Consider the following 72,089-nt stretch of genomic DNA (forward strand, 5'->3'; position numbering starts at 1 on the left):
TTGGAATAATTATGTCTATAGCATATAAAGTCATATCTCCATTGTCTTGAGCATTTGAAAATGTCTTCATGCTGCATTCATTTATGAAAAAATATACTGGCACTGATATTTTTGCTATTATATTTTCATACTTAAAGTTGTACTTGTGTAAATATTTCACGTTCTGTAATAAGGAAAGTCTACAGACTTCTTGAGAGATGGTTTTTTTGCCAGTGAATAAATGCAATATCCAAGAAATGATACATTCTGATACCTATATCAGTGTTAGCCAACTTTTTTCAAACTCCCACATCCTTTGGTTGGTGAGAAATGACTGCTTACTAATATTCTATAATTGTGTGGTGATGAGCAGTTTATCCCTCCCTTTCATAAATTCTGGAAAGCAAAACTGAAATCTATAATGGGCTTAAATGCAGACTTTCAAACCCACAATAACACAGAAGGAGACAAAATATTGTGCTATTTATTCCTACTTTGTATACTTCTTAACACTTTCAGCATCTGAAATGTATCATGCTTAGTTTTTAGCAGATTTTTAATTTCACTTTCATTTATTTTTCATGAAGCATTTATATATATTCTAACAAGGAACATGGAGGAAGCAAATTGTGTCTAAAATAGCAAGAAGTAGAAAGCATGGATATTAAAACAAAGAATAGAAATAAATCTTTAGTCATCCTAAAAAAGATCCCATGCAGACTTGCTTAATGAAAGTCCTTTCATAGGCCCTCAGACTGATAATTCTTTCAGATTCTGCACCCTTCATGGAGAATAACATTCCTTTAAAAATGTCCTCCTGTCCTGAAGCCAGCCTGTACATTCAGGAGAGTCTTAGCTTTAGATTTTACTGTGATTAGTTATATACGCAATATCTCTACTATTCTACTGGCTCTACATAATTACTGGAATCTGAGGCATAACATAATTTTGCTGTTCAAAATGACTGTTGAACTATCTTACAATAGCAGCAAATAGCCCATACCCACTTATCCAAGTCCAATCTCATTTCAGTTTGCAAATTCAGTTGCCAAAATTGGCATGTGGGAGGATACCATAACAGCAGCGTATAGCACATCAAGAAAGATTCACAATGAATAACATTAGTTGGATTTATTCTCAGGAAGTTAAGCTAAAGACTTTTGGAAACTGAGTAAGCTAAAACTCTAGCACTCGTTTATATATAAATTCATTAGAGCAGACTGTCTGAGACATGTTAGAAGAATTATCTGCCCTTTTACCAAATAAAATTGACCATACAAAATCCATTTGCTCATTATTAAGAAATTTTTTGGATATTCTTGTTTCATTCTCAGTTCCAAAGACTACACTTTACATCAGGATTCTAGCCTTCTCCAGTTTTCAAGCTGTCTATTAAGGGTTAAAAGTATGCTATGGTTCAATGTGACACATGAAGTGCCTCCCAAGCATTCCCACACATTCACAATGGATCTGTATGCATAAAATATTAAAATCTGCGGGAAGCCTGTAAGCATATTTAACATCATGACAAACATTTGAACAACTAGGAATCCAAAATACTAGCTGTGGCCTTCTACAGCAATTGAATCTTCCTTCAACACCATCCCTCAAGGTACTTTATATGTTCAAAATTGTGTCTCCCTCCCACTGAGACTTTTTAAAACACCCCACACATTTCTGTCATCCTTAAAAGATTCTTTTATGCCAGTGTTTCTTCATAGCAGGCAACTGCCTGTGTAAGGGGTTGCCCTGTCACAAAAATTCCTGGGGGAGTGGAGGGAAAGGTAGCTTAATGGCATGACTGAAAATGTCAAGAAGTGTTTCTTGTTGCTATTTCACCTGACCTTGCCCCCCCACACACACACACAATTGGGTGTATATTTTACATGCAGATTCTGCTTTAAACCAGCTTCTTGAGACAACCGTCAAATTCTGAAAAGGCCAGAATTAGAAACTAGACAAATCAATGTATTTTAGAGATTCAAAGTGAAAAGAGAAGCATGACAGTTCTATGATAAATAAAAAAAAAATGGTTTGGTTCAAAGTGTTATATAGAATATATGATATATTCTAATGTAATATATAATAACAATTAACCAGGGTGCTCCATTAATGAAGTTTTTAAGAAGATACTGGACAGCTGTTTGTTAGAAGTGGTATAGGTTTTCCTGCTTGAGCAAAGGATTGGAGTAGAACAGACTTTTCAACCTTTTCACCCATTGTACCACTTTTAGGATATGGCAACATCTGAGTACCACCAGTCGCCTAGCAAGGTGTCAAAAACTTCATGACCAAAAAAAAAGGAAAAAAAGTGATGAAGTACAGGTAGTCCTTGACTTACAACAGTTCACTTAGTGACTGTTCGAAGTTACAATGGCACTGAAAAAAGTGCCCCCCAAGCCACAGCCAAGCAAGACACCTGCCTGCCCGCCCGGCGGCGCTCTTCCTCCTGTCTGAGGTTTTCATTGTTGTGAGCATTTCTGTTGAGGATTGGCAGTGGGGGTGAGGTGGAGGGGTGTTTGGTTTTTATTTCCCCCGCTCTGCTGGGTGGTTGCAGCAGGTTTTGGTCACTTCACATGACCCTGGGACACTGTGACCATCATAAATATGAATCAGTTGCCAAGCATCTGAATGTAAATCACAAGACCCTGGAGATGCTGCAACATTCCAGCTGATCGGCGCATCTTCTGGGCTCAGCAGAAGTGCCAGGATCAGTGCTGAGCTCCAGCTGGAGCCTGGCACTGATCCTGGCGCTCCCACTGAGCCCTGACAGCCCCAAAGAAGCGCTGATCCTGGTGCTTCCGCTGAGCCCTGACAGCCCTACAGCTCCAGCCATCTCTTGCTCAGGCTTGTGCAGTGCTGCCACCAGTTCAGCTCATTCCCCTCCCCTGCTACCACTTTTCTAGGATGGTCATGGTGCCAATGTACCACAGGTTGAAAAGCCCTGGACTAGAAGACCTCCAAGGTCCCTTCTAACTCTGATATTCTATGTTCTAAGATGTACAGTATATGGGAACTACTGCAAGGACAGTAGGGTCACTGTCCTTGCATTACATATACAAATATGCCATGAAGAGCCTTGGTGGAGCAGTGGGCTAATGCCTCCTTAAGTAACACCAGCTGCCTGCAATTAGTGCAGGTTTGCATCCCACCAGGCTCAAGGTTGACTCAGCCTTCCATCCTTCCGAGGTAGGTAAAATGAGGACCCAGATTGTTGGGGGCAATAAGCTGACTTTGTAAAAATGCCGCTTGGGGGGGGCCAAAAGCCCTAATAAACAGGAATATACATAGAATGAAGGCTATTGCTAAGCACATTGTGCTTTAGATTGTAAGCCGCCCTGAGTCTTCAGAGAAGGGCGGGATATCAATGGGATTAAAAAAAACTGGCTATGCAGCACGAATGCTGTTAGGAGGTATAATATCTAGCATTTTATCCAACTACAAAACCATTAGTATTATATTTTAGAAACTAAAGGGGGGATGGGTGGTATTACATTATTAGGAATGTTGGTGATAGCCTTTTGTTTGTTTGTTTGCATGGAGGTGAACTTCCCGCATCCCCAGCAGGCAGTGATAGTTGTGAATCTATGCCTGTATCTCAACCAGAAGAGGAGATATGTCATTCTATGCCCCCGCTACAAGCCCCTAACTCTGCAAACTCTCAGAATATGAACAATGTTTATCTGCATATGGTGCAGGCATGGGAGAAACCTATCCGAAATTTCAGGGCTGTGGAAAACTATCATCAATATAGATTTGCTAATCTTGACCAAATCCAGTCTTTTGCAGATGCTAAAGAGGCTATTCATAATGCGGTACAGACTCTTTTGAATAATGTTGCTAGGACATAGGTCCAAAAGATTTTGTTCAACTTCGGTTGGATGCAGAGGGGCTAAATCAACCTCTCTTTTCTCTTAGGAAGCATGTGAATGATTTAAATGCTGATGATTTTCTGACCAGTGTTGAAAATCTGCTTCAAAGCAAGGCAGAGATATTTGGGGGGAGGGGTTAATTTACTATTAGTGGTTACCATTGTGAAGAACAGGGAGGGGGGTGGGCTTAGGAAGTTAAACACTATACTGCTCACCAGAGTGCTGAAGGAAAGAAGACAACACCTAGTAGATTTCAATGTGGAAGGTGAATTTCTGTGTTTTGCTAGCTGTTTGCTCTATCTGATTGGTGTGGATGATAGAAATCAAGAAATTATTACCAGGGCCAGGGAACTTCACAGCAGGCTGGGTGTTTCCACAAAAAACAGGATTGACTTTTCTCAGATACACCTCTTTGAAGAAGATTTAAGGGTCACTATAAAGATCTTGTTTTGTATGCAGGGCAGGTGGAGGTTTTTTGTCACAGGTAGCCCACAGCAAGAATAAATAGTGTTTATATTGTTACACAACAAGCATTACTACGGCATCAAAAATATCAAGGGCTTCCTGGGTGAACGCTATTTCTGTAAATTCTGCCACACACCCTACCACCACAAATTTAGTCACGGCTGTCAATATATCTGCAGAGCATGCCTCAAGCAAGAATGTCAGGAGATGGAGGCAGAGAAGACGCACTGCTGTAGATGTAAAGTGCTTTGCTGGTCTAAGGTGTGTCTTGAAAGACACACACAACTCGGTAGGGAGGGGAAAGTTGACTGTAAGAATAAAGAATATTGTGAAACGTGTGGGGTTTACATCTTTACCCCCCACAAAAAGTGCAAGGAAATCAAGTGCGGACAGTGTTCTGAGAAGGTTGAAAGCTTGGATGGGCATTTATGCTTTCTAAAAACGTTGGTCCGACCACGAATTGGTGCAAGATACATCATTTATGATTTTGAATGCTGTCAAGAGACAGGCACCCATATACCTAATTATGTCTGCGCCAGGGATATGTTGAAGGATTGGTATGATAAAGACGTTGTGAGGTGGGATTGTTATGGTGTTAGATGCCTGGAACAGTTTGTAAAGGAATTTATAAATCTTGAGTTTAAAGGATGTACTTTTATTGCTCACAACTCCAAAGGTTATGACGAGTACGTAGTACTGAGGCAGCTGATCTGTGAAAAGGTTAGGGTTCAACTTATAAGTCAGGGGGGGAAACTGCTGTGTATTACCCTTCCAGATTATAAGATTCGGTTTATTGATAGTCTTTCATTTTTACCCCTTAAATTAAGCAAATTACCCAAAGCTATGGGGTTTTGAGGCAGCAAAGGATATTTCCCCCACTTGTTCAATACAATGGCCAATCAAGACATGGGACCACTCCCTGAAGCCAAGTATTATAGCCCTGAAACCATGATGCCCAGGGAGAGAGAATTCATGAAATGGCACGCTGCTAATACAGGTACTGTGTTTAAACTAAAGAAGGCTCTGGCTTACTATTGAAGACAAGATGTAGATATATTAAGAGAGGCCTGTATTCGATTTAGGGAACAGGTGATGGAAATGACTGAGCGTGAGTTTCTCAGGTGGGATGGGGGGGATATTGTTGAGGAGACAGAGATTTGATGCATTGACTCCTTCCAATATATCACATTGGTATCTGTCTGCATGGCACAGTACCGGTTCATGTATTTGAAGAGTGATACCATTGCATTAGCACCTTTGGATAGTTATCACAAGACACAGAAAAGGTATTCATCTCCAGCGATTCAGTGGTTGGTGCATTTAGAGCACACTGAGAATCTCAGTATTCAGCATACTCTGAAGTGGGGTGAAAAGCAAGTAGGCAAATATTTTTTGGATGGTTTTGCTGTCATAAATGGAACTCCCACAGCTTTTGTTTTTCACGGTTGTTTTTTTCATGGGTGCCCTGTCTGCTACTCTGAAAAAGACTTCAACAAATTACTTGATTCAACGTATGGTAGCCTGCACAACTGTACTAGGATTAAAGAAGAGTACCTCAGGAGCCAGGGTTATGCTGTGCGTTGCATCTGGGAACACGAATGGAGGGCCTTGGTGGAGGCTGACACCTCTTTGATGCAGTTCCTAGTTGAGAATAAGCTCCCAACTCCTTTGAATCCTCGAGAAGCTTTTTTTGGTGGCAGAGCAAATGCCACATGCCTGTACTACAAACCAAAATTTGGTGAACAAATCTTATACTACGATTTCACCAGTTTGTACCCTTTTGCGAATAAGACCAAGGAGTACCCAATCGGCCATCCACAAATCATCTACCAAAACTTTCTGGACATAAAGCAATATTTTGGGTTAGCCAAAGTCAAAGTGTACCCACCAAGGAATCTCTATTTCCCTGTCCTACCCCACAAATCAGGGGGCAAATTAATGTTTAGTTTGTGCGCAACCTGCACAGAAAAACTGCAAACCACCCCCTGCAAACACAGTAATGAGGAAAGAGCTCTGACTGGGATATGGTGTACTGTTGAACTGAATTTAGCTTTAGAAAAAGGTTACAGAATTGTTGAAATCTATGAGATCTGGCATTTTGAAAGAACATCAAATGAGCTATTTTCAGGTTATATGAACACGCATCTCAGACAGAAACAGGAAGCTAGTGGTTACCCTGACTGGTGCAAAACAGAACAGGATAAAGAGCAATATATTCAGGATTATGAAAAGATGGAAGGTGTCCGCTTACGACGTGACCACATTGAAGTAAATCCTGCTAAAAGGCAGATTGCCTAACTCTTCTTAAACTCACTGTGGGGCAAGTTTGGTCAGATCACCAATCACCTGTCCACATCTGTGGTAACAAACCTTGAGGATGGAGAATAGGGAGGGAGGAAAGAGATTGGAATGAGAATGAGGGAGGCAGGGAAGGGAGGAGGGAGGGAGGGAGGGAGGGAAGAAGGAAGAAGATGGGAATGAGAAGGAGTAAGATAGGGAAGGAAGGGGTAGGGAGGGAGGAAAGAGTTGAAAATGAGGAGGGAGGGAAGGAGGGAGAAGATGGGAATGAGAAGGAGGGTGGTAGGGAAGGGAGGGAGGGAGGAGGAAGGGAGGAAGAAAGAGAGGAAGGGAGGGGGAAGGAAGGAGATGGGAATGATAAAGAGGGAGGCAGGGACTTCCAGTTTGCCGCGCAGCAGCCATGGACATGCAGAAGGCAAGTCTCATCTTCCCCGTCCAGTTTCGATCCTTGCTGGATCGTGGGAGAGTGGCAACTCTCCCACTAGAGCCTGTGATTCCCTCCAAACCAGCGGACGAAGGCTGACCATAGAGATATGGTCCATCACAAGGCTGCAGACAGCCAAAGTCAAACCTACTATCTGGCAACTCTAAAGCAGTGTGGAAGAGACTGGGTGAGATCTACCACTCTTTCATCCTAATTACTTACATACCTGCATAAGCTGCTAAAGTACCTGTGGTGAGGGAAGGAAGATTTTAGCCCTCCCTCCATAAACAGCAGCAACTGACTACCCAGGGGAGTTTAAAACGTTGAAAAAATACCGGGACCCTAATTGGAACTTTACTTCCTAAAACTGGTGGATTATAAGATTTTTAATTTTCTATTCTTTATTTTTTTCTGATTTTTATTTTTACTGAAGATCTGGGGTTTTTTCTTTTAAAATAGAAGAAAAACTTAAAAGATCAAAACAACTAAGGGGTGACATCGTGTGGCTAAACATGAAATTGCAACCTATTATTGTTTAAGAGAGACTTGTTGACAGCTTAGAAAATAGATAAGATACATGCAACCTTGAAACACCAGCTGAAAGAAATTCAGCTCTGGGTCTCATTTAGTGGACTTTCTGACTGTAAGCTTTTAGTTTAATATACTACAATGGAAGAAGAACAGGAATGGACTTTTTCTGCAGAGGAAGATCAGGAGCAAACTCTTTGCATGTTAAAAGCGATTGTTCAAACTCTTCTCATAGCTCGTGATGAAATAAGAAACAGCAGGGGGGAAAAAGAAAGCAGCCTGCAAACTCAAATTATGACTAAAACTAAAGAATTTTCTACACAGAATTCTACAGAAAAAGTTGAACAATCAAATACTATGATAGAAGATCCAACTACTCAACGAATACAGATGATGGAAGATAAAGAAAATAAATTGATAAAAGAGAAAAAAGAAAGGATTTTCTCTATAAAACTGAAGCAACCTGAGGATCGAAAAGAAAAACAGATGAAAGATAAGATAAATGCTTCAGGACAACCACGTCAAGAGGGAAAATCAAGGAGACGACTTGCTAGATTTGCTAGTCCACTCAAAAAGATGGCAATTGGATGGCCTTTTCAATGCCAAACAATAGCCACGACAATACAAGAAGATATGTTTGATGATTTAAAAGTAAAGACATGGAAGATGATTTGGCAAAGAAAGAAAGCTAGAATAAGACTGAAAAGAAATGGGGTTGTGATTTACACATGAGACTTAAATTAGAATATACTCAAATAGATAAAACAAGTATTCTGAACATAAGACACTGTAATGATTTGAAATAAAGAAAAATTTGGTCATGCAAAACTTAGAAGTATAAATACTAAAATAACATTATATTGTGTTATTAATTTGTTGAGGTAGATGGTAAGAATCTATATATAAGATGTGTATCTTAAACACTAGAGTTTGTGAGGAATTGTGATAAAGGAACTGTGGTTAATTAAAATTTTGGAAAAAATAAATATTAAATGTCAAATTTAAATTTTTAGGGAAAATTAAAACTGGGAAAAGCTTATTAGATTACTGATCGGCTAAAATATTGAATGTTAAAACAACTAAGATTTGAATATAAGATATTGTTATAAGATGAGATAAAGAAAAATTTTGGTTAAGTAAAATTTAGAAGTATAAACATTAATAACTAAATCTGAATATTGGTCTGTGGTATAAATGATAATAGTAAAAAAATTATTAGTCTTAAATATGAGATAGTAGACATAAAGAGGGAAAAAAGAGGAAATACTAAATGTGGAAATAAAAGAAATCTGGGTCATTAAATTTGAGTTTTTACGACACTTGAGGATTACCAGAAAATAAGAATATTACCTTATATTATTAATTTGTATTGTATTATTAATTTGTTGAGGTAGACAGTGAGAATCTATATAAATAAAATTTGTATCCTGAACACTAAACTGTGAGGGAACCATGATAGAAATTGGGGTCATTTAAATTGGGAAATGATAAAGATTAAACCTTAAATTTAAAATATTAATGGAAAATTAGAATTAAGAAAAATCTATTAGGTCACTGACTGTCTAAAAGATTGAATGTTAAATTAACTAAGATATGCATAAACTGAAGATTATTGATGAATGTTAGAAAGCTATTTTCTGTTTGATTGATAGAATAAGAATTGTGTTGATTTGAATAAGAGACAGTACATATTAAGGGGGGGAGAGAGGGAACTAATTACTGTAATACTTCAAGATTTGTATTGATGATATTTAAATGTAATGGAACTATTGTACTCGGCCACCACATTGCTTTTCAAATATGTAAATGTAATATTGGAAAATTAATAAAAATTATAACCATAAAAAAGAGAAAGAGGGAGGCAGGGAAGCAAGGAGGGGAGGGAGGGAGGGAGGAGATGGGAATGAGAGGAGGTAGGCAGGGAAGGAGGGATGGAGGGAAAGAGGGAGGGAAGGAGGGAGGGGGAGGAAGGAAGGAAGGAAGGAAGGAAGGAAGGAAGGAAGGAAGGAAGGAAGGAAGGAAGGGGGAGGATGATTGAAATGAGAGAGAGGCAAAGCCTAAGGAAAGTCCTGCCTTAGCACTAGGCCACCAGCAGCCCTGCTGTCCTCTTGCAATCCCCTTTCCCCCTCCTCTTGCCCTCTCCTGATGGTCTCCCATCGTATCGCTGTGGATGCTTTGCTTACAAAACCAGTGTCATGCTCGAAGCATGCATATGATGTTGCCACCATTATCGCTTCTCAGCTTGCCAACACACTGGGCAGGGGAGGAGAGAGAGAAATGGAATGCAGACTCCAGACAACAAGAAGTCAGTCCATGTGAACTAAGGACCTTTTTATCAGGTGTTTGCAAACCCACAAAGACACTTTCTCATAATATTTTGACACTTGATTGGACCATGTGAACTGCACTAATAGGAGGAAGGAGAATTCTATACTGTAGTGGTTTGTGCGGGAACTAACCAGAGCTGGTTTGGCTTTCCTCTGTGCCGAAATGGTGTACTCAGTAAAGTTTTGTATTAAGAGATTGGACCATCTCGATGGTGCTTGCTTGGTTGGGTTTGTCAGTCAGAACCTTGACATCTGGGTCTCTTCTCATGGAGATGGAATGGGCCTCCCTCTGACCCACACACTTTGCTTTCTACTGCCACACGTCCCTTGGTTCTGTGCCCATCTCCTAAGACCAGGGATGAGCAGGAGGCCTGCATTGGGTCAGGACTGATGTGGGTACCTCCAAGCAGCCACCATGAGCAACCTGGCCAAGGAGAGTGAGCACAGCAGCAGCAACCTCAAGGAGAATGTAAGCGCAGCAAGGCACCCCCTTGAAGAAGTGAGGATGAGCTGGGCTGCAGGTCCTGGTGCCCCTGGAGCTCAAGGGCTCCAGGCAGCCTACACCACTCTTAGGCAGTCCTCCACATGGCCTGAGAGGGACAGTGAGGCTCCTCTGATGGATGAGGCTTTGGTGCTTCGCCACCAGCAGTGCCCTTTGGTGCTTGTCCTGGTCTCACCTTCCTCCACTGGAGACCTCCGGATCTCCCCTCTCAGCCTTGCCTGGTTCCCCACAGGAGGTGGAGGACGATCCTGCTGCATGTGGAAGCATGGAGGAGAAAGTTTGCAGGAAGCAGTTTCCTCTGAGTCCAACTTCTGCCTTGACAGATCTTTGGAGAGGAGGAGGGATTGGCAGGGGGGCTGCATGAAGGAAGGCTGCCCCAACAAGCCAGCATCCTTACCACACATGATTGGAAATGGAGATTCCCTTTTGAGAAGGGTCAGCATCCCTTGTGTAGGACCAGGGAATGCTGTTCCCCTGCCTCCTCCTCTTGCTCTCCAGAGATCTGTCAAGGTAGAAGTTGGACTCAGAGGAAACTGCTTCCTGCAAACTTTCTCCTCCATGCTTCCATATGCAGCAGCATTGTCCTCCACCTCCTGTGGGGGACCAGGCAAGGCTGAGATCTTTTCAGTCTTCCACATGCAGCAGCACCATTCTCTGCCTCCTGCTTTGCTGGGAGGGGGCACCAGATGGAGAAATGCCAATGATCTATGGGATTGGGAGAAGAACATCTCCTTTGGCATGTTCTGTGTAATGTACTGGCCTTTTATATGCTGTAAGTGTTTGCTTATGTTATACTGCTTGCTAATTGCTTAGTTCAATTGCTAAGTGCTTAGTTCACGTGTATGTTGTAACGGTTGCTGGGGCCGGCCTAGACTGGTTGTCTCCAGCTGGCTAAGCAGGTCTTTGGGCAGGAAACTACTGCTTTAAACCTATTGGTCGCCGCCAATCGGCCAACCGTATAAATAGCTGTCACTGCGTTTTTTAGTGTTTTGTCAGTAAGCTCCTTGCAGTCTGTTCCTTTGCAAGTTGAATTGTTATCTTATCTTTGTAACCATGGTGAGTGTCACATGTTCAGCCAAGTATTTTGTTTGGTTTTATATTTATTACTGTGTGCGCATGTCCAAAACAAAAGTTACTTTCTTTTTTCCTTTCCTTTGTGCTTTCTGGGAGATAGACATGCAGTTGTGAGTCTTTCTGTGTTTTTACAAGTTTCTTTGTAATTAAAAGGTTAATAGTAGAATATATGCTTCGGGTTTTCTTTGTTTATCATGCATCAAAATGAACCACGGTTCATCACCCTCTGATAGGGTTTGTTTACTCTTCTGACAATAACTGTGCAGCAGCTCCTTTGTGGCTTCTGTTATGTTCTGCCCTTCAATAAAGCCTGTTGCTGTTTTGAACCTCCCATGTCGCTCAATGCCTGCAAAGAACCAGCTACACAACATTCTGCACATGGACACACACACACACCATTCCAAGCTTGCAAACTGCCAGTCATGCCTGGGCTTGGGGACAAGGCCTTCTCCTTCCTCTGTGGATAAAAGTCCCCAAACTTGGAATGTGCTATGTATATGTGTGTGTGTGTGTGTGTGTGTGTGTGTGTGTGTGTGTGCGTGCGCACAATTGGCTCTCAGCAGTTTGGGGAGGCAAAGAGCTTGTAGGGCACTGAATTGTCCCAATGTCAAGTTAGCTGGTGTGACTTGTTCCATCCCAACCCAGCCATCCCCAGTCAACTGTGCCCAGTGAGTGGTGTTGAGCCAGCCATGCCCACCCAGTCATGCCGACCCAGCCACGCCCACCTAGTCATGATGACCTGGCTGTGACCACCCAGCCATGTCTACCCAGCCATGCCCACCTGGCCGCTGTGAGTTGTCACAATCTTACATGCTACTGGCCCTTTGAGGGCAACCATAATGCTGATGCGGCCCTCAATGAATCAGTTTGACATCCCTGTTTTAATTCCTAAAGGGGTATTTTATATGAATGTATGTCCCTTACATCAATTTTTCTATATCATTTATGTTATTGATAGTGTAGCCAAAAAGTTTACATTTTACTACAGTAGTCATTTTTAAATCTACTGCATGCTATGTTAGGCAGAAAGAATTCAAAATTTTTAGACTCTTAACAGCCAGGTTTATATTCTTGTCTAGTACAGCATCTCACTTTATATTTCATATCCAACCTTCTACCCACCCCCAATTAGAAATTCCATGTCCTTTTTTATAATCACCTACTTTAAATGGATGGTTTCAAAACAAAGCAAGAACACTGCAGGAATCAATAATGTTATTTCATCATGATATAATATCTGCTCCACTCAGATGCTCCATAAGGAAATACAACAATTGGAAATGTCAGGAAATCCATTTCTCAAGAAGCAGAAATTATAAGACAGAGCACTGGACAGACCACTTTGTTGCATTGTTATAGACAATTCCATGCCAATCAGAAGGACATTTTAAATTAAGATAACTGTTTGAAGTCAATATTGCAACACTTAATTGGTCTCTATGTTTAGTACTTCCATGTTTCTACTATATTAAATAGGAAAGTTTCTGATCTTGAAATGTAATAGTTGAAGCTAGCAAATGATATTGCTGATAACTCTCAGACCACAAATTAATCCCATATGTAAAATGTAGAAAGAATCACAGTAGAATTCTTGAGTTTAAGGTAGTGATTAAGTTATTGCTTAGATCCAGGGGCAAGCTTCTGCTTATGTATGGAACTCATTGGGTGACTTGGGTTAGTCAATCTGTCTTGGTTTATCCTACTCCTCATGGCTGTTGCTATGGATGTAAATGAGGGGAGCCACCTTATCATGTATACAATAGTTTAGTTTCCAGAGGATATCAATGCAACAATAAACAAACATAATGTAGTTCCCAAACAAAGGACTGTTGGCAGTTGCCTTATATTTATTTCAGCATTGTTTACTGAATCCAGAGTGGAGCCTCTCTCAGCATTGAATCAGAAACATTCTGTAGGTAAAGTGGGAGACATTCTACCATTACACTACAGTTTGTCTCATGGTTCATCCAGATCACAGGGCTGCCTTCTTTCACTACAATGAGCCAGCTATCTATATAGAACTGTAGAGAAGCATTAGGGCTGTGATGCTGCCTTAGCTTTGCTTGTAGAAGGTCCTAGTTTCAATGCCAAGCAATTCAAACCCACAAAGATGGGAAAGAATTGTGCTAAGTAAACAAATCAGCTCATACACAAGGAGTTGACTTATCAGGTTTTGTGGTCATGCTCTAGCTAAATAGGAGACCACCATAATGAAATCCACCAGGGCTTTCAACTTTTCTGTCAACAGCACTATGCTTCCAGCTTTTACCTTTGTGAAAGTCAGAATCATCAGGCTTCAAACTCTCACAAACAACCTCCCACAGGATATGTTACAGGGTTAATGCAGGAGCCATGGATTATTCCACAGCCCTCAATTTGCTTTTACTTTATGCCAAAGCCCATGAGTAGGCGTTATATAAGATAAATCTCATTTCTCTAATTTTAAAAAAGAAAAATCTAGTGAACAGGAGGTGATAAATGCTGTGCTGCCTACTCAGGTTCTGTCACATAAGATGTCAAGTTTTTTATTTTATTTTATTGTGTGTTAGCTGACAAAGAAAAGCAGTGTTATTGAACATTTTCCAGCTTTGTAACATATTTTTATATAGTTTTTGCTTATTGTTTCTGTCTCAGTCTTGAAATAACAATAATAATAGTAATCATTTCTCAGTTTCCTGAAACAATAGTAATGTCATAGTAGATAGGCATACTGGATAAAAATGCTAATACTTAATTCTAGAATATTTCTTTTCTACACAAATGACCACATTGCTATAATGAGCAAACTGAAAAAAGGGACTAACATAATTAATTATTGATTGTAAGCTACTTTGGGAGGCAGGCCCTAAATAATGAAATAAACAAACAAAACACAATAGATGTACATGTTTCTCTTATCCCAGGATATGTTGGTACTTATAGCAGATAATTCAAATTATAATCCTCTTGTTGGTAAACATATTTAAAATATCAATGTCTATGTGTGGGTGTTTTTTAAAATTGCCTAGCTTAGTCATTTTTTAAATTTTCCCTGGCAGGAAATCATTAAAAACAGCTTCACTTGCGGCAGTTGAACTTGCAGAATGTTTGTAATTTTGTAAAGTCCAAATGTAATCTTTTTCCCCCATTCAATCATGTCCAAATTCTCAGAGACTATCTGTACATGTTCTTGCAATTTTCTTGCCAAGATTTCAGAAATGGTTTATCATTGCCTCCTTCTTGGGACTGAGAGAAAGCTTTAACCATTACACCAAACTGGCTCTCTTTAATGCTTTCTACAATTGTTCTAAAGATAGGTCATAAATGATACACAAAGATAAATACAGTCAGCTGGGCATATCTGGTCCACATACTGCTGCATTTTAGCTTCCAACAGATCTCCCCTCCGAAATGCTCCTGGTTTAGTTCCACTGCTGTTTGGACACACCTAGGGTACCCAATTGCATGCCCATTTCTGCTTTGGAAATGATTGGGCTGGTTTCATTTCTACCAGATATCTTTGAAGTGATGCTAAATGGACTGTAGGAGCTTCTTTCTAAACTGGAAGAATGACATGCTTTGGTCCACCTTGCAATGGTGTTAAGTTCTCATAAATAACCAGCCTTTTGCTGTTTCTTTGCAGAAATTCCCAAGTATATTTTATTATTCTCATGGGAATCAATAGGTCTTAGTTTCAAATATGCACATGGCTGATAACTATTATTAATAATTATTGTGAACTGCAATCATATTATCAGAGAAATCTCAAAGAAAAAAATGGAAATACACCTGTACCAATTTAAAAAAACAGATAAATTACTAAAACAGAATTAAAAGTTTTAAAAGTAATTGTAAAAAAATGCTATATACACCCCCATGTGCTCACACAAACATACACACAAATATTCTTCAGGTCATCCTCAGAGAGCTTCTTCCATTAATGTATGACCATAAAGTGATAGAAATTAGCAGTCAAAATATAATGATATGTAAATTAAAATAAAAGGCATAAATCAAATGTACAGAATTAGCTCCTCCATTAAAAAAATCTGCTTCCTCAGTTAAATAGGTCTTCAATATTCAGCAGCTCTCTATATCTCAACAATTGTCCAGAAGATGGAGCATGTCTGTTCATTTGTTAGACTAACATATGCTGTTCTCCAGGAGCCCAACACAGCTTACTTGGGATTGGGAATAAATGGTGCACTGTCATATAGTGAGTGTCAAGAATAATTCACTCTTTCACCTAGTTTCTTCTTTGCTCTCAACTTGACAACAATCGGGAGGGGCGTGGTTGAATTTCATGAGGTGGGAATGGAATGCCAAGACTCTGTCTGTAGACCATGAGACCCTGCTTCTCCCTTCAAGGCCATGCTGTACAGGTGTTTGACAGATCCAGGCAGTTCTCAAAACAAAAGGAGCATATTCAATTGGACAATGCAATGGACCGAGGGGAATGACCAAGGGGAATTCAAGTTTAACTATGTGGGTTTTGAGTGGGAAATCCAGAGCTAGTTTTGCTTCTTTTGTGCCAATGTAGTGTGTTCAATAAAAGTGTTACTTTTGAGAAGAACAATGTCCCAGGAATTCCTTTCTTACTGTAGATCCGCTAGCTGGACACTTGACAGTGAGTTTACATGGCTGAGGTGGGCTTGAACCTGAGTCTTCCTGGACAACCTTACCCTTAGCCACACACCAAGCTGGCCCTCTATGGATCAGACTGTGACTGATATGGGGGTGAAGAGAGGGAGGGAGGGGGAGGAGACTATAGAGGGAAGGAGGGAAGATCTATTATGAAGACCAAAGTCTTGTCACATAATCTCCCAACCAATTATATATATTGCCTATGTTGTCAAAACATCAGGCAGGGCCACATTAGCATCTTAATACTGAAAATTTGTTTAAGAAGCTATACTATTGGCAGAAAATAACATGGGAATGCAACATTTAAAACCAAAATTGTTTGTTGTTTTCCCCAGGAACCTCAATAACAGAGGCTTCCTGAATAGATTTCAGAAGCTGCTAAGTTTTGACTTCTGAATTTTGTTATATCAAAAACTAAAATCTCTTCCATTCTATTCTAAGGAACCTTGAAGGTGGTTCTTCATAATGTTCTCCACATGCCTACCTTATGCATAATACAGTAAACATATTCCTGATTCCATAATAATACAGATAAAAATGATAAAATGTAGCCTTATTGATGTTAACTTTAATTATATAATATCTAGAGCTGTTCAGAGTTGCCTCTAGACAAGATGGACAGAATGTAAATCAAATAAATAAATAAATAAATAAATAAATAAATAAATAAAAAATAAATATGCATTATTTGTTATGCCATGTAATAACCAGTATGCTAGAAAAATTGAACTGCATATCAATAGCCCTTTTGTTCTTGAAGAGGTATTAAAGCCTATCTACAAGTTAGAAAGAGGTTTTGGGAGCTCTCTGGTCAGCATAAACAAAGCTTTTATTCAATGCAGATTATGTGTTCTGTGTTGAGGAAAAGGGGGAAATGTGTATTTGTGACAATTACAGAATTATCATGTTTTTTGAAAAAGAAAATAAACTATGCAAATGGGTGAAACAGATTTAAAATGGTAATTTTTATAACATTCAGTGCAAATTAATCAATTCATTTGATAGTATCTTTAACAAAAGCAAATATTTAGAATAGAATAGAGCTGGAAGGGACCTTGGAGGTCTTCTAGTTCAGCCCCCTGCTCAAGCAGGAGAACCTATACCATCTCAGACAGGTGATTGTTCTTAAAAATCTCCAGTGATGAAGTGTCCATGATTTCTGGGGGTAAGCTGTTCCACTGATTGATTGTCCTCACTGTCAGGAAGTTTCTCCTTAATTCCAGGTTGCTTCTCTCCTTGATCAGTTTCCAACCATTGTTTCTCATCCTTCCCTCTGGTGCTCTGGTGAACAACCTGGCACCCTCTGCCTTGTGGCAGCCCCTCAGATACTGGAACACTGCTATCATGTCTCCCCTGTTTCTTCTTTTCTTTAGACTAGCCAAACCCAAGTTCTTCAGTCGTTCTTCATATGTTTGAGCCTCCAGGCCTTTAATCATCTTAGTTGCTCTTCTCTGATTTTTTTCCAAACACTCAACATCTTTTTTGTGATATGGTTTATACAACCCAGGATTGTATTAGCTTTTTTGGTTGCTGTTGCACACTGCTGGCTCATAGTCAAGTGATCATCCACTGGGTTCCTCTCACAGTTGCTATTTTTAAGCCAGGTCTCACCCAATCTGTATTTGTGCCTTTGGTTTTTCCTGCCTAAGTGTAAGACTTTGCTTTTCTCCACATTGAAACTCATTTTGTTGGACAGGGCCCATTGTTCGAGTTTGTCAAGATCTTTTTGGATCCTGAGTTTGTCTTCTGGGCTGATGGCTACTCCTGGCAGTTTGGTGTTGTAATGTATTGGCCATTTCTGTTTAAAATCACTTCCTTAATGTGTGATCACTTGCTTAATGTCTGACCTACTTTTCTGTGTTATGTAATGGTTGCTGTTACTGAAGCCAGACTTGCTGTCTCCAGGCTGATAATTAGGTTTGGGGCAGGAAACTGTTACTTTAAACCTATTGGTTGCTGCCTAGAGGCCAACCATATAAATAAACCATATAAATAGCTGCGCAGCAGCCATTAGCTTGCTTTTGTTCTAAGTTAATAAACTTGTTTGCTGTTTCAACACTTCATCTCGCTTAATACCTAAAGAACCGAAGATATAACAGTGGCAATGAAAGTGGGATGTGCTGCTTCATCACAAGAGTTTGAAGTCACTAAGGGGTGAGGCCAGCACAAAGCCTGGCAGGGACCGCATTCCCCCCCCCCTCGTTCTGCCAGCAAGACACACTGGAGACCACCGTGCCCTAAGGATCTGTCCTAGACAGAAGCCAGCAGCACAAGGCAATGCAAGCAACAAGAAATGCAAGCAACTCACCATGGCAAAAATGGGGAAACTCAAAGAGTTTGACGTCACACACCCGGAGAGATGGGCGTCCTACATTTCCCATGTCGAGAATTACCTCCGTGCCAACCAGGTCGGCAAAGACGGACTGAAGGCTGCAACACTCCTCTGCGTGTGCGGCCCTGCCACTTTTGACATTGCCAAGAACCTGGTCGCACCAATGCTGCTCGAGTCCGTCACCTATGTGGACTTGAAAAAAAAGCTCCAAGACCACTTCAAGCCCAAATTATCCATCATAGCGTGGAGGCACGCTTTTGAGCAGCAGGAGCAACAGCCTGGCAAGATGGCTACAGAATTCATTGCCGCTCTTCGTCAAGCGTCCTGACTCTGCAATATCGCAGATTTGGAGGAGAGACTAAGAGACCATTTAGTCTGTGGACTCTGGAACCGAGAGCTCCAACAAAAACTGTTCGCCAAGGAGACTCTCTCGCTACAAAAGGCCTTGAAGGAGGTCATGGCGGATGAAGCTGCCGGAGGGGCCATGAAAGTGCTGCGGCCCTCCAAAAACACTTCAAGCACTAAAGCCATCCACCATGAGGACACCAAATGGATGGAAGACACCGACTCAGACTACGAAGTCAACAAGTTACAGAAGCATCAGGAGAAGGGACCGTGGCCAGCTGAGAAGGCAGTTCCGAACCTTAGATGCATGGGCTGCGGAGGCCGCCATCAACGTGCGGAATGTCATTTCCAAACAGAAATGTGCCAGGCATGTGGCAAACCAGGCCACATTGCCACCTTCTGCCAAGGTCGCCAGAGGGACCGTCAGCAAGAAGATTTATTCAGGAGAGGCACCGGGGCCCCAGGGCAACACCGAGTAGGGTTCTGCTCCAGCCAGAGGAGCATGTTCTGCACTGTTGCCCACCACCCATTTAAACAGAAGCTTCAACTTTAGGTCAGGCTTCAGGGAGTTCCATGCAAAATGGAACTGGACACAGGCTCAGCCATGTCCATCATCTCCATAGGAACCTTCCGGCACATATGCAACCTCAGCAACAGATGGGTCAAACTTTGGCCATCTAACCTTCTGCTCACAGTCTTCCAAAACTCCCGAGTGGTGGTCAAGGGCGAAGCCACACTTCTGGTGAATTTCAAGGGGTTTACAGGCCCACTAGATGTTGTACTGGTGGAAGGCCAATGCACGAGCCTCATAGGGCTTGATTGGTTTGATGCATTGGGCATCCAAGTAACCGGCATTCACCGAACACAGGCGGCAGACTTGTCTTCAGTCTGCCAAGAGTTCGCGGATGTTTTCAGTTCAAGCCTAGGAAAGTACAAGGGCTCTCCGATAGCTTTCAAGCTTGATCCCCTGGTAACACCAATCTGGGTAAACCCTCGTCAAGTGCCTTTCAATTTAAAGCCCAAAATCAATGCAGAGCTGGACAAGCTGGTCAGTCAGGGGGTATTGCAGCCTGTAGATAGTGGGGTGTGGGAGACCCCCATAGTAATGCCACTTAAGGCCAATGGAGAACTGGTTTAGCGGCAGGAAGGACGAGGGAGACGCGTCTTCATTTAACAGCCTTTATTAACTTAGCCCGGACAAACAAGAACAGTACAACATGCCTTATATAGGCAGCTGTCAAACGGGACAGCAAATCAGCTGCGGGAATTCTTCCCACCGAGGGGCCGTGTGCCAATGGGCCAGCTGGCAGTTTTGACATTTCCCCCAGTGATAGCGCAAGCGCGTTAGCTGGGGGAATCCCGTCAGCTGGTTTTGGCGGGCGGGCGGTGTTTTGACAGCTAGCCGCTGTCAGGGCGCATGCGTCAGTTTTGACAGTTAGCGGCTGCCGCTGTTGACAGCCCGCGGTTTTGACAGCTCGCGGGCAGGGCGCATGCGCGGCGTTTGACAGCTGTCAAACGGCCGCGTGTAGACGGTCTTTGGCAGGCCGCGGGGCGCGACTGCGCATGCGCGATTCCTTTGACAGCTGTCAGTGCGGCCGCGTGGAGCGGCCTGTGACAGCTGTCATTATTATCGTGAATATGCTGCAAGAACTATGCATATGTGCTGACTATAAGTGCACCATTAACCGGGCACTTCAACAGCATGCGTACCCGGTGCCAGTTGTCAGCCATATTTTGGTGTCTTTGAAAGGAGGCCGCATGTTCACCAAATTAGATTTGGGGCAGGCCTATCAATACCTGCCAGTGGACGAGGCCACGGCAGCTGCCCAAACCATTGTTACCCATTGGGGGACCTTCAAGGTCAAGCGCCTACAGTTTGGGGTGAGTGCAGCCCCAGGGATTTTTCAGGGAGTAATGGAGTGCACACTCAAGGGCATTCTGGGGGACTTCCCCTACTTCGATGATGTACTCATTGCCAGGGAGTCTACAGAAGTTCTGGCTGAACAGCTTAGAGCCGTCCTTCAGCAGTTCCGCACAGCAGGACTTAAATTAAAAAAATAAAAGTACAAAATTGGGGTAGAGTCAACTGAATTCCTTGGGTTCTGCATTGATGCCGACAGCATTCATCCAGCAGATTCAAAGCTGAAAGCGATTCAGCAGGCCCCAAGCCCTAGATCCAAAGGGGAGCTTCAAGCCTTCTTGGGCCTTCTTAATTTTTATCATGCATTCCTCCCACATAAGGCCGCAGTGGCAGAGCTGTTACACTGCATCTTAGACAAAAAGGCTCAGTGGCAGTGGACCAATGTCCACAAAAGTAGTTTCCAGGCAGCCAAATCACTGCTGTCCTCGAACTATGTGCTTACTCATTTTAATGAAAAGCTGCCAGTCTGCATCGCGTGTGATGCATCCCCATACGGGGTTGGAGTTGTGTTGAGCCATTTGTCGGCTGATGGGAAACAGTCTCCCATCTCTTATTATTCGAGGACCCTGTCATCTGCAGAGTGCAATTACGTGCAGATTGACAAGGAGTCCTTGGCCATTGTGGCTGGGGTTAAAAGCTTCCATGACTATTTGTATGGCTGCCATTTCACATATTTACGGACCTCAAGCTACTTCTAGGGTTGTTCACTACAAACAGGCAGACACCTCACATTCTGTCCCCTCAATTGCTGAGGTGGTCTATATTCCTTTCAGCCTACAGCTATAGGCTGATTCACAAACCGAGCAAAGAAATGGGCCATGCAGACGGCCTTAGCAGATTGCCCCTGCCACCCATGGAGCCAGATCTGGCTCCAGCTGCACGCATCCTAGCTGTACAGGACTTGCCAGAGTCTCCTCTCCATGCTGGAGACATAGCTGCTGAGACAGCAGCTGACAAAACACTTAGCCGTGTGCTAACTTGGGTTCACACATGATGGGGGGAACAAATGTCCAGGGCCGGAATTTCAGAGTTTCTTCATGAGGAAAGATGAGCTTTCATCTCATAAAGGGTGCATTCTTTGGGGAAGTAGAGTCATAGTCTCCAGCTGGTTAAGGCCCAAAGTTCTTGAGTCTCTGCATGAAGGCCATCCAGGAATAGTACAGATGAAGGCACTGGCGAGGAGCTACCTTTGGTGGCCAGGGCTAGACAAAGCTATCAAGGCCCAAGTTCATGGTTGCTACATGTGCCAACAATCCAGACCGGAGATGCTACAGGCCCCTGTCCACCAATGTTAGGACACTCACACACCGTGGTCAAGAATCCACATTGACTTTGCCAGGCCCTTTCAGGGACAGCTGTTTTTAATAGTGGTCGGCAGCCACTCTAAATGGTTAGAGGTTATACCAATTCCCACTATGACTACTGCCAGGACCATCCAGGTACTGCGCAGAATATTTGCAACACATGGGCTTACAGACGTCTTAGTCTCAGACAATGGGGCTCAGTTCACTGCTTCAGAATTCCAGGCCTTCCTCAGGGCAAATCTCATAAGGCATGCCACATCGGCTACCTTTCACCTGTTGTCAAACAGTCAAATGGAACACATGGTTCACACAACAAAGGAATCCCTGAAATGGATTGTCATGGGATTGGCACCACAGACTGGCCAATTTTCTACTCTGCCAGTGCACAACACCCTGCATTGCCATGGGCAGCAGCCCAGCCGAGCTCCATTGGGGCAGACGTTTGATCACCAAACTGGACAGGCTGCACCCCAACAGAGTCGCTTCAGACATTGCACAGCCAAAGGCACCAAGAAGTTTACAAATGGGAGAGCGGGTTTGGACCTGGAATTACGGGCAAGGGCCTTTGTGGATGGCTGCAAAGGTTTTTAAGGTGTCAGGACCACTCTCTTACGAGGTGGTCCTAGAAGATGGGTGAGTCATTTGCCGGCACATTGACCAGCTGCATCGGCGGCTAGCAGATCAGTCCTGGCTCAGGATTCCCAAGAGGGCTGAACACAGGGCCCGCATGACAGCGGTCCAACAGAGCAGCTTACACACTCTGAAAGAACTCTTGCTCATGGAGACAGGGGGATGGCCATTGAAGAGTCTTCTCCAGACACACAGACTGTATCAGCTGATCAGGACAGGCAAACTATGCTGAGAGACAGTCCAGCTGACTTTGCTGCACAATTGGACTTTGGTTTGGGCCGACCGGCACTGGCCAACCAAAGGGACTCGAGTCATTCTGACTCCACTGAACCTCAGAGCCCTGGTCTACCCAGCATTTTATTCAAAACTCATAAGCTAATTATATTGTATTTAATAGAACTTCCTTTTACTTAATCTTTCTTATCTTGATGCTACAACTAGATGTCCTTTAACAGATCAGAATAAGTGGCATACAGTCAGTCCTCAGTTTACAATCATAATTGAGCCCAGAATTCAATCATGCTAATCATTAAGCAGGTCAGTAGGTGATCTACCTAATTTTACAACCTTTTCTTTCAGTGGTCATTAAGCCAACACCATAGTTGTTAAAGAAACCTATTGCCCACAATGGGTAGTTTTTGCTGAAAACCAGCAGTAAACAGCAGTATCCAAGAAAAAAACAACCAGTCATAAATCATGGTCTTGAGATCATAGGACACTGCAAACAGCCAGTTGCCAAGGACCCAAAATGCAATCATGTGACCAGGGAATGCCACAGCCATCAGTACTTTGAATCCTGGTTATAAGTGTCTTCTGTTAGATTCATTGTAACTCTGAACTATGGCTAAGTGATTGGTCAAGAATCATCTGTATATATTTTCTAAGTCCCCCTTCATGGATTACTGCCATGTCATGGTGAAGGGGCTTGCATAATTCAATGAAGCTATGAGCTATGCCATGCAGGGCCACCCAAGATGGACAGGTCATAGCAGAGAGTTCTGACAAAATGTGATCCACTGGAGAAGGAAATGGCAACCCACTCCAGTATCTTTGCCATGAAAACCCCATGGACAGTACCAAAAGGCAAAATGATATGATGCTGGAAGATGAGCCCCTCAGGTCAGAAGGCGTCCAATATGCTACTGGGGAAGAGCAGAGGGCTAGTACTAGTAGCGCCAGAAAGAATGAAGCGACTGGGCCAAAGCCGAAAGGACGCTCAGCTGTGGATGTGTCTGGTGGTGAAAGGAAAGTCCGATGCTGTAAAGATTTTTTCTCCATAGGAACCTGGAATGTAAGATCCATGAATCAAGGAAAGCTGGACGTGGTCAAACAAGAGATGACAAGACTGAACATCGATATCTTAGGTATCAGCGAACTAAAATGGACAGGAATGGGTGAATTTAATTCAGATGACCATCAGGTATACTACTGTGGGCAAGAATCCCTCAGAAGAAATGGAGTAGCCTTCATAGTCAATAAAAGAGTAGGAAAAGCAATACTGGGATACAATCCTCAAAATGACAGAATGATCTCAGTTCGAATCCAAGGCAAACCATTCAATATCACACTAGTCCAAGTCTGTGTCCCAACCACCGGTGCTGAAGAGGATGAAATTGACAGATTCTATGAAGCCCTACAGCACCTTATAGAACTAACACCAAAAAAATGATGTCCTTATCATCATGGGGGATTGGAAAGCTAAAGTAGGAAGCCAAAAGATAACTGGAATAACAGGCAAGTTTGGCCTTGGAGTACAAAATGAAGCAGGGCACAGGCTGACAGAATTTTGTCAAGAGAATACGATGGTCATAGCAAACACTCTTTTCCAACAACCCAAGAGACGGCTTTACACATGGAAATCACCAGACGGTCAACACAGAAATCAGATTGTCTATGTGCTCTGCAGCCAAAGATGGAGAAGCTCTATACAGTCAGTAAAAACAAGACCAGGAGCTGACTGTGGCTCAGACCATGTGTCAATGCTGCAAACATTGACATGTTTTTGCACTGCCAATGTAAGAGACAGCCTTTTGTTTAAACTGCTTCACTTTGAATCTTGAAGGGAGGGAATTTTTCTAACGTCTATTTTGAGAAGATAAGAAGCCCACATACAGAATGGGAGGAGAGACCTCATATGTGAAACTAATTGGATAATGCGATTTATGACGTGTAGATAAGGGTGGGGATTGTATGTGTGTTGCAAAGGGTTTGGGGGGAGGAGATTTCAGATTCTGGCATCCCTCCATGAGTGCCGATGTTTTCTTTCATTACAAAGACTTTAAGATAAATAATATGCCTGCAACTTGTTTGAATTGTCTAATTCATCAGAACCATGACATCATGCCAGAATCTACTTTCTTTCAAATGGGGGTCCTGAACCCCATTTGAAATAATAAATAGTTTTCTGTGGGAAGATGAATTTGAGCTGATCTCTAAACTTCAGCAGATACTGGGCTTATCTCATCATCAAGCTGGAACCACTCCAGTAGAGAATACATGCGGCAAGAGGCCCCAGAAGCAGAATGGTGAGGAGATGTCAGCCCTTCAGCCACTGAGAATCTGGGTGAGTGGAAAATCCTGTCTGCAGATCAGACTGCCTGCCAGACCCAGGAGTCCCCTGCCAAGCCCTCCAGACCCATAGAGACAGAGGACCCCAGCCTGGGGCCTCTGCAGCAATGGGAGGTTGGGAAGCCCCCACAAGTGAAAGGCTGAGCTTGCCCCAGCTAATAGAAGCCTTGCAACAGCTGGGGGTGGTGCAGAAGCCTGGAGATCAGGAGCTGATTTTCTTCCTCAACCATGTACGCTCTCATTTAAATAGCTGGGCCCATCTCTACCCGGACTCAGGTCCTATAGTCGATGTGATTGCGTCCAGCCTAGAGGGAGAAGCATCTGAATGGTTGAACAATTTATATAACGAGCAGGCCCCTGAATTAGAGGACCCCCACCTTTTCCTCCTGGGGCTAAGGGAAAGATTTGAGGACCCATCCATCACCCTCAAAGCAGAAGAACAAATCCATAAGATAAAGCAATTTTCTAAGTCAAAATGTTTTCTAAATAAAAATGAATATGTTGAGTCTAGATTCCTAGAACTGTCCAGCTAGCATAGCTTTTGACTGTAGAGTGAGGAAAATGGTGCGTTCTAGCAACTTCTAGATGATTATTAATTAGAAGTCTAAGCCTTATTGGCTGTAGATTATGGAAGCTAAAATCTGACACATACAGTAGAAAGCATCACCTGGAATAATGATGATCCATTTAGGAGATAAAACCAGCTAGCTTACTGGAATAAAGATGTGGAATCAATTGAAAAAAAACATAATATTTGAGTCTAAAGAAGTAAAAAACAAAGACAGCCAAAGACAGGGTGACTAGATGCTATTGTTGACCTCAAAAACACGATATTGTAAAAACTCAACAGTCTTGGTAAACTGATGCCCATTGGTGTCATGAAGTGTTGGAAGCAAATTAACAACTGACCACCAACATTTAACAGATTAATCAATAAAGGGAAACCTACATAACATGGTTTCACTTACATTGAATGATTTTTTTTATTGAAAAGTTTTACAATACATTTTATCTTTAACAATCCCTCCCCCCCTCCCTCCACCCAACCTTTCCTAACCCTCCCTAACCCTCCCCCCACCCCTTTCCCCCTCCCCCCTCCCTGACTTCCCAGAGCTAAATACAAGGTATAAAGATAAAAACAATCATAAACAACCATATGTTAACAACAATAAACTATTAAGTCTATCGCACTCTAGCTCATATAAAATGACTACAAGCAATACTAATATCACATCAAGACTTATACAAATGCTAAATGAAACTTTTTAGTCCCATATTTGTTCTGGATATAATCAATCCACTTTTTCCACTCCATAATATAACGTTGTTGCGAATGGTCTTTCAAATAAGCCGAAATCACATTGAATGATTTTTAAGTGATTAGAGTTATAAAACAGATGATAAATGGATATTGGAGAAAATATAAATCTAACATTATTTTTGTTCATAAACTGTAGGAAACTGTCATATTTCACTGTCAGGGATTTGTTATTGTTATGTTTTATCTAATCATAGTCAACTCCTGGTGACTCTATGAATACAAGATCTAGAGGCTGTCCTGTCTCTCACTGCATCTGTCAGAAATTTAACATTTTTTTAAAAAAAATTGAGCTCCTCTCAGTATTCTTGGCACATCTAGAAAAGAAGATTGCCATTGCTCCCTTCCCCAGAGTTCCATAGTCAGAGTTCTATAACTTCATATGTGGGTGCTTGATCATAAGCTCAGGCAGTGTTACATTTTGGGCTTATACCAATACTAACTGTTAGATAGTACCTTCTTTGGATTTCTGGTGACAAATGTCAAATGTGTTCTTCCTCACACCAGGACCCCTAATTTGTCTCAATGGTGCAACATAGCAAGTGGGGACTCATAGTTTGTCACTTCAGGAACAAAACCCTAGCTATAGGTAAAATGACTTTGTAGACTAGGGTGAATCCATCCCACCTTCAGTCCTGGGATAGGGGTTGATAGACTTAAAACCCTGATAGTCAAATGCAGATAAGGACCAGGAGGTTTTTGATAATACTGTACTTCTCGTGTTCAGCTATTCATATTTGCCTGATCTCATGGATATGCCTGGTCTTATTACAGACAGACCTGGTATTACTATCACCAGCCTGAGCCAGGATCATCAACAAACCAGATACTGGGCCAGAAGCAGAAAACATCAAAGGACTGTTGACCTCTCTTCCCCTAGAATGGCTGGCCCAGTACTCCTGCCCACTGCACCATATCTTCTTCAGCTCATCAAATCAGGATCATGTTGCTCCCTCACTACTTCTATCTGCTCCCAAACTCTAGACAGCCAATTCATTACACTTACAGTTCATTACACTCCCAAGAAAATAAACACACACATATACTTATTTGCTGATGCCAACAATCTGGCAATGCCCCTCATGCTGACCACCCACTGACTTTTTCTCTCAGCCTCTATGCAATTAGTCCCATCTAAAAACCTCCAGACAGTTTCCCAGTTTTATAGCACTGTTTTCCTCCCACTGTTGCTCCAGATACAGAATCCCCTCTCCATACTTGCCCTCCCACTTAGGTCTGCTCTCAACCTACAATCTGGTGAGCCTCCTAATTCTAATTAAGACACAGAACTTTACCAATTTTACCTTGGGAACCATTAGCAGAATGGGATATCCCAGACCTTAGATAGCAGGACTGTTGGAATCTCTCTTACCATTCTTGTCCCCATAACCAAATAGTACACTCCACTTTAAACTTTACCAAAACCTCATATGAGATGTCAGCCAAACAGCAGGTTGTCCAATAGATCCCTTCTATAAATAGAAATATTTCTTATATATAAGAATCTGAATCCAACCAAGGCATCACACATCAAGAACACCTCACTCAATCTTCTAGAGCAGGGGTGTCAAACTGCTGGCCCACGGGCCAGTTGCATCATATGGAGGCCACACCCACCCCAGCTCCGGCAATGCAAAAAAAGTCACGTGACGTGACGAGTTTGACACCCGAGTTCTAGAAACATGGGAGATTGAATGAGGAGAAGTAATCAGCACTAAAAATTACTGCCCTCTTATCTATCCTAAATACTGCAGTAATCATTCCATAAAATTCTAGAGCTGGGATTGCCATACATTACCTAAATACTTTTTAAATGTTAAGTATTTGCCAAAAGTACAAATATTGGGATAAGAATTGATCCTGCAAGAAATTATGCACTTATATAACTTTCTCTTAAGAAATCTTTAAGCAGATAGTTACTCTGAATGCAGAAAATGTTCTCTTGGTTAATAGTGTGTATCTGTTGCATTAATCAGGATACAAGTTCTGTTGTACAAAATGAATAGCCAATTTAGATACAAACCACATACCTGAGAAATAAATCAACCTTCTTTTCTCTCTTTCCTATTCAAATGTGTAGAAAATGAAACAGTCCATACGAATCCTGGTTTTGTCTGATATTTCAGTAAGAAAAATAGAAAGAATTAGATCATATTCTACAAATGAGCATAGATAAATAAATGTCATTGTCTGCTAGCCTAATCAAGAGCTTTCAATCAGTTGTGTAGTTATATTCACAGGCTTTATACCATAGATTACTAAACCATCACTCCATGATGGCTTAGTTGGTGGATATGTTTATACATACAACAGACACACAGTGTGTCACTGTTAAAAGGAAAAAAATACTGTTGAGTAGAACTGGATCCACAGCTAATGTAAAGCAGTACAAGGCACTTTTTCCCCTTTCAATACACATCAGTATTTTTTTTTAAAAAAAAAACAGCTCCACTCCAGAAAATAATCCCATACCTATGGATGACATTGTAATACAATATTTATGACAACCAGACTATTTCTGGACACCTTTCAAAATATCTAAAGCATCATTATCTTATTTTCCCTCTGCTAATTAGCCAGCAGTTGAAAGAACATAACTTCCAAGCTGCAGAAAAACAAAAACAAAATAGGTACAGTATTCAAAAAACCAAAACATCCTGTACTGGTGTCAAGTACATTTTATATTTCAGGAAGGTTTACAAGGGCCTAATATCTTTCTTATGTCCTTTCAATGTATGCTTATGCTTTAACTTTACCTAATTCAACTGATCTATTTTTTTTAACTCCTGAATTTAGTACAGTCTGAGGCCCTGCAGCCCTATGCAATCTGAAAAACCTTTGCTCTGACACACAGATACAAATTGAAGTGCTGACTATAAAAAAATAATTTAAGGAAAAAGTCAATGCATGATTGGGAATTAATCACTAGAACTGTGGAAAACATGTTAGTATGAGCAAAATATACAACCTCCAGATGTTAATATGGTCACTTCCATTCAAAGCTTGTGTATTGTATGTGAAGATGTGTGTCTACATGCACAACTAATTGATTGGAGATCCCAACAAGAATAACTGTTGTACACATGCATACATGGAGAACTGATGCTTCATTCATGCTAACATATTTCACAAAATACTCTTTACTATTTTTATCCATTGTATTTAACGAATTTAATTGCAAATAAAATGAAAAAGTATGCCCTGAGAAGCCACTTCAAGAGTAAGCAAACCTAGTAAAAGTTGTGTGCCACAGCTTGCTCTGATGTCTTTGAGAGCAGACTTTCTATCAAGCAATAGTTTAATCTAACTTTGGCTTACTGACTAAAACACAAAATCAAACCTTTGTGGGGATGGGTCTCTTTTACACACTAATATTAGTTATGTGTGAAATCCTTAGAGTGCTTCCACCTTACAGGCACAATCTCTGAGGCTCAGTATATGAGAGAATGGAAATATGCACCACTGTTTTATGAAAGGTCATAGCCCCCCCCCAAAAAAAGAATCATAAGAACAGAGATAGAAACTCAGTAGAAAATTGCACCATAAGTGAATCTTCTATAGTCAAGAATTTCTATGGGGGCAGATGGCCTTGACAATTCATAACTGAAATACCATCCAGAAAAGGAGGGGCATACTTAACTTGGAGGGTTCATTTGTTTTAGATGAACTGGGATATTTATTAAAGAATCTAAGAGTTTACTATTGTTACCCTTATTGTTGCTTATGTCTGAATACTTCAGGTTTGAATTCAGCCCAATTGTTATCTTAAAACATCTATACTTAAGGCTAGGGATGTTGATTTTAGATAAACTAAGTAGTGTATTTTATAGAGTTAGAATTACAGTTTTCCCCCCTTCGAATTATAACACTTTAGTCTTAGGGTGCATTCAGACAAAGTCTTTATGAAGCAGTTGACCTCTTGCTTTTTTTTCTTGTCTTTTTTCTTATGGCAAAAAGCAAAGGGCAAAAGGAGTGCTGTGCTTTTGTAAATACAGCTAAGAAAACATGTAATTTGAGGCACAGTAAATAATCCTTGTTCTTGGAGAAGGAAGATGACAGTTGGGGGGTTGCCTTGAATTCTTATATCTTATATTGCAGGATATATTATTGTATACCCTAGACCAGGCATGTCAAACTTGCGACGTCATGTGATGTCGTGCGACGTATTGGAACTTTTTCCCATTGCCAAAAATGGGATGGGCGCGGTTTCTCCGTGACGCTCCGGCCCGCAGGCCGGCAGTTAGACACCCCTGCCCTAGACGCATCAAGACCTCTTGTCTTTTTTCTGCAGTTTACCTCTTCTTGATTTTTATCCTTCTAAATAACACACACACACACACACACACACACATATACACACATATATACACATACACACATACACACACATACATATACATGTACATATACATACATACATACAAATCTCTCTCTCTCCCTCTCTCTCTCTCTCTCTCTCTCTCTCTCTCTCTATATATATATATATATATATATATATATATATATATATATATATATATATATATATATATGTATATATATGTATATATATGTATATATATATATATATATATATGTGTAAATTACTAACAAAGAATTAAAGGGGAACTGAGATGCATTTCTGACTCCTTAGTCGTCCTCAGCCAGCTATACCCTTCTGAGATTCGAACCTGGGCTGATTGCATACAAGGCAGTGTTATTTGCCTCTAAGCCACAAGGTCCCTCTCGCTCTGTTAGCTTTTTTCTGCAAGGGAAGATATGTTTCAAATGTTAACTATTTAGATTACCTTGCTAGGCCCCAAACATGGGGCAAATCTTTATTTCCTGTTTTCAGCCTATCTTGAAGGCTATCAAACAGGCACGACTAAGGAGTCAGAAATGCATCTCAGTTTCCCTTTAATTCTTTGTTAGTAATTTACACAAATATATGAATTGTCCGGTGTGACTACTGCCTGTTTGATAGCCTTCAAGATAGGCTGAAAACAGGAAATAAAGATTTGCCCCATGTTTGGGGCCTAGCAAGGTAATCTAAATAGTTAACATTTGAAACATATCTTCCCTTGCAGAAAAAAGCTAACAGAGCGAGAGGGACCTTGTGGCTTAGAGGCAAATAACACTGCCTTGTATGCAATCAGCCCAGGTTCGAATCTCAGAAGGGTATAGCTGGCTGAGGACGACTAAGGAGTCAGAAATGCATCTCAGTTTCCCTTTAATTCTTTGTTAGTAATTTACACAAATATATGAATTGTCCGGTGTGACTACTGCCTGTTTGATAGCCTTCAAGATAGGCTGAAAACAGGAAATAAAGATTTGCCCCATGTTTGGGGCCTAGCAAGGTAATCTAAATAGTTAACATTTGAAACATATATATATATATATATATATATATATATGTGTATATATATATATATATATATATATATATATATATATATATATATATATATATATATATATGTATGTATATATATATATATATATATATATATATATATATATATATATATATATATATATATATATATATATATATATATATATATATATATATATATATATATATACAGAGAGAGAGAGAGAGAGCGCATTTTGTATTATCTGAAGCGCATGCATGTATGGATGTCAGCAAGCTCTTAGTCAGATGTTCCAGAACTTATTGTCTCTGGAAATGAACAAGTTTTTTAACCATTGCCACCATCATTATAATTGGTTGTTTAATTAAGGCCGTTTTCTTTTTCCTTTCATTAATACTTGTGCATCTTTCATCTAATGAAATAAAGTGTTGGAAAATCAGTTTAAGTGCTCGTGATTTATGTTTTGAGTCAGAGAGGTGTTTCAGAGCTGATTAACAAGCAAGAACTAATTTTAAAATAAAATTAAATCATAACATGGAGAAATATTGGTATCCTGTCTATTTCTCTACTTGCCTATGAATGATCTTGTTGATCATCTCTGGGCATTGCTAAATATTTCTTAATATTTATAAATCTGATTAAGTCATTTCCATGGCAATTAAGAAGAATTGGATATGCTCTACAGTTTGAAGACATTGCCAGTTTTTACTAAAACAAACAAACAAGCTATGTAATTTAAAAAAAAATCATTATCCCAGGGTTTAATGTCAGTATGACTTAGCCATTTGCTGCTTTCTTGTTGTAAATCAGCACATTTTAAAGGCAAAGTTGGAAGCATGTTTTATTTATTTAATCCTGGCATTTGAAAGGAAAACTCTCACAGTTAGAGAAAAAAAATCAACATAATTAAAGATAATTTAGGGGAAGTCACTGAATTCCTGAGCTCCAAATTAAAAACAGTGTTTCATTTAATATTGATAAAGAGGTTAGTTAAGGTGAGAGAAAAAGAACCAATCTGAGTTTCAGAAGGATCAAATCTGAAATGTTAATTACTTGGGTTTATTTTGCATTACTTCTTTGGAATATGCAATTTCAAATTATCCAATCTCTTTATTTGTACTTTGACCTAAAAGGTAAAGGTAAAGGTTCCCCCGCACATGTGTGCTAGTCGTTTCCAACTCTAGGGGCCAGTGCTCATCTCTGTTTCAAAGCCGAAGACCAAGTGCTTGTCCGTGGTCATGTGGCTGGCATGACTAGACGCCAAAGGTGCATGGAATGCTGTTACCTTCCTACCGTAGTGGTCCCTATTTTTCTACTTGCATTTTTTACGTGCTTTCGAACTGCTATATTGACCTACCAGCTGTCAAAATTTATCACAGGAAGGTGACGTTGAGCAAAGATATAAGGATTAAATTATTAGTGTATTGTCCAAAGGAGTTATTGCAGAAATGAAGAAGAAAAAATAATGGTAAGAATAAAACATGATCATTTGGGACCTTGTAGAAGTGAGGAGGAAGCACAGTATAAAGGAATGGAGGAAGGGCAAAGCCTTGGGGAAGGGGCTAGTTTGGATGCCTCTATTCAAGGTTATAAGGGGGTAACAGAGTGGGTAGCAAGTTAGTACAGGCAAACCATCATTGAAAAGGAAAATTCTGGGACATGTGGTTATTATACTATTACAACCTTAATTTTCTATATGTATTTCTGTTCTATATATCACTGCTGTTGCCTTCTTCTAAGATAGTATGGTAATGACAATGTGGCAATGAATCCTTCCTGAAGTATTGATATTGATCTTGAATACTGAAATAGAAATGGCAAAATGGGAGGGAGGGAGGGAGGGAGGGAAGGGAGGAGGAAGGGAGGAAGGAAGGGAGGTGTTGCGCAGGAAAATAAGAGCTGATTTAATGTTAACCATCCAACTAACAAATTCAACAATCTTTATATACAATCAATGTCCTGTTATTAATTTTCCCCAATTTTTAGTTTCCCATCAATATTCAACTTTAACATTTGATATTTATAATTTCCAGGTTTTAGGTAACCAAAGTTTCCTTTGTCTCAATTCATAACAGAATCTGATATTCAAAATACACATCTTATCTATTTGAATATAATCTTGTTTTATTTCCTAAAACTTATCTATTTCCCTCCATCTTTGTTGTTGTCGTTAGTTGCGAAGTTGTGTCCAACCCATCACAACTCCATGGACAACGTTCCTCCAGGCCTTCCTGTCCTCTATCATCTTCTGGAGTCCATTTAAGCTCACGCCTACTGCTTCAGTGACTCCATCCAGCCACCTCATTCTCTGTCGTCCCATTCTTCTATTGTCCTCAATCTTTCCCAGCATTAGGTTCTTCTCCAGTGAGTCCTTCCATCTCATTAGGTGGCCAAAGTATTTTAGTTTCAACTTCAGGATCTGGCCTTCTAAAGAGCAGTCAGGGTTGATCTCCTCTAGGACTGACCAGTTTGAATGCCTTGCAGTTCAAGGGACTCGCAGGAGTCTTCTCCAGCACCATAGCTCAAAGGCCTCCATTCTTTGGCGCTTGGCCTTTCTTATGGTCCAACTTTCACAGCCATACATTGCAACTGGGAAAACCATGGCCTTGACTATATGCACTTTTGTTGGCAGGGTTATGTCTCTGTTTTTTAGTATGCTGTCTAGATTTGCACATAAGTGTTAGGCTTCGATAAAGAAGGTTTGAGTCTGAGGACAGTTAGGACAGAACAAGCATTGCAATAAGGGTACATTACTGATTCTGTTTTTGGTTTCTTCAGTGAACATGTATTTTACTGTGTGCACAATAGACTTTGCAAATTATCCTACTATATGTTTCAAGTATAGGTAGGTCCTACTTGTTAAAACCTAGATTATATAAAATTCTTAATTTTTGATGGAACCATAGCTTTCCCTCAAGCCCAGCTAAAATTGCTTTGAGCTTTGAGTAAGGATTCAGCAAGGAATAAAATATAGCTCCCACTTTTCCCATCAGCTTTGGAAAGATGCCCTGGAATAAGTAGATAGTTATTCTCAATGTATTTTGTTTTTGTTCAAACACAATTTAAGCAATGAGGCCCAGAAATAAAGACTGAAAGGGAATTTCCCTTTATTTGAACTTAGAAATTTAGAATGCAGTTTATACATGCTTTTTAAAAATCCTGATATATTTGCCGACAGATGTATAGTCTTTATTGGCTTATTTTCCAAAATAAGTTTGAGTTTTAGCACTGCTTCAGATAGTATTGTTTTCAAAAACTAATTCACACTTTCAAGAACATTTTGCCAAATAATCAGCTCAAAGCTGCCAGCCTAGTATAAATTATTATCTATTTCTAGAGACTTATGACTCAAACTTTATTTCCAGGAAAAAAAAGTTTCACAGCAGTAAATGTGAAAATCAAAGCTGAAAATTTGAAATGCAGTTATTTAAATCTTTTTTTTAAATCTAATATGCAACTTTAGAAAAATCTCACTGCTTTCACAATTCAATAATCATTTATAATCAAAAAGAGTGTTTAATATACCACTATAATTCAGTATTCTATTGTAAGATCCCAGTTCCTTACATGAACTTGAGATATCATATCAATCTAATCAGATAGCCTAAGTGGAGACTTCTTGATCAAGCAGCACTTTATTTGATCAAATTAAGCATCTGGGTGGCCAACAATCTGAAACACTGGCAGTTATGTCCAGAAGTGCCACACCTTAGAAAGTTGGTAACATTGCTTTATAAACTTTGTTAGTCAATGAAAATCAGACAACAGAGCCATTACATCATAAAGAAGACATCAATCATTCCTGCACACTACCCTATTCCCTCCTTCAGTATATCGCATCCATGTACATGTTTCCCATGTTTACATGAGATTTCCCTAGTTCAAAAGCCAATTACAATAAGCAAGAAAGCAACAGTTAGACTAAACAATTTCCCTTTGTTCCAGAACCCTTCATTCCCCCTTTTAATTTTGTAACAGAATGCCTTCTGTTATTTGGTGACCAATGACGTATATTCCTTTGTTATTGCAGTGATAATCAGGACCTTGTAGTTTATCACTACTTACAGAGAATTCTATGACCATCCTCCCTGAGATGGTAGAAGTAACTATTCTTTGAATAACAGGAATCAAAGATGGCAAAACCAAAAGACCTCTAAATGCTAACATAACCAGAAAATATTCCCTTCAGCAATCACCAAAGATCTCTCCAATCCAGCTTGTGTCCATGGAAGCTGTCCAGGTTTCCAAAGAAGCTGGGTGTATTTCCTCTACACACACAGGCAGCAACAGTATGTCCTTCCATATGTCCAGGTTTGAAGTTGTTGGTACAGCTTTATTGTATTGACAGAAGCATAACCAATAACCCTATCCCCCACTTTGCAAGAGGAATATGTAGTCTTGTTATAAACACAACTCCCTTTTGTTCCTTTAATTATTGGGCCCATGGTCTGAAGAAGGAGTAGGGGAAAACAGCAGCAACAAAGTAAAAAAATGTAGCAATACACAGTCTATATACTACAAACCCAAGTTCTAGGGTAGTCCAGTCCATTGAAGTTTTTCTCCTAGTTAGATGGAAACAGTTCAACAGGCGAGACAGGTCAAAATTTCACTTACAAGCTGTCCAGCTGCAGAGCTGGTCACTGGAGAGGGAATGATGGGACTTTCCATGGACTCACACCTTGATTCCTTCACGCTCACTGCAGTTGAGGTCAGGAGGACTTGGTGTGGTTGGGACCACTCAGGACTGGTACTTATAGGTGACAGTTCTTTTCACCTGAACCCACTCTCCAGGAGCAATGATCAGAGACAGGTGGTAGGGTAGCCTGGGCCTGTACTGGAATAGAAGACAAAACCTGCACCAGATTATGCAAATACTGAGTAACATTCTTCTTTTCTTCATTGACATTCTTGAACCTTCGTGCAACTCTGGACAAGGCAAATTTTCCAGAGTTGAGGCCTGTATTGAAATGACCTCACCACTAGATGTCACAACCTGTCCAGCCATTGTATACCATCCACAACATCAGCCAAAAACTAAACACATAACTCCTTCCCCTCTCAACATTCATTTCCTTCGTACACCTGCATTCAGCCTCCCATGTGCATTCTCTTCTCTCAACTTTACATGAGTAACTTTTTCCCTTTTACTATTAATCTTTCTTCCAATTTCCAAAAACTATCCACATTCTCTTCTCCTTCTTACTAACAAATTCAGTTAACTACAGGGAGAGGAAACCACCCCCCAGCTTCCACTAACATTCTCTTCTCCAACATCCAACATCCACTATGTCCTTTTTTGCAGCTACTTTGCAATGTCCATACGTAAACAATCAGGATGAACCTTTATCTGCAATTCTATTGCTTCATGTTCTAATCAGATCAGTTTACTGAATTCAAGAACTGGGCAGGTTCTAAATCATCTAGGGTTTTTTTCCCCAGGTCAGTCCTTTTGCTCAACACAACTTTTGCTATTCCAGAATCAACATTCATAAAGAGATTAAAAAAACTTATTTTTCAGTGCAGTTTCACAGTTGTCATTGGTTATGTTATCAGGTTAGGTCAGTTACATTGCTTTCCTTTTGCACAAACAAAATCATTGGCAACCAGCCCAAAAACTTTAAACCAAAAGCGACATATTTGCAGGCAAAAAGGGAAGGGGGATGGGATGTTACAGATTCTGCATTTCTAAGCTCTGAACACAAACTGCAGCAGGGAAACAAAATGGTACATGTGACAAGAGAAGCTGTGCTAAACAAGTTATCTTTGTTCTTTGTCCCTGAGCAAAGTTAGAATAAAAGCCAAAAAACTACAATCTCAGACTTCACCCCCACCCATCCTCCTTTCCCTCCACCTTCCAGGCCACAGTTAAACAAAGAGGAAAAAAAGTTTTAAAATGGACTTCCGGTTTGCTGCGCGGCTGCCATGGACGGCTGGGAGACTTGCTCTCTCTCCCCCATTCAGTTTTGGATTGCTGGGGGATCCTGAAAAGGGCCGAAAGTCACCCCGAAAGGTGATGAGCAAGGAGGGGCTTTCGCTGGATCACAGGAGAGCAGCAACTCTCCTGTTAGAGCCAGTGATTCCCTCTAAACTGGTGGATGAAAGGACCGGCCATAGAAATATGGCTCGTCCCTAGGCTGCTAACAGCCGAAGTCACATCTACCATCTGGCAACTTTAAAGCAGCATGGAAGAGGCTGGGTGAGATCTACCTCTCTTACACCCTAATTACTTATTTACCTGCATTAGCTGCTAAAGAACTTTCCCCCCTGTGGTGAGGGAAGGAGGATTTTAGCCCTCCCTCCAGAAACAGTGACAATTAATTATCCAGGGGAGTTTAAAACATTGGAAAACTACTGGGATCCTAACTAGAACTTTATTTCCTAAAATTAATGGATTGTAAGATTTGTAACTCTCTACTTTTTGTTTTCTGATTTTTACTCACTATTTTTAATAAAGATCTGGGGGGGGGGTTTCTTTTAAAATAGAAGAAAAAAACTGAAAATATCCAAATAACTCTGGGGTGACATTTGGTGGCTAAAATTGAGATTGTAACCTGCTATTCTTTAAGAGAGACTCGTTGACAGCTTTGAAAATAGATAAGATAATAAATAACCTTGAGACATCAGCTGCAAGAAACTCAGCTCAGGTCCTTACTTAGTGGATTCTCTGACTATAAGCTTTCATTTTAATATACTATAATGGAAGAAGAAGAGGAATGGATTTCTCCCACAGAGGAAGAACAGGAACAAACTCTTCGCATGTTAAAAGAGATTATCCATACTCTCCTTATAATTGCTGATTAATTAAGAAGCGGCAGGAAAAAACAAGAAACCAGCTTGGATATGCAAACTCAAATCATGACTTTAACTAAAGAATCATCTATATAGGATTCTACAGAGAAAGCAGAACAATCAAATATTATGACAGATATTCAACAAATACAGATAATGGAAACCACAGAAAAGAAATTGATAATAAAGAACAAAGAAAGGATTCTTCTTATAAACCAGAAGGAATCCAAAGATCAAAAAGAAAAGCAGACAAAAAATACTTCGGGACAATTACTCCAAGTCGGAAAAATAAGGAGACGACCTGCTAGATCAGCTAGTCCTCTTGAGAAAACAGCAATTGGATGGTTTTTTAAGAGCAAACAATAGCCACAACAACACAAAGAGATTTATTTGATGATTTAAAAGCAAAGACACGAAAGATGATCTGGCAAAGAAGAAAAGCTAGAATAAGACTGGAAAGGGATTGGCATTTTGACTTACACATGAGATCTAAAATAGAATATATCTAAATGGATAGAACATGTATTTTGAATATAAGATATTGTAATGACTTGAGATAAAGAAAATTTTGGTTATATAAAATCTAGAACCATAAATACTGAAATAAGAATATTAAATTGTTTTTACTAGTTTGCTAAGGTAGATGGTAGAATCTCTATATAAGGTGTGTATTTTAAATATTAAATTGTGTGAGGAATTGTGATAAAGAAATTGTGGTTAATTAAAAATTTGGAAAAATATTAAACATTAAACTAAAATATTAAGGGAAAATTAATTATCAGGTTACTGATTGGCTAAAAGTTTGAATGCTTAAAAATAATTAAGATTTGAATTTAAGATATTGTTATGAGCTGAGATAAAATTTAAGTAAAACCAAGAAGAAATTTTGGCTGTTAAATTTTAAGTGCAAAGATATTTGAGAATTACTAGAAAAATAATAACATTACTTTGTATTATTAATTGGTTGATGCAGATGATGAGAATCATGCACAGATAAGAGGTATCTGGAACCTTAAACTGTGGGGAATCATGATAGAAATCGGGGTCACTTAAAATTTGGAAATTACAAAAATTAAATGTTAAATTTAAAATGTTAATAGGAAATAAAAGTTAAGAAAAAATTATCAGGTAATAGATTGGCTAAAAGATGGAATGTTAAATTAATTAAGATATGTATAAACTGAAGACAGGGACACAGTGGCTCATTGGGTTAGGATGCTGAGCTTGTCGATCAGAAGGCCAGCAGTTTGGCAGGTCGAATCCCAAGTGCCCCATAACAGAGTGAGCACCTGTTACTCGTCCCAGCTTCTGCCAACCTAGCAGTTCGAAAGCACATAAAAATGCAAGTAGAAAAATAGGGACCACTACAGTGGGAAGGTAACAGCATTCCGTGAGCCTTTGGCATCTAGTCATGCCGGCCACATGACCACGGAGACGTCCTCAGACAAGCGCTGGCTCTTCGGCTTTGAAACAGAGATGAGCACCAGCCCCTAGAGTTGGAAATGACTAGCACGCATGTGCGGGGGAACCTTTACCTTTTTAAACTGAAGGCTATTGATAAAGGTTAGAAAGTTGTTTTTTGTTTGATAGAATAAGAATTAGGTTGGTTTGAACATGAGACAGTGTATAATATGGGGAAAAGAGAAAGAATTAGTTTTTGTAATACTCTGAGATCTGTATTGATGATATTTAAATGCAATGGAATTGCTGTAGCCAGTCACCACATTGCTTTTCAAATATATAAATGTAATATTGGAAAATCAATAAAAAAACTTGGGGAAAAAGTTTTAAAATGATCAACCCAAACCTCCCCCTTCTCCCTTTTTCCATCTCTCTCTTCCAAAGCAAAGGGGGGGGGAATGTAGTGAGCCAATAATGAAGAAAGCTGAACAAATTTTTTAAAAAAATGCACAGGGACCTTGGCCCCTTTTGAATTTCTCTCACATCATTCTTTCAACAAAATAATTTTCTCTTTTCAGATTCTCATGCAAACACCTTTGACTTAGTTCACAACAACAACAAAATCTGCAATTTACTGTTCCTTCCACAATCTGGGGTAGGGTGGGGAACTCATACACACACACACACACACACACACACACACACAACTTCCAAAGGGGGGGTTCCTTAACAGTCACACAGTTTTCATGATTCCCAATTTCTTCCAGCAATCTCACATTGCAGACAACTAAATTCCTGCCTTTCAGGCATATCTCTCTCTCTCTCTCTCTCTCTCTCACACACACACACACACACACACACACACAAACATTTTCACATTCAGCATATCCACACATTCACTTCCATTGAAACTGCTTGCATACACAATTTCACATACAGATATTTCCTTTTCACACTTTTTTCAAGGCAAACCATTTATTTTTAAATAAGGCCTTTTTGTTTGTTATTATCAGAGGGTTTTGTCCCTCTCCCAAGACACATATATATACAGATACCGTTAAGACAACATTTCCAGGCATGTTGCTTGTCCTCCAAGAAGTGAGAAAAATCAAAATGTGATTCCAGTCAAAATGTGACATTGGGCACTGAACCATCTTATTTTTTTCACCATTCCAAGCCCAAACTTAATTTTCTAGATGGCCAAATATCTAAAACTCATCAGTTTGGAGTTTGAGGCCAAAGGAGCCTCCCTTTTAATCTTTCTCCAAAAAGGGAGGGGAACATTTATGGTTGCTTCCAATTTTCCCCCACCAAATTCAAAGGGGAAAACTACAGAGAGCAGCCTCTTCTCTTCATGTCCGACAATAAGGATAATTTCCAAGGACAGCAGATGGCACCATTGTCTAACAGAAAAAATGTCTGTTCAAACAGCCAGATTAGAGGGGGGGAAACTTGCATTCAGTTGTTTTTTTATTTTTTTCTTTTCTTCAGTGGCTAGATTTGTTAAAAAGATAAGCTAGCCAAATGGAAGTATACAAAATTTTTTGCAACGCTGCTTTCTTGAAGATTATTTTACTGCCACAATTTCAGAGCATTCAAATGGGCTAATACGCAGCCAACTGGAAACACAGCTTTCCCTCTTTGTCAGTGCAAATGAATGACCCCCTAGATATTTATTGGTGCTTTTCTGTCAACATCAGGGCTGGCCAAGCCCTCTCTAATGCAGGAGTCCCTTACGGGGTGTGTGTGTTACCTTAAGGTGGTTTGAACAACCATTTTGCCTTGCCTGTTCCCCATATTATTTTTTTCTGTCTTGTGTCATGGTTCCAATAGATGAAACCAGTAAAAGAACTTCAAGGCAAGAATTCTTCCTTAAAGAACATTTTATTAGGAAACAAAGTATTAGCACTTACATAGTTGAACCCAAAACTGATTCCCTCCTTCCAGATACAAAGTAACAAGTTGCAATTCCCATCCCATAAGTGCTGTCATAAATCACATTTCCCAATTAATACAAGATGTAGGTTTTTCTCACTGGCCTCTCAGCCTGCCAAAAGGAGGCATTCATCCCATCCCCCCTTCTTCTTCTGAACTCTAAATAATAGGAAAGTCATGCTAGAAGCAAAAGTAAAAATGGCTGCTGATTCTCAGTTGTCAGAGCAATGACATCCATTGTCACAGCATTGACATCCGGGCCCCCTTAACAGAAAGGTATAATCCTGCAATTTAAACAGAAGCATAGGTTAAGGGTTGCCCCTTGGCTTGTTGGGGTGTTTGTCATAAAATTTATGGATGAGCCTATTAGCTTTCACATCATCGGATTTCACCCGTGGCCTTTGATAATGGATATCCCTTCCACTGAACTAGATATTGTAATTTTCCTTTTAAAATCCTAGAGTCAAGAATAAGTTTTACTTCCTAATGTATTTGTCCCACTACCACTAGGGGACCAGATGTTTTCTTGGGAGGAGATCATAAAGTAGACCCCCCCCCGAATGGTTTTAATAAACTGCAGTGAAATACAGGGTGAACCTTTCCTAAAAGTCATGGGAGTTTCAACTTCACTGTAACTGGATTTATGATTCTGAAAATAGGGAAAGGACCTAGATATTTTGGTCTCAACTTCTTACTAGACAACCTAAGTCGTAGGTATTTTGTGGATAAATAGACTTTTTCCCTAACATGGAAAGATCTCTGGGGAGATAGCTTTTTTTTGTTTTGTCCCAAACCTCCCCCCATTTTGACATCCATTGGTCAAGAGTCTAGGAGGTAGAAGGCCCTTATGGATACTCAGTTATTGGGTTGAATTCTTTTCGTTATTTTATAGTTTCTTTCCCATAAATTTTGCCATTTTTTCTAACTCTACATTGTGCCCAAAGTTTTTTGCCCATGTTATCATTGTTTCTTTGACTTGTTTGTCTTCCATCTTTAAATTTAACAAGAAATTATACAGTTTCTTATCAATTTTTCATCTGATGACAACAGTATGTGGTCAAACGCTGTCTGGTCTTTATAAAAATCATATATTTTGGCATCTTTCTCATATCTCGTTTGTATTTGCAGGTGCGGCCACCATGATAGCTCAATATCCCATTCTTCCAGCTCTTGTTTAGTTTGTAGTTTCCCTTCAGTGTTCAAAATATCCCTATAAAGCACAAGTTCCCATAGTTAATTAAGTGTGGGGGAACAAACACTTCCATTGTTGAGATCCATCCTGGTATTTTCATATAAATTTTCATTTTTATCTTTTCCCACACTAGAAGCAAAACATTTCTTAGATAGTGTTTTTGAAAGTATTTATGGATTTTCGGGAGAAGGGCGGTATAAACATTTAATAAATAATAATAATTTTGTTCTTGCCATCCATAGAAAGGTGTGCTATCCAAGTTGTAGGTTGTGTCCTTCTAAATATAATAATCTTTTACATTTAAGGGTTATCCATTCTTCTAGCCATGTTAATGCAGCTGCTTGGTAGTATAGAACCCAGTTTGGTAATCCAAATCCTCCTTTTTGTTTTGCTTCCTGTAATTTTTTCAGTCTGATTCTGGCTTTTTTCCTCTTGCCAGATAAATTTCAAAATCAATGCATTTAACTCATCAAAAAAAATCTCTATTTTTATATGTATTGTTTAGAATAAGAAAGTAGTTTTGGTAAAATATTCATTTTCACTGTCACAATTCTTCCTAATATTGATAGTTGTAGGTTTTTTCATCTTTCCAAGTCTATTTTTATTTTAATAGTTTTAACATAATTGTCTTCTTTTATTGTTACACACCTTGCTGTTAAGTATATCCCCTAGTATTTAACTTTCTTAACTACCTGGAGGTTTGTTTTTTCTGACAGTTGATTTTTTTTTGTTTAACTGTAAGGTTTTTTACTATCACTTTAGTCTTTTCTCTGTTTATTTTCAGTCCTGCTACTTCTCCAAATTCTTCAATCTTTGTCGGTAATTTACGGCTTGTCTCCAACGAGTCTTCTAATATAAATACCAAGTCATCCACAAATACTTGTAATTTATATTTTTCGTCTTTTATCTCCATTCCTTTAATTTCTGTGTCCTGTGTGACATTTCTATTCAGAACTTCCAAAGTTAAAATAAATAGTAATGGAGACAGTGGACACCCTTGTCTTGTGCCTTTTTTGATCTTAAAGTTCTCTGTGAAATTTCCATTTGCAATTACTTTAGCCATTTGTCTATGGTAAATTGTTTTAATTATATTTATGAAATTTTCTCCAAAGTCCATACAGTTTAGTTCAGAGGTCCCCAACCTTTTTGGCACGAGGGACCAGTTTCAAGGAAAACAATTTTTCCATGGACCGGGGGGAGGGAGGTGTTTCAGGATGATTCAAACGTATTACATTTATTGTAAATTTTCTAAATAAATAAACAAACAAATAAATAAAAGTTTCATGGCTTCATTGGATATCCTGTCACTGCATATTATACAAAGCAGGTTCGGAGCATGTGAATCACCTGTTGCAATGAACCCGTAATTTAAGTAAGACTCTTGGTATTTTCTTTTAAATGTAGATTTCTTTTTATTGGCAGTCTTAGAGTCTTCTGCTGTCTCATCATTTGGTCTTTTCAAAGCTCTCCAGTGAAGTTTGTTTTTTACTCATTTTGGCTAGGTTTAATCTGTGGGCTTACCAAACTGTGACTGAGACAAGTGTGCAGTTCAGAAAAGAGTCACAGACAGAAGTGGTAAATGGAATAATGGTCAGGCCATGCACAGACTAAAATAAGTGTGAGATTCTGACTTAAGGCCTGCCACCAGATGATTTTGCTCCAGAGGAAAATCAGAATAAACATACAGGGAAAACTTCATTAGAAGAGGCTTTCTTTTTCTCCAGGAAAAAGTTAGAATAAAGGCAAGGAAAAGCCTTCACAGGAAGAAGCTTTATTGTTCTGCTCTGGAAGAAAATCAGAAGACAGAGAGAAACCTTCACTGAAAGAATCGCTCTGCTTCTGCTCCAGAAGGAACCCCCAATCAAAGATGAGGGGGGGAGCAGAAAGAGGTGTGAATGACTTTTCAATGGTTCAGTATAATGTTTCTCTTCGAGATTAGAAGAGAAGGAAGAGATTATCCTAACTCAGCTTTCTAGCAAAACAAAACAAAGGCCCAGCACTTTGTTGAGGAAGTGCTGAGAAAATTAGATAGAGAGCAAACCAACTCAGCTCTGCACAAGCCCAGCAGTCTTGAGAAAGGTGCAAATGAGAGAGGGATTCTCCTGGAGACACAAAGGGGAAATGTAGCTTCTCCCTCCCCTCCCCCACTGAAAGCCGGGTAGGAGCCTTGCAAACTTAGAGAGCTGCATGAAGAAAGGAGCGTGAGCCTGGTTGGGATGCCAAGATGGGGAGAGGAGGAAAGTGAGTGTTATGTATGGGGTAGGAGCAGCAGCTCTGCAAGAACCACCGGGTGGTGCTGTGCTGTGGCTGGATTGGCTGAAGGGTTTTCGGCGGGAGATTAGGATGGATGGATTGGCCAGAGTGATACCTGGCTAGGTATATAAGGGGTCCAGGTAACCCCCTTTGTTTAGTATGCGCCTACCACTAATAAAGAGCTGACATGCGGTAGTCATCTGTCTCTTCATTGCCATGAGGTCCACAACCCACTACACAATAGTGGCGATGAGGATGGGATTGCTGTTTCGCGCAGAGCTGAATCACTAGCTGAAGTCACTAGCTGAAATCACTGGATCGGAGGAAAATAATTCTTTTTCTCGATCCTTGCTGAAGCAGCATTCTAGGACCAGTCAGACCATGGCAAAAATCACTCAGATTCGTGAGTTCAACATTCACCGGCCCGAGCAATGGGAATTGCACCTGGGCCAGGTTGAAGGGTACCTCCTCGTCAACAAAATTAGTGAGGATCGCTTGAAAGCGGTGACGCTACTATATATCAGCGGGTCTGATGTCTACGATGTGGCCGTTGGGTTGTTTGCCCCGACGCCCATCGCATCTGTTCCCTACCATGATCTCGTAAACAAGCTGAACGGGCATTTTATGCCTAAGAGGTCTGAGATGTCCTGGAGGTTCCAGTTTGTACAGCAGATCCAGAGGCCAGGCGAGTCGACAACTGACTTCATTGCGGACATGCGACAAGCCGCTCGTCTCTGCAAGTTCCCTGATCTAGAGGACCGCCTGCGAGATCGTATCACCTTCGAGCTGAGTGACAAGCGGCTGCGGCAGAAACTGCTCGCAAAGCTGAAAATGAGCCTGCAAGAGGTCTTGGACAAGGTCCAAGTGCATGAGTCAGCCAGCGGCGATGGTGAAACAACCCACCGACCTAGCAGCAGCTCCAGGGGATCAGTGCACCAGGAGAGCACTGCGTACGGCGGAATGGACAATGACGAGGCGGCAGAGATCAATGCGGTAGACTGGAGGGCGGTGCAACAACAACCAATGCGACCGCGGGTAGACCAGGGGACTCAGCGGAGACCGATGGCATTGCAGAGAGCTGCCGGTGGGGCCGGTACTGACGCCATTCTGGGAGCCAGAGCGACCAGTCCCAAGTGTGCCAGCTGTGGGGGGAACCACGCAAGGGTGACCTGCAGATTTCGCTCGGCTAAGTGCCAAATCTGCAGGAAAACAGGCCACATCGCTGTGGTCTGCCGGAGCCGTCAGAGGAATGAGGACGCATCGCCAAAAGGTACTGGGACACCCCAAAACGCGACCTCCAACGCCGTAGTGAATCTTAAGGCTGTTTCCCACTTGGGGGTCCATCGGCTATTCACCCCCAAAATTATGCTAGAGGTCCACTTGCAGGGCATACCCTGTAAAATGGAGCTAGACTCCGGAGCCGCTGTCTCAATAATCTCTGAAGAGACATTTAAACAAGTGTGTGGCCAGAGCAACCGATGGGCTACCTTAAGACCAACTAACCTAAAACTAACTGACTTCCAGCATGCTCCCGTGAAAATTAAGGGGGAGGCCACACTGTCGGTGGGGTTCAGGGGGTCCCGTGGGGACTTGGATGTGTTGGTAGTTGATGGCCGAAGGACTAGTCTAGTGGGGCTGGACTGGTTCGGCCCTCTGGGCATAGGAATATCAGGGATCCATAGGGTCCAGGCCACAAGCCTCGAATCCATCTGCAAAACGTTTGCAGACGTATTTGAGGACAAGCTAGGCACATACATGGGGACACCCATCAAGTTTAAGCTAAATCCCAACGTTATGCCCATTAGAATCAAACCCGAGGGTTCCCTTTGCCCTTAAAGTTAAAATTGAGAGGGAGTTGGACAGGCCAGTGGACCAGGGGGTGTTAGAGTCCGTGGAAGGGGGTGAATGGGAGACCCCTATAGTTATCCTGCTAAAAGCTAACAGGGAGGTGAGGCTCTGAGCTGACTACAAATGCACTGTGAACTGGGCCCTCAATTCGCATGCTTACCCGGTTCCGACGGTCAGCCACATCCTCGCCTTTCTTCAGGGCGGCACCATTTTTGCAAAGCTAGATTTGGCGCAAGCGTATCAGCAGCTCCTGGTTTCCCTAGAGACTGCTGACGTGCAGACCATAGTAACGCACAGAGGAGCTTTCAGAGTTAACCGTTTACAGTTCGGCATCTCTGTAGCTCCAGGGATCTTTCAAGAAGTGATGGAGAAAACTCTGAAGGGCATTCCAGGAGTATGCCCTTACTTTGATGATGTCCTCATCGCTGGAAGCTCTGAGGAGGTATTGGCTGACAGACTGCAGGCTGTTTTAAACAGATTTTGCTCTGCAGGGCTCAAACTTAAACAAGACAAGTGCAGCATAGGGCTGACATCTACTGAGTTCCTGGGGTTCAGAATAGATGCCAAGGGGGTTCATCCTGCTGAATCCAAGGTGAGGGCAATAAAAATGGCCCCCACTCCAAAAAACAAGGGGGAATTGCAAGCTTTCCTGGGGCTCCTAAATTTTTATCATTCATTTCTTCCACACAAAGCTGCCATTGCTGAGCCTCTGCACAGGCTCCTAGACAAGGAAGTTGTTTGGAAGTGGACAAAGAGTCATGAAAAAAGTTTCAGGGAACTGAAAGAGCTACTGTCCAGTAACTCCACTGTCACCCACTTCATAGAGTCAAAACCTATATGCATCGCATGTGATGCATCCCCATACGGAGTGGGTGCTGTACTGAGCCACCTTGAAGACAATGGGGACCAAGTGTCCATTGCCTACTACTCACGCACATTGTCTAGGGCAGAAAGGAACTATGCTCACATTGACAAGGAGGCCCTGGCCATAGTGGCTGGGGTCAAGAAATTCCATGATTACCTTTATGGCAGGGAATTCACCATATTCACAGATCATAAGCAAAGAAGAGGAGGAGGAGGAAGAAGAAGAGGTAGCAGGAGGAAGTGCTGACAAAACCTTAAAAAAAAAACCAAGACCAAACCAACTCGGCATAGCACAAAGCCTCTTTGCAAAGAATTCCAAAGCATGCAGCTGCCTCAACTTGCAAAGGCTTGGTTCCCAAGCATTGAAAGCCTTTTAAACACGTGCGCGCACATGTGCACCCACACCCACCCACAAAATTAAACCATGAAAAGCAGGCAGGATGTTTCCAAAACACAAGGCATCCTGGAGCATCAAAATCAAAAAACTCCAGCTGAAGCACAATGGAGCCCAGCACTCTTAGACAAGATGCAAACGAGATAAGGATTCCCTTGGAGACCAGTGCATAAGATAAAAAGTAGCTTCTCCCTGCTCCTATTTGCACCCTGAGAAAAAGACACCCATCCCACACACAAAGATACCTTGGGGGGGTGTCTCCCTCTAACGAAGCTTTGGGGGAAAACCCGGTTGCAAGCTGGGCTGATGTGCGCTTGTCTTGCAAACTTGGAGAACTGTGAAGAACTGCCGGAGGACCTTGGCACTGGACAAGACAGCTTCTGCTCTGCTCTCTCCTGCCCCAGCCTGCAGACTCCTGCAGACTCACTGCATGGCTGAAGGTGGAAGACATGTCTTCTGTGCACCTCCAGCTGCGCAGCCCGGTTCCTAACTAGCCATGGCCTGGCACCGGGCTGCAGACTGGGGGTTGGGGACCCTGGTTTAGTTGTTGTACCATAAATTGCCAGTTAACGTTATCAAAGGCTTCCTGCACATCTAGAAAAATTAGCGCCATTTGCTTCCCTGGATGCATTTCATAGTATTCCAGTGTATCTAAAATCATTCTTAAATTATTCTTTATTTGTCTCTTTGGAAAGAAACCATTTTGACCTGGATGCATAAATTCAGTCAAAAATCTCTTCAATTTTTCTGCTATTATTGAGGCAAAAATTTTATAGTCCACATTTAATACATATATTGGTCTATAGTTCTTTATCTGGGTTAGGTCAGAATCTTTTTTGGTATTAAAGTAATATTGGTTTCTGTTCACGTATTTGGTAATTTGGCCTCTGATAGTACCTCATTACACACTTCTTTCACTGATGGGCTTAGTATGTCTTGTAGACATTTGTAAAATTCTGCGTTTAGCCCATCTTTGCCTGGTATCTTGTCATTTTTTTGTCTTTTTATAGCTTCCGTCAGCTCCATCACTGTTATTTTTCCATTTAGCATGTTTTTGAAGTTCTGTGAAATTTTTGGTAACTTAGCATGTTCTATATATTGCATTATTTTTTCCTGAGTAGTTTCTTCTGTATCATACAGTGTTTCACAAAATTCTTTAATTATTTTTTACTGTATCATTTTGACATTGTAAGTCACCTCTCACAAACACTGCCATTTTTGATAAATTAATAATAAGCCTAGGTACGCCTCCATTATGTTGTCCCTGGCTGATGATTGGTCAGTTCCTCTTAGGTCTTTAGAATATCTTCCACTGATTAAATCAGTTTTTATTCCTCTCACCCTTTATCTGTTTCTGAACTTTGGGGGGGGGGGGGTTTCCTGGACTGGCCATCTAGTTAGAACTCACAGCAGCTGAATTAAAGATTTTAGAACACCTGCTGTGAATACTTTTAGCACAATTGCTTTGCCTGGCTTCCTCTGTCATTGCGTGCTTTGCATCTGCTTGATTTATTGAAAAAAAGCACAGATAGTTAGAAAGTTGGGGGGAGGTTCCTCTTGTTCACTAAATTCAGAGAACAGTCTGCTGAAATTGGTAATGCTTCTGAAATTCAAAGCAGTTACTCAAAAGGGGACGATTTAGCTAGAATGTTTTTGGTAGATAAGATTCTCACTAGAGTACATTTCTCTAAGCCTCTTAAAGGCACAAAAATCCCAGCTTTACTGACAGTATAACCAGTGGATGTTCTTCAGTTGGAAATAAAATTATCCTGTGCTTATTGGGGTAGGGAGAGATTTTATTCCAAAATTCTCTCCTTGCTTTCCACAGAGTTTGTATATGGCCATATATAATATCTGGAGCCCAGCATGTTTGACTTGAGTATGAGAAATGAAAAGTACTGGAAAAACTGATCAGCTGATCCCCAAATGATGAGCTTCACTCTGTGTAGAAGACAGATTAAACAGAACTTTCCTTCAGAGCATAATCAGGTAGCATATCTCATTCCTATTTTGCATTGTGCATATCCAGAAGTAGAATAGCATTCTGGATATGTGCACATCTCATATCGGTCATTGGAGAATTCAAATGGTACAGAAGGTTTTCCTCAGCTCTTTTGATATTTCCTCATAATAATACCAAGACTTTCAGAAAGAAGTTATGCATAACCAAACATAATTATTTAAAGTTAAAAGAGATGAGAAAGGAAGGCTGAGGCAACTTGTTTTGTGTGAAATGTATGAAGGATACTTCAGTATGTCATAAATATGAAATAATAATAATAATAATAATAATAATAATAATAATAATAATAATAATAATAATAATAATAATAATAATAATAATAATAATAATAATGTTGGAAGGGATCTTGGAGGTCATCTAGTCCAATCCCCTGCTCAGGCAGGAAACCCTATACCATTTCAGACAAATGGCTGTCCTGTCTCTTCTTAAAAACTTCCAGCTTCTGGAGGCAGTTTGTTCCACTGATTAATTGTTCTAACTGTCAGGAAATTTCTCCTTAGTTCTAGGTTGTTTCTCTCTTTGGTTAGTTTTCATCTGTTGCTTCTTGTCTTGCCTTCAGGTGCTTTGGATAATAGTTTGATTCCTCTTCTTTGTGGCAACCCCTGAGATATTGGAACACTGCTATCATGTCACTTCTCATCCTTTTCTTCATTAAACTAGACATATGTTTTAGCCTCCAGTCCCCTAATCATTTTGTTGCTCTTCTCTGTACTCTTTCGAGAGTTTCAACATCTTTTTACATCGTGGTGACCAAAACTGGGTGCAGTATTCCAAATGTGGCCTTACCAAGGTATTGTAAAGTGGTATTAACACTTCATGTGATCTTGATTCTATCCCTCTGTTAATGCAGCATAGCACTGTGTTGGCTGTTTTGGCAGCTACAGCATACTGCTGGCTCATATTTAAGTGACTGTCCACTCAGACTCCGATATCATTCTCACAGTTACTACCAGGGCTTTTTTTCTCATAGAATGCTCAGAATGGTGTTCCGATACCTTTTTTCTGCCAAAAAAAAGCTCCCTCTGAAAGCCTATTGCAGGGCTAGGCAATCTTGGCCCTTTTTTTATGACTCGTGGACTTCAACTCCCAGAAATCATGAGCCAGCCATGCTTAGGGGAAAGGGAGAGGTTTCCAAGCTGAGCTACGCTGGCTCAGGAATTCTGGGAGTTGAAATCCTTGAGTCATAAAAGAGCCAAGGTTGCCTAACCTGCACTAGAGGAGGACATTAAAATCATTTACAGGGTTACTTCTTTAGGAACTAAACTTTTAGAATCTAAAACAGCTAATTCAAAAAAGCCAACAGGAAAGAACCTCACATTTTTCATCTGCTTCTGTCTTTTGGAAGGTAAAATTAGATAACAAAATAATCTATTTTCTATGTTAACATCTCTGCAATGAAATCAATAAAGGTAACAGGAAAGAAATGAGAAACATTTTTCTCAATGTAATATGTCTAATTTAGCTGATTCTATCAAGTAAAATGTATAGATATAGCCAGGAGACGTTTAGGGAACCTTTATTTTTCATACACTGTTCGAATTTTGTTTTAATGCCATGGTGATACACTATCAAATGTAGTCAGTCTTTTTTTCAAATCCCAAAGCATCTGTTCGTTAAATACAGTATAGATGATGGAATTATTTTTTATCTAAGGATAACTAATGATAACAGCTCTTAAATCTGTTATTTTGTTTTATTTTTGCAGAAAAAAATGTATAATTTGCATTTGCATTCATTTACAAATAGAATATGTTGTTAAAATGTATTGGTGTTGAAATAATTAGTGCACACATATACCTAAAACCAGTTTATTGCATTTGGCAATTGTACTAAAAAAAATCTCATTGACAACTAATATAATTCATTTAATTTGAAATCAAGTGAAAATTGATTTAAATTATTTTATTAAAACAAATTAATGGCAATTCTTTTATAAGAACTTGCCTCAAACAAAATGAGTTTGACATGCCTGCTGTAGATAGTTGAATGCTCCAAAATAAATTCTAGACCAGGCCTGTACATGCAACCTACCAAGCACCCTTGGACAGAGCACAGACTTTAAAAAAAAAGTAATAAAATCACCACCACTACCCTGAAAGTCATGTTGCCTAGTGCCTCCATGGCTTACCATGACCATGAGCTCCAACACTGTAGATGCTCCTCTAGTCACCAAATCATTGATTAGCCCACCAGCATTCCTTTGCAGACCACAAAGATTTTTAATTTATCAGTGTGGGCCTTTCCCTTCTACAAGTTCCAAAGATCTCTTCTAGATTTTCCTCTTGCCTTTCTGAGTTAACTGCTTGGTCTGTCATTGAGCAAGAATTGACTTTGTAGGGAAGCATATTATCATTTGATGTATATTTAACATATGTTCTACCTTTATTTACCGATTATATAATATTTGTATGCAATCCACATGGCGAGGTTTGGGGCAACTTACAATATTTTTAAAATCATAAGATTAAAACATAAAAGCAGGGCTTTTTTCTCATAGCTCGCTCAGAATGGCGTTCCAGCACCCTTTTTTGCACACACAAAAAAAAGCTTTTGCACAAGCTATGCTACTCCCTCTATTTGAAAGCCAACAGGAATTGCAGCTGAGCGTGCCAAAAGACCTGGTCGGCAAACGTTGCACCAGCAAGTTGTCTGCAGCGAAGTTGAGTTGGCAGGAACTTTGCATCCCTCCCTGCAGCCCAACTACACCATCTCAACTAGGTAAGTAAGAGACATCAAGGAGTGGGAGGTGGGCTCTGCGGAGTCCATGTGCACTCCTTCCTTGTGCTCACCCATGTCAGCCAGGCTGGTGGCCTATCTGGTGCTGGACCTGTGCCACTGTCGCCTCGCCCTGCGGGCCTAAGTGGCCGCCCTGCATCGCCTGGCTCGCACCACCTCCGCCACCCACCCCACACAGCCCCGCCATATAGAGCGGGCTTTGCTGCTCCCACAGCACCAGCTGCGCTGGCTCTGGCCCCGGAGGGCAGCCGACCACCAACATCCCTTGCACCCGTGACCGCAGCAGCATTGCTGCCCTCCTGCCTCCTGCACCCGCCAAGATGAGAGTTCCGGCACCTTTTTTTTTAGAAAAAAAACACTGGTTACTACTATTGAGCAAGGTACCACCTACTATTCATGTGCATTTGGTTTTTCTTGCCTAAATGTAGAACCTTACTTTTTTCACCATTGAATTTCATTTTGTTAGATAGTGCCCAATGTTCAACTCTGTCAAGATCCTTCTGCATCTTAAGCCTATCTTCTGGAGTGTTGGCTATTCCTGCCAGCTTGGTGTCGTCTGCAAATTTGATGAGTTCCCTATCTGTCCCCTCATCCAAAACATTGATGAAGATCACTGGGCCCAGAATGCAGCCCACTACACACTTCCCTCCATGTAGATGCATTTCCACTAAGGACCACACACTGAGTTCAGCCAGTCAGCCAGCTACGAATCCATCTGGTGGTGATGCTGTGTAACCCACATTTTTCTATCTTATCAAGTAGTACGTTTTGGTCTACTTTATCAAATGCCTTACTGAAGTCCAAGTAAATTATGTCCACAGCATTCCTCTGGTCCACTAATTTTGTCACATGGTCAAAGAATGCATTAAAATTTGTCTGGCATGATCTGTTTTTGACAAACTCATGTTGGCTTTGGGTAATGACTTTGTTTGCCTCTAGGTGTTCTTTGGGACGTGGTGGCTCAGTAGGCTAGGACGCTGAGTTTGTCGATCAGAAGGTCGGCAGTTTGGCAGGTTGACTCCTGAGTGCCGTGTAACAGAGTGAGCGCCTATTACTCGTCCCAGCTTCTGCCAACCTAGCAGTTCAAAATCACGTAAAAATGCAAGTAGAAAAATAGGGACCACTACAGTGGGAAGGTAACAACGTTCCGTGCGCCTTTGGCGTCTAGTCATGCTGGCCACATGACCACGGAGACATCCTCGGACAAACGCTCGCTCTTCGGCTTTGAAACGGAGATGAGCACCGGCTCCTAGAGTTGGAAACAACTAGCACGCATGTGCGGGGGAACCTTTGCCTTTTGAGGTGTTCTTTGATTTGTTACTTAATTATATAATTTTTTCCAAAATCTTTCCAGGTATGATCCAGCTTCCTGGATCAATTTTTTCCCCTTTTTTGAAGATGGGAACTACATCAGCTCTTTTCCAGTCCTCTGGTAGTTCCCCAGTGCTCCAGGATCTTTTAAAAATATAGTTCAGTGGTTCTGAGATCACATTTGCCAGTTCCTTCAGAACCTTGGGGTGTAATCTGTCTGGTCCTGGTGATTTGAACTTGTCTAGGGTGGATAGGTGCTCACTTACAATTTTCTTGGCTCTCTTAACTTGTGTTTCGAATCTGTTTTTTTACGGTACTGTTTTTGATAGATTGGACTACTTTTTCCCTTTGTGTAAAGATGGATGCAAAAAATGAGTTAAATAGTTCTGTTTTCTACCTGTTGCTTGTCACCTTCTTGTCACTTTCTCCCACTAATGGACCAATCATTTCCTTAACTTTTTTCTTGTTTTTTACATGTTTAAAGAAGCTTTTTTATTATTATTATTTACTTTTCTTGCAAGCCTTAGTTCATTTTGAGCCTTAGCTTTCCTCACTTCATCTCTGCAGGCTTGGTGTGCTGGACCAATATGTAATCATTTCGGCAGAGCTTATACTTAAGAACTGTGTTAGTGTATTTAGCATTTACAGGGTTAATACAGCATCCTTAGCAGCATTATATGTAAGAACATGTAGCATTTACAGGATTAACACTATTTCCTCAAGAGATGGCTTATAGGAATTTTAGTCTAGCTGTTTAGTAGATCCAATGCTTTCTAGTTAAGTTAGTGGAGCTTCATAGTTTATTACAGGATTTCCTGGCTGTGTGCCAGGTTTGTATCTTCTTTCTTCTAACACTGTGCTACACGAGTGACTGGAGATGTAATCAAGAATAGTATGATTTCTGGAATTAAAAAGCATCTTAATTCTGGGAGCCACCCACAACACTTGGGCTATTTGCTGATATTCTGCCTTAGTTATGTGCTCCTCTTTCCACTTTTTATACTTGTCCTTTTTGTCTTTCAATTTATCGGAAAGTTCTTTATGCAGCCATGCTGGTTTCTTTTGAGAGCTGTTTTTTCTTCTTCATTGGTATTGTGCTAGACTGGGCTTTTATAATCTCACTTTTCAAAATTTCCCAGGCATCTTGAGTTGTTTTCCTATTGAGGATTCTCATCCATGGAATCCTTCCGAATCTCTCTCTAAGTTTATTGAAATTAGCTTTCTTAAAGTCCAAGACTCTAGTTTGACTGTGTTCTATTGCTTGTGCTTGCATAATGTTGAATTCCAATATTACATGATCACTCTCCCCCAAGGTTCCTGTGGCTTCAACACTTTCTTTCATTTTATTTCTGTTAGTGAGGATTAGATCCAATATGGCTAATCTCTACTTTTTGGAAGACAAAGCTGTCTGCTAGATTTGTCAGGAATCTGTTTGATCTTCCACTTGGTGCAGAGGTTGTCTTTCAGTTGATGTCAGGTTAATTAAATTTCCCCATTATTATTGTGATCTGCTTCGTACGTACCTTAGTTAACTGACTAGTGAAAGGTTCATCTATTTCCTCTGTTTGGTTGGGTGGCCTATAGTATACACCTATGGTAATGTCATTTCCCCCCCTTTTATATTGACCCAGATGCATTCAAGACAGTTTTCATCATTGTTGTGCTCTAATTCTGTAGAGATGTAGTTATTTCTTATAGAGAGAGCAACTCTACCTCCTCTTTTGTTTGGTCAGTTTCTTTTAAATAATTAAAATCCCTCTAGCTGTGGGTTCCGTTTGTGGGTTTCATCCCACCATAATTCTGTAATGGCAATAATATCATATCTGCCCTCATTTACCTGAATTTCTAATTCACCTTTTTTATTGCTCATACTCTGTGTTGCTGTATAGACAGTTGAGTCCTTTATGACTAACCCTGTGATTACTTTCTACATAACCTGTGTGGTGCCTGAGTTCTCCTATTTTCTCACCACCTGTTTGATTAGTACACTTGGTGTGGCACTCACTATTAAAAGCTTGATTTTGCTTGACAGCAAGGCTGATATTGTTGTCCACACACTCATCTATGTTACATGGACTGATAACTCTATAATTTTTAGATTGCTGGTGACAGGAATGTTCTGTATCAATTAACTCACTGTCCCCATTTAGTTTTTATAGGGACGTGGTGGCTCAGTGGGTTAGGACGCTGAGCTTGTTGATCAGAAGATCGGCAGTTTGGTGGGTCAAATCCCGAATGCCGCGTAACAGAGTGAGCGCCTGTTACTTGTCCCAGCTTCTGCCAACCTAGCAGTTCGAAAGCATGTAAAAATGCAAGTAGAAAAATAGGGACCACTACAGTGGGAAGGTAACAGCGTTCCGTGCACCTTTGGCGTCTAGTCATGCTGGCCACATGACCACGGAGATGTCCTCAGACAAGCACTGGCTCTTTGGCTTTGAAACGGAGATGAGCACCGACCCCTAGAGTCGGAAACGACTAGCACGCATGTGCGGGGGAACCTTTACCTTTAACTCAGTCCCTTTTTTTGATGGATGCAAGCCATCTCTTTTGTACACTTTTTCATTGGACTAGCTGCAGACATTGTGACTAATATAACCAAAGCCTTCCCCTTTACACCACTCCTTTAGCCACATATTGAATTCTGCTATACACTGGCCTTTTCCATTAAGTTCCTTTGTTGTTGTTGTTAGCTGCGAAGTCGTGTCCGACCCATCGCGACCCTATGGACAACATTCCTCCAGGCCTTTCTGTCCTCTACCATCTTCTGGAGTCCATTTAAGCTCACGCCTACTGCTTCAGTGACTCCATCCAGCCACCTCATTCTCTGTCGTCCCCTTCTTCTATTGCCCTCAATCTTTCCCAGCATTAGGCTCTTCTCCAGTGAGTCCTTCCTTCTCATTAGGTGGCCAAAGTATTTGAGTTTTAGCTTCAGGATCTGGCCTTCTAAAGAGCAGTCAGGATTGATCTCCTCTAGGACTGACCGGTTTGATCGCCTTGCAGTCCAAGGGACTCGCAGGAGTCTTCTCCAGCACCATAGTTCAAAGGCCTCAATTCTTTGGCGCTCAGCCTTTCTTATGGTCCAACTTTCACTGCCATACATTGCAACTGGGAAGACCATAGCCTTGACTATACGCACTTTTGTTGACAGGGTGATATCTCTGCTTTTTAGTGTGCTGTCTAGATTTGCCATGGCTTTCCTCCCGAGGAGCAAGCGTCTTTTAATTTCTTGGCTACAGTCCCCATCTGCAGTGATCTTGGAGCCCAGGAAAATAAAATCTGTCACTACCTCCATTTCTTCCCCATCTATTTGCCAGGAATTGAGAGGGCCAGATGCCATGATCTTGGTTTTCTTAATGTTAAGTTTCAACCCAAGTTTTGCACTCTCCTTCTTCACCCGCAACAAGAGGCTCTTTAGTTCTTCTTCACTTTCTGCCATTAGAGTGGTATCATCTGCGTATCTTAGGTTGTTGATATTTCTTCCGGCAATCTTAATTCCAACTTTTGATTCATCTAGCCCTGCCTTTCTCATGATGTGCTCTGCATATAAGTTAAATAGGCAGGGCGACAGTATACAGCCTTGCCGGACTCCTTTCCCAATTTTGAACCAATCAGTGGTTCCATGTCCAGTTCTCACTGTTGCTTCTTGACCTGCATATAGGTTTCTCAAGAAGTTCCTTATACACTGGTAAAACCTCTGGAAAAGTAAGCGTATAGCCTACCCTGCTAAATTCCTACCCCAAATTCTGGAAATCATTCTGCACAGAGGGTACATCATTTTGGGACAGATTGTTAGTGCCAAGATATACAATAACATCCATACCACAGTCATTGCTGGCATTCTTGACTATCTTAAAAGTATGCTTCTTGTCCCTGCTGGCAGTAGCACCTGGAAGACACCTGTCCTCTTTCAAAACCTCTGTATCCTTTCTTAAATTTACATCCCTTATAATTGAATCACCAACCAGAAGGAGACTTCTGTTTCTGAATACATTGCTCTTCTTGCATGACTGATGTGTAATACCTGATTCACACTTTCTCCTGTCCAAAACAAGTTCTTCATCTCAGACCACGATGTCCTGCTTATTTGAGTTATCATCACAACTACCTTGACCTGTCTCCTTAATGTCCCTGTTAAGGTCAGGAAGGGCACTGTATCTGTTATGCAGAGACACAGCAAAAGCTTTATGGTTCACAGCTCTCACCCTGCGAGATCCTACAGTTGTCCATACTGCCCTTCTCCTGCAGGATGTTTGTGATTGAGGGGGCTGATAGCGCGGCAGCTCAATAGAGCAGAAGGGCTGAACTGGACACCTATTTCTGCCTGAAGAGCATAGATTACAGACCCTAGATAAATAATTTATCCTTGTAGACTAGTGATTTCTTTACAGATAGGACAGTATCCAAGTTTGAAAAGAGTCCTGTGAAAGACAGCTGCAAAACAAGTGTTGCACTGAACTAAGCCAGACATTCTGAAATAAAATGAAATCACAATCTCAGACACACTTGTCCTGAATGTACTACTGGTCTTTTAGATTTTTATTTATATGATTCGTGCACCATTAGGCATGCAGGCCGCTACCTTTCTCCTCTGCACTCCCCCTTAACTCACAGCTAGCAGCATTCCCAGCAGCCTCTAGAAAGTTCAAATGCAGCCTCTAGAAAGTTCAAAATATAAATAGCCTCAGATTATTAGGACTTAGATTTAGGAACTGGATTCCCAAGAATGCCACTGATTCTTTCCAAAATATTTTTTTTTCTTAGCATAGTTGGTTCAAATGTGATCAGGATCAGTTCTCTCCCTGGGAAATCCAATAAAAATAAGAGATATCTCCCAGGCTGGGAATACATGAAAAGATTCACTTTTAATATTAATTGAACAGCCTTATAAAAATACATATAGTAAGCCCCTGATGCATTTCTCTTTCATATCAGAAAGAAAATAACTTTAAATAGCATTATGAAACTCAGTGGGGAGAATTCCCTTTTGACTCAAAAGAAGGGAGTAATGCTGTGGAATAAGCAGTTCATACAGACACTCCAAGTTTTCTCTTCCAGATTTGCTTTGGGACATTTTTCCTGCAAGTTGGGCAGTCTTAAAGACACAAACATGCTACTCAGATTGAGCTTTTGCCCCTCTCCCCAAATAACATTTGGATTTGCAAAGTCTAATATAGCACTTTTCTCACTCTCTTTGATTTGCTGCTTCATTTCTCCTTCTAGGTTGATGCTTTCTTTCCATTCTTCCTTCCTGGCCCATCTCATTCAGTTCATTCCTCCATTCGTTGCAGCTTATCTAATCTTTCCTGGCCTCAATTTCTATCCCATCTGTTGTGTACTAGGTTCTGTGCTTGATTGAAGAGACGAGGCGAGTGAGTTCAGTAAGAAACATTTTTTATTTGCTTGCAGGAACTGAACTGGGGAACCCCCTGTTCTACGAGTTTATCTAACTCAGCGTCTATCTTGTGTTTAAGAGCAAATGGCACTCTACGAGGTTTAATCCTGACCGGCATTACAGTAGGATCTAGTTTAAATGTTATTGGTGGGCCCCTGTAAGTCCCCAGACCTGAGTCAAACACATCTGTGAATTCCTCGCATACTGTCACTAGGCTCACGATCTGCGTCTGGTTGATTCCGGTTACTTGGATGCCTAATGCATCAAACCAATCAAGCCCGAGCAGGCTCGTTCACTGACACCCTACTACAACAACATCCAGGTGCCCATAAAACCCCTTAAATTTGATGACCAGTGTGACCTCACCCTTGACTGTGACTCTGGCATTCTGGAAGTCAGTCAGTATAATGTCAGATGGCCTGAGCTTGGCTCATCTCTTGCTGCGATTGCAGATGAAATTAAATGTCTCAAGTGATTTAATGGATATGGATGAGCCTGTGTCCAGCTCCATCTTGCAAGGGACCCCTTGCAGCTCAACCTGAAGTCTAAACTTCAGCTTAATAGGGTGGCGAGCTCCTGTGCAGCAAATGCTTTTGCAGCTGGAGCAAAACCCTACGCTATACTGCCCTGGGGCCCGAGTACCTCTCCTAATCGGAACGTCCAACTGGCAATTCGATTGCCGGTCCCTCTGGTGATCTCTGCAGATGGACGTGATGTGGCCAGTCTTCCCGCAGGCCTGGCACATGGCTGTCTGGAACCTACAGTCCATGCGTTGGTGGCGGCCACCACACCCTGGGCACCTAAGGAAGGGATCTGTCCCTTGTTGCTTATCGCTGTGACGTTGGTCGTTGTGCCTTTGTAGCTTGTCAACTTCTGTGTTTCCAAAGACAACACAGAATAACAGACTCCAGTCTTCAGCGTGTTCGGCGTCCTCATGGTGGACGGCTTCCTTGTGTTGTGCTGTTTTGGTGGACTGCATGGCTCGTACAGCCCCGGCAGCGGCTTCATCTGCCATGATCTCTTTCAGCGCATCTGGGAATGACAGAATCTCTTTGGCGAAGAGTTTTTGCTGTAACTCTCAATTCCAGAAGCCAAAGATGAGCCGGTCCCGGAGCCTCTCCTCTACGTCAGAGAACTGGCACAGGCATGTGGCCTGCCTCAACGCTGCAATGAATTCAGATGCTGTTTCACCTTTCTGCTGAACCCTCTGTTTGTACGCATGGCACCAAGCGATTACCGACAGCTTGGGCTGGAAATGGTCGCCAAGTCATTTCTTCAAGTCTGTGAACGTTACGGACTCCAATGGCATCGTGAACAAGTTCTCCGCGATGTCGAACGTGGCTGGGCTGCAAACACACAGGAGCGTAGTGGCCCTTCAGGCCATCCTCGGCAACTTGATTGGTGCGGAGGTAGTTCTTGACCCTGGATAGATATGAAGAACATCTTTCTGGGTGAGCTATGTCAAATTCTTCCAGCTTTCCGACCTTTGCCATCTTGGTTGGTCTTTGCGGCTGGGGCTCGTCATCTTCTTATCCTGCTCCTCCATATGCCCAGGGACTGGTCCTCTGGGCACATGGTTGCTAGCATGGCTGTGCTAGGCCAACCGTGGGGGGGGAAATTGCCTTTCCCACCAGGCGTGTTCCAGCCTCTTTCCTAGTGACTCTCAGCTCTGTTGGAGAAGCAGGATCCCATCCTCGTCGCCATGTTATGTACTGGGTTCTGTGCTTGATTGAAGAGACGAGGCGAGTGAGTTCAGTAAGAAACATTCTTTAATTGCTTGCAGGAACTGAACTGAGGAACAGGGCTGCGAATGCAGCTATTTATACTCTGGCCTCTAGGTGGCGGCCAATAGGTTTAAAGCAACCTATTTCCGCCCTAGAAGCAGCCAATGGTGGTGCTGGAGACGGACTGTCTGAGGAGTTGGGAGCCGTTAGCCAGCTTCCCTGCTTAAGCAATCTTCCAGTTCATTTGTTGGTAATCCACATACCACCTAAGATATTGTTCCACCATTGTGTTCATTTTTTCAGCTGCTCCATTTGTAGATGCATGAAAAGCCAATGACAGTCCTTGAATTGAGCCAATTATTTTTAGAAAATGTCTCCAAAATTTAGCCATGAATTGCACCCTCCTGTCAGAGATCACTCGCTTTGGTGCACCTTGTAGTCTGTAAATGTGTTTTAGGAACATCTTAGCCAGTTTCTGGGCTGACGGGAGGCCAGAGCAGGCCTCCTGTCTAGCGCAACATGTGGCAAACCCCCCTCCCTCTGTGCTCTGTGACAACTAGGAATGAGAAGGAAAAAGATGGCTGCAACTATGCTCATTCTAAAGTTGACAATTGTTTTATTCTGTACATAAAATAAATGTCCAGTGGTGGCCAAGAAATCCCATATCTTTTATATCAGACATGTCAAACTCAAGGCCCACAGGCCAGATTCAGCCCATGATGGGTTTAGATCAGGCCCATGGAGCCTCACTGGAGACAACAAGGACCAGCCCCCAGCACCTCAGCCTCAGCCCCAGCCCATCCTCACCCCCCCACCTGCCTCACCTCACCCCATGTTCACCCCTGAAGCCAGGTCACCCCAGCCCTGCCACATGCCTTGCCTCACTCATCCTGCACTCAGCCCCACAGCCAGGCCACCCCCATACCACCTGCCTTGCCTTGCCTCATGGCAGTGGCACTGACAGCAGAAAGAGCCCCATCCAGCAGGAGCCCTGCTATCCCTCTGATCTCTTCCAGCCCATGAAGCCCAGCCTGGCCAAGGAGAGCAAGCATAGCAGCAGCAGCTTCGAGAAGGAGATAAGCACAGCTGAGTGCCCTCTTGGGGAAGTTGGGCTGGGCTGGGCTGCATGGTCCCAGTACCACAGAAGCTTGAGGACAGCCTGGGCACTTGCCCTCTGCTACCTAGGGCTCCAGGCAACCCCCACTGCCATCTAGATGTCCTCCACATGGCCTGAGAGGGACAGCAAAGCTCCTCTGGTGGACAAGGCTTTGGCACTCACCCTGGTCTCACCTTCCTCCCTTGGAGACCTCAGATCCCCCCTCCCAGCCTTGCCTGGGCACCTCACAAGTGCCCCTCAACGTGAGCAACATTGAGCTGGCCAAGTCAAGCTGGCCATGCCCACCCAGCCACACCTACCTAGTTGGCTGTGACCACCCAGCCATGTCTACCCAGCCACACACACTTGGCCCTTTGAGTGCAACCATAATGTTGATGCGGCCCTCAATGAAATTGAGTTTGACACTGCTGCTTTACATTCAACTCTACAGATCTTCAGCCACAAAGCTATCCAAGGCAGCTTATTAGGTACTTTAAATAGACCATGGATGAATAGCCTGAACTTCAAGAAGTAATTACTTGCTATATTAAGAAGGGGAAGAATTTAATATGGTATAGCAAAGATTTCTCACTAAAAATGGCAAATCAAATTATCTCCTCTCTTTCTGATATATCACCCTCGCACTTTTCCTTTGTGTCTACTTTTCTTCTATTTTTCATGTAAAAAACAGAAATTTCTATCCACCCAATGACTGGAGGAATGGATATTCATACAGACATGTAGTTTTGCTCTTTGACTCAGCATTGTTACAGTGTTTAGGTCCAGTTCAAAGCCTGGTTTAAAAATCTCTAGACTTGCCTGGGACCACCTTGTGGGTATTTCAAAGAAAGCACAAGCTTGGTAAAGTAGGAAAAAGTAGCCAGAGTGGGAGGTGAGTAAGAGGGAGGAAACTCGGTACTTGAAAAAAGACATGAATATAACTAAGGGAAATGAAATTAAATATGATGAAGAATAGGCAAAAAGTTTTAAAAAAAGAAATCAGAAGAAAAAAGTCCAAAACACACGTTTGCATGTGTGCGCATGCACACACACACACACACACACACACACACACACACCGATGTCCACCCAAAACCAAGTAATGTAATATATACATTTTTTTAAAAAAATCACCGCTAATCTGGAGCCAGAATTCAATTAATCAGCCAAAAAGATGCATTTAACCTTCCAACACAAGAGTCTGGCAGATCTGCCAGGTCTTTAATGCTTTGTGCAAAGCAAACAAGGTTGGAGGATTTCCTGCCAGAGCAGGGGATTGGCCTAGAATACCTCTAAGGTCCATTTCAACTCTGTCATTCTGTTATTCTATCATCCAGATCTCTGGGAAGATAATGTTCATAGGACAGGAACTGCAACAGAGAAGGCACAACTCTTAGGGCCCAAAGATGACGCAGATTAACAAAGGAGACCTGAAGCATAAAACCCTGCCAGGAATGCATAGAGTTGATTGGAGATAGTTGAACACTGTTGGGCACAAGAAATCAGGAGTCAGGATAGAGTTCAAAAGCAAGAATCTGATCTACTAATGGTCAAGGCAAATAGGCACCACATAAGAGTCAACTGACTTCAAGGGGGCTGAGCGTACAGTAGATCTCTTTCGAGCCTATTCCAACTCCAGACTGACAATGCGTTTGATCCCACCCTCAGGCTCAGCCTTGTGATCTCTAACAATCACTCACATAACCTGGACCCTCTGCCATATACAGCTTTACAGCTGATCAGCATTTGAATTGCACCTAGAAGCCTACTGGATGCCAGTGCAGTTAATGGAACACTGTTATTACCATATATTGTGAAGTGCTTGGCCCACATTGTCAATACTAGACCAACAGCTTCCAAATGCTCTTCCAAAGCAGCTGCATGTACAGTACATTACAATAATCCAACTGCAAAGTGACTAAAGTATAAATTACCATAAATAGGGTCTCCCAATCCAGAAATGGGTGCAATTGGCACACGAAGTGAACCTGTGCAAAGTCCCCACACTGAAGCCATGGCTACTCCTGCTCTTCAAGTAGGATCCATTAATCCAGGAAGGCTCACGAATTGTGTACATGCTTAATCTGAGGAAATGCCATCTCATTCAGAATTGGGAACAATGGAAAGTGGCTCTAATCTGGAGGCCCACAAAACCCCCAGCCATCTGGGCTCACTAGAGCTGAATCAAGACCTGTTCTTCCCATCCACACTCATGCTGCCTCCAGACATTGGAAAAAAACTGAAATAGCATTACACAAACTCTATCCTGGCTATGTGTAATTTTGCCTGTGTCCACCTATAACCTCTCCCAGCAGCTTCATATAGATGTTAAACAGAAGAGAAGAGATAAGAGGTTGAGATTGCCTTCTCCCCTCACCCCATCAACCATGACTACAAACAGCCTTGGAAAAAAAGAGAACCATTTATCATAATGCCTTCCAATTCCTAGGAGTTAGAAAAAGCTAGTTTGCACATAAGTAATAGTGCTTCATAGACAGAAATGGCATAAATTAACTTCTAATTCATATCTTGAACTCAGAAAGATATATCAGATATAAAAGGTGCATAGATGTTTTAAATATGGCTTTTCTTAATTTAGACATGGGGGGGGATCCCAAACTATGATCTACAGAAACACAGAACTGAAATTCTTCTTTCCATTTCATGAGCTTAGAGTAAAATAGTGCTTTACTTATTTTTTTCCCCATAATAAAATCAACCCTGTTGAAAGGACTTGGTACTTGTACTTTGCCCATCTAGTTTACTGTAGATATTTCCCACAGCTACTAAGATACTGCACTGAGATATTGCCTGGCAAGATATATAACTGCAATAAAGACAAAAATACTGTTCCCTTCCTTCTCAATGCATAAAAGCAGTGGCGTAGCGTGGGTGGTGCAGGGGGGGCCGGGCGCACCGGGTGCAACATCTGGGGGGGCGCGCTCGCACTCGCAGCTCTCTGCCCCTGCCTGGCTCACTCACTCTCTCTCACTGCAGTGCTGGCTGTGTGAATCCGATCCGAGCCGCCGGGTCGCCGCCCACTGTGGAGGGGGGGTGCCAGGCGTGCGGTGCGGTGCGGAGAGAGAGCGAGGGACTATCTGGGGGAGGGACAGTGCAGACTCGAGTGCTAAAATCCACGGGTTAGGGGGCGCAAATTACTTGCCTTGCCCCGGGTGCTGACAACCCACGCTACGCCACTGCATAAAAGAGTGAATTACTAACTTTCCAAGGAATATCTCTTTCATAGTTGTTCTGTGTTTTTCTCTTTCTGACACAAGAGCTGTTTCTCTAAAAAGTTATATATAAATAACAAAGATTGACAAAAACTTTATTTTTAATCTGTTATTTAAAAATAATAACAATTGTGGATAATAAAATGGAGCAATGATGTTTTGGCAAAAACGTCTATTGTTTTGGCCCTAATTTTCGAAGAGAACTTTAAGAACTTGCATACCTGCGAGATGTAAATGAAGCCCTAGAATAATTGGTGAAGTTCACATTCTTTTGAAGTCAATGACAAGATTCTTTCCGTTTGAATAGAGCGGGTACACTCTGATACTTCTGCTTAGATGGAAGAGTTCACCTAAATGTAGTTTCCTATATATTTTCACATTCTGAAAATCATTTTAAAACAGCATAAAAAAGCAAATAAAAATTGTAGGTAATATCAAAAGGTTATTTCTACATACATTTATTACTTTGCAGTAGGTGTCATTTAAACCAGTAAGATTTAGAATCAAATCTTCCAACCATTGTAAGTTTGTTGCTGTGGCTCTCAAATCTGTGGTCCCAGATTTGGTTTCCTATATATTGGAATAGTATGACTGCTTATATAAATGCCAAAAAAGGAAGCCAAAAAATAAGAATCTAGTGATTGTAGCTATTAACAAGTGAGGGGGAAAAGAAACCATCCTTTCTCATCCTTTCATTGACTCCTTGGATGTGACCTGAATTGTATCTAACTGGAGCACAAAAATTCTATGTCAGTAACTTTTACTGCTGTCCCTATGATGACAGACATGAAGCAATGCAGAGATATACTACTATTAAAATCTTCCCACTTATTCCAAGGCAGTCAAGATATGTAAAATCTGTCAGCCTCTGCAATAGCTATAGTATATGGGCCCCAACATTCTGGGTTCTCATTTTACCAATTTTGGAACGATGGTAGGCTGAGTCAGGATCAAGCTCCTAGCTGTGGGCAGAGTCAGGTTGCAATACTGCATTCTAACCGCTTTGCCGCCACAACTCAAAAAACTGTCTTTACACTTTTGAACCCACATATAAGAAAATATTGTGTCCATGATTTAAACAGATTTCCACTAAAGTAATTTAACTGTAGAATCAAAAAAACTGGCTAAGAGTTTTATTTTATTTTTAAAGATTTTTTAATGTGCCTTTTAATGTGCCTATATGTGTGTGTGCGTGTATGTGTATGTGTATATGTGTGTGTGTGTGTGTGTGTGTGTATGGTTTTTTTAAAAATGTAGTTGTAGAAGTGTTGTCAATCTATATCTTTCTCTCTGTTAAGATGAGCGGCATTCTATCTATCTATCTATAAATAAATAAATAATCTGTTAAGATGAGCAGCAGACAATTTATTTAATTTATACCCATCTTTCTAGACAAAACATAAACATTTTAAAACTTAATATTAAACTTGAAGAATTAAAAATCCACTGAAAAATATGTATTTTGGCTATCATTCTAAGAAAGAGATGACGGGAATCAAACACAGTTTCCTAGGGAATGCATTTCACAAAGGAAGTAATATAGGAAAAGGTCCAAGATATATCTCCTATTAATCTTAATGATGAAAAAAATTCTAATATGAGAGGAAACAATGTTTTAGGTAGGAAGGTTGTGTAGACTCAAGATGCTTAAATTCAAAATAATGCCTTAACAATGTTTGATCAACAGTTGACAACCAATGTAGTTCTTTCATTGCAGCAAATTGCAACTTCAATGCATATTTCAAGGGTAGTGTAAGGACTCACCTCAGCTAACCATCCAAGAAAGCAGAACTCTTGAAACAGATATTGTCTCAAAAGGAAACTTTTATTAGGGGTTAGCGATAGTAGGAAAGTCAAGGCAAGATCTGGGGAAAATCCCGCTAAAATGGTATAGATAAACCAGCAATATTCCTCCTCCCATCAAAGTCATAATGTCCATTTGAAATCCAGCCAATTCACAGGTGGCACAATGTGTGGGTAACTGGAACAGTTGGCGCACATCTCAAGGTCTTCTCCAGTTTTGTTTCTCTGTACACATCTCCCTGATAAGGGAGACACATTCCTTTCTCAGTGGATAGAGGGGGGAGAAGAAAAGTAGAAAGCAAAAGTTATCCCAAGCAAAAGCTAATATTCTCCCCCCCAGCAGAATGGCAGGCCCAAAAACAAAAGCACAAGAGTATATATGCAAGGAAGACAATAAGGATTTGGGGACCTGACATACAGCCCCCCTAAAAGAATGGGAAATCCACCTAAAAGACAAAAAGGGAAAGGGAACAAACAATACAGGCATATAAATTAGGTTTATCAGGATATTGAGAATGGAAACATCTGAGAAGTTTAGGGGCTCTTACATGTTTCTTGTACACCCACTCATTCTGGGCAGAAGGGAGATTCTTCCAAACTACTAAGTATTGTGCCATCCCATGGTGTATTTGAGAATCCAAAATGTCCTTAATCTCAAAGTCTTGTTCACCCTCAACTATGATAGGTCTATGTGCCTGTGGCACAGGAGGCCTAAGGTTAGAAGTTACCTCTGGTTTTAGCAAACTGCAGTGGAAAACAGGGTGGATTTTCCATAAGTTCTTTGGCAAGTCAAATTCAACTGTCACAGGATTGATGATGCGTTTGATAGGGAAAGGTCCTAAAAATTTAGGGCCTAATTTCTTAGAAGGTTGTAAAGACTGCAAATACTTCGTGGAGAGGTATACTTGGTCTCCAACTTTATATGGTTTTTGCTCCACTCTGCTTATCCGCCTGAGTCTTACAGGCTTCTCTGGCGTCATCCAGATATTTCCTGACTACTGGCCATGTGTTTTGTAACTGTTTAATCCACTATTGTAAGGAGAGGATTTCAGTCTCCTTGGTAGGGAGTTCAGGCATGGCCACAAACATTTGGCAATTAGCTACCTGAAATAGAGTGAAACCTGTACTGGAATGCACAGCATTATTATAAGCAACCTCAGCAAACGGTAACAGGTCAGACCAATTGTCCTGCTGATAATTAATGAAACATCTCAGGTATTATTCTAGAACTAAATTCAGTCTCTCTATCCCCCCATTAGTTTGAGGATGATGTGAAGATGATAACCCTTGACTTGAACCAATCAAGTCCAGAAAAGCTTTCCAGAACTTGGAGGTGAATTGAACCACTCTGTCTGAAATTATACATTGTGGGGCCCCATGAAAGCGATATACGTTTTGCACAAAGAGTTTAGCTAAAGTTTTTGCAGTTGGGATCTTGGGGCATGGAATGACATGAACTTGTCTAGAGAACAAATCCGTTATGACCCAAATTATAGTGTTTCCAACACTTTCAGGCAACTTCACAATAAAATCCATAGAGATCGCTCTCCAGGGTGCTGACAGACTGGCTACAGGTCCTGGAGATTTTCCTTCCTGCTGTTTAGCTGCCGCACATGTGGGGCAGCTGGCTATGTAGCTTTCAATGTCTTTTTTCAATGCAGGCCACTAAAATTGTCTTTAATGAGATGTAAGGTCTTTTCAAAACCAAAATGTCCAGCAGTTTTCAAATCATGCCCTGCTTGCATTACTTTAAGCCTTAAAGCTTCTGGAACATAAAGTTTTTCTCCAATCCATGCTAATCCATCTTTTAACACACACAGGTTATTATGGTTTCGAAATCACTCATCGGTCTCTAACACAGTTTTAAAGTCCTGCAACAAAGTCTTTCTAACAGGAGCCACAGGTTTTTGTTTTTGTTTTTTATACAAGTTTTATTGATTTTAATATTTACATATACATGTATTTGTGAAACAATATGGTGGTTGGGTAATTACAATAAGAAATAACCATTTGTAAATAGTTCAGGTTACATCAACAGAGATATCCTCTCTAATTCCCTTAGTGATTACATAATCAAAAAAAGCAAGTTAGTATATTTCTGGTTATAACCAAGTCAATCAACAGAATTCACTATATATATATAATATATATATGCTTAATTTTGGGTAACCCACAATTCCCTATTTCAATAAAGAATAATTCTTTTGTCTACAAAACCTATATTGTTCATTTCAAAACATTGTTATGTTTTACCATTAAAGTCTAATTTTCATCTTAGCAAATCACCAGTTATTAGAAATGTATTTTTTGCCTTAACCATTCAACAATTATTAAAATGCTATCTTTTATATTTAAAATTCTAAATTCTATACTATAGGTCAAAAATAGCCACTACATATTCTATAAGGCATCTTAACCATACATCAATTATGAAAATATTATCTTTTAATATGTCATTTTAAATTCTATAATATAGTTCGGAGTTATATTTCCTTTACAAATCTAAGAGCTAAATGTAAAATCAGTGATATATTTTTAGAGATTCCCCTTAATCCATAGAAAGATATTTTTATAGTCTATCTTTAGGAATCCCAAAAGATAAACAAGTTCAGTCTTTTAAATCTAACTCTTGCCTTCCTTTTATGCCAATCATGCTTCACTCTTGGTATCTTTAAATTCTCAAATATATCTTCCTTTCTTCCTATACCCCTTATTTGAATCCAGGGAGCATATCCCTTTGTCAGTTTTGTAAGGAACATGACCCCTTTGTAACCATTGTATTTCTGCTTTGGTAGTTCAGTTTTTGGTGGTTGATATAATATAATTGTCATTAAAGCAATCAAATCTTTTTGTTCTTCCAATTCTATCTGGGTTAGGTAGAAAGTAGTAGCTGGTATTGTATTTGTCATTTGATTAATTGAATTCTCAACATAGTGTATTTGAAGGCCTTTAGTGTCTTCACTCTTGGTGTTGCTTTCTTCAGGTGCTGTTAGTTTTTGGCTTGTAAGTTTTGTAGTTGCTATTAAACTTTGGACTTTAAGGTTTTCTGTAGGTTGCTTTTGTTGTTCTTTGAAATCTCCTGTTTCAGTGTTAGTTTCCACTTCTTCTATTTGGCTTTGGGTTATCTTTTCCTCATTTAAGGTCAGAGTTTGATTTAGTGGCTTTAAATTGTCAGATTTTTCTTGCAGCTTAGCTTTAATTTCCTCTGTCATTGCCAAGATCATGTCCAGTATCAGTTTATAATCAAGTGGCGGGATGTATTCATCCATTTCATTGTTGTTTACAGTTAAATCTTCCATGGAGGCTGTTTTAATAATAGTCAAAAAATTTCCACCTCCTGAAGAGTTATATTCAGTGCCAGGTGTTTCCACACTTATCTTCAAGGACAGCTCTGTTATTCAGAGAGCTTTCACAACAGAAAAAGGAAATTTACTTGCTGTACCAGGTTTCGCCACAAGATGTCATCAATAACACATAACATACAATGTAAGAGGTTTTTTTTTCCTTTTTCTTTTTCCAAATTAATATAGAACTTTTGTAGAATTGGTCCATTTTTTTTAATTCACAGTTTAAAAAAAGAATAGGATAGTGAGTCCCCAGCAACAAATAGAAGCTTTTTAGTAAGTACAACTGAAATTGTTTAAATTCTTTGCTGCATTAATTAGATTTATTTTGTAACTTTGAGGCTTTAAGCTTTGTTCCCAAAGTAGGTATAAACCGTTTTCTCAAAAATAGGGAAGGAGATTTTCAGGAAAGTCTCACAGGAAGATGATTAAGGGAATAGGAAAGGTAAAAGCTCACCCAGGTCCTCCAGATTGCTTTGTAGTGCTAGGTAGTATTTCTGGCTTTTGGCAGGGAGAGGCTTAGTGATCGGCCATCTTTATGGCCGGTCTCTTCTTCTTTGAGCCAAAGGAGATGATCCCGGATTCCAGCGGAGGACTACTGCCCTTCCGGGATTGCAGGGAAGTCCTTCTCTCAGTAATTGCTCCTCCAGGGTGATTTTTGACCCTTTTCAGGGTCCTCCAAACAAGAAAGAAATGGACGGCAGGAGACAGACTGTCCCTGCACGTCCGGAAGCACCGCGTACGCGAACCGGAAGCCCAGGAGCCACAGGTTTTGACTGGGCTCTGGTGGTTACTGGGGCTGTTAATTGACGAGGGTGTAAAAATGATTTAGTCACCTCTGCTTTCTTACCATTATATTGTGATAACCTGGATAATGCATCAGCTAA

The sequence above is a fragment of the Vipera berus genome, assembly GCF_964194415.1.
Source record: "Vipera berus genome assembly, chromosome: 4".
In the NCBI taxonomy this organism is placed as follows: domain Eukaryota; kingdom Metazoa; phylum Chordata; class Lepidosauria; order Squamata; family Viperidae; genus Vipera; species Vipera berus.